Source organism: Herpailurus yagouaroundi, unplaced genomic scaffold (assembly GCF_014898765.1).
Source record: "Herpailurus yagouaroundi ecotype Mexico unplaced genomic scaffold, PumYag 100, whole genome shotgun sequence".
Lineage (NCBI taxonomy): Eukaryota > Metazoa > Chordata > Mammalia > Carnivora > Felidae > Herpailurus > Herpailurus yagouaroundi.
Genome location: NW_024412391.1, coordinates 71,285,369 through 71,357,457, shown reverse-complemented (window position 1 = coordinate 71,357,457; position 72,089 = coordinate 71,285,369). Strand labels below are relative to the sequence as shown.

The 72,089-nt window shown below is 37.3% G+C and overlaps 1 long non-coding RNA gene across 1 annotated transcript; it reads left to right on the top strand.

The window, feature by feature from the left end:
• Positions 1–14,153: 14,153 nt before the first annotated feature.
• LOC121028114 (uncharacterized) lies at positions 14,154–38,755 on the top strand. The gene is made up of 3 exons (XR_005789078.1): positions 14,154–14,306; positions 38,348–38,352; positions 38,737–38,755. It is a non-coding gene; the product is annotated as an uncharacterized LOC121028114 (long non-coding RNA).
• The last annotated feature ends 33,334 nt before the right edge of the window (positions 38,756–72,089 follow it).

Below are 72,089 nucleotides of genomic sequence, written 5' to 3'. Positions count from 1 at the left end.
ATGTGAGGGCACGTTTACCCCTTGCTGCTTTCAGCATTTTCTCTTTATCCTTGTATTTTGCCAGTTTCACTATGATATGTCGTGCAGAAGACCGATTCAAGTTACGTCTGAAGGGAGTTCTCTGTGCCTCTTGGATTTCAAAGCCTTTTTCCTTACCCAGTTCAGGGAAGTTCTCAGCTATTATTTCTTCAAGTACCCCTTCAGCACCTTTCCCTCTCTCTTCCTCCTCTGGGATACCAATTATGCATATATTATTTCTTTTTAGTGTATCACTTATTTCTCTAATTTTCCCCTCATACTCCTGGATTTTTTTATCTCTCTTTTTCTCAGCTTCCTCTTTTTCCATAATTTCATCTTCTAGTTCACCTATTCTCTCCTCTGCCTCTTCAATCCAAGCCGTGGACGTTTCCATTTTATTTTGCATGTCGTTTAAAGCGGTTTTCAGCTCCTCCTGGCTGTTCCTTAGTCCCTTGATCTCTGTAGCAAGAGATTCTTTGCTGTCCTCTATACTGTTTTCAAGCCCAGCGCTTAATTTTATGACTATTATTCTAAATTCACTTTCTGTTATATCATTTAAATCCTTTTTGATCAGTTCATTAGCTGTTGTTATTTCCTAGAGATTCTTTTGCGGGTAATTCTTCCATTTGGTCATTTTAGATAGTCCCTGGAGTGGTGCGGAATTGCGGGGCACTTCCCCTGTGCTGTCTTGAATAACTTGCGTTGGTGGGCGGGGCCGCAGTCAGACCTGATGTCTGTCCCCAGCCCACCACTGGGGCCACAGTCAGACTGGTGTGTACCTTCTCTTCCCCTCTCCTAGGGGCGGGATTCACTGTGGGGTGGCGTGGCCCATCTGGGCTACTTGCACACTGCCAGGCTTGTGGAGCTGGGGATCTTGCGTATTAGCTGGTGTGGGTAGGCAAGGTGCACGGGGGCAGGAGGGGCAGGCTTAGCTCGCTTCTCCTTAGGTGATCCACTTCAGGAGGGGCCCTGTGGCAGCAGGAGGGAGTCAGTCCCGCTGCCGGAGGGGTGGCTCCGCAGAAGCACAGCGTTGGGTGTTTGCAGGGAGCAAGCAAGTACCCTGGCAGGAACTGGTTCCCTTTGGGATTTTGGCTGGGGGATGGGCGGGGGAGATGGCGCTGGCGAGCGCCTTTGTTCCCCAACAAACTGAGCTCTGTCACCCTGGGGCTCAGCGACTCTCCCTCCCTTTGTCCTCCAGCCTTCCCGCTTTCTGAGCAGAGCTGTTAACTTATGACCTCTCAGATGCTAAGTCCCGCTTGCTGTGGGAACACACTCCCTCCCGCCCCTCCGCTTCTGCCAGCCAGACTCGGGGCTCTGCTTGGCCAGTGGGCTGCCCCTCCACCCCGGCTCCCTCCCGCCAGTCCGTGGAGCGTGCACCGCCTTGCCGCCCTTCCTACCCTCTTCTGTGGGCCTCTCGTCTGCGCTTGGCTCCAGACACTCCGTTCTGCTAGTCTTCTGGTGGTTTTCTGGGTTAGTTAGGCAGGTGTAGGTGGAATCTAAGTGATCAGCAGGACGCGCGGTGAGCCCAGCGTCCTCCTATGCCGCCATCTTCCTAGTAACTCCACCTGTTGATTTTTTATTTAATATTTATCAGAACTGTATAGTTGTAGTCTTCCATAAAATTTTAGAGTTTCTTTATAAAATAATTTATTGTAGTAAGAAACTTTATTATTAGTGGAACACATACCAATGGGCACTTGGACGTACTTTAGTAATCTACTATGACACTGAGGAATTTAATAAGAAATAGGCTTTGCTACAATCTTCAAGCATATTGTTGCTTGTTTGTTTCAAATTTTTCTTCAAATTCTGGTTAGTTCACATATAACATAATATTGGTTTCAGGAGTCGAAATTATTGATTCATAACTTACATATAACAGCAAATGCTTAAACAACAAGTGTCCTCCTTAATACCCATCACCCACTAGGCCATCCCTTGCCTACCTCCCTTCTATCAACCTTCAGTTTGTTCTCTGTCACTATGAGTCTCTTATGGTTTGCTTCCCTCTCCTTTTTTCCCTTCCCCTATGTTCATCTGTTTTGTTTCTTAAATTCCACATATGAGTGAGATCATATGATATTTGTCTTTCTCTGACTGACTTATTTTGCTTAACATAAAACACTCTAGCTCTATCCATGTCATTGCAAATGGCAAGGTTTCATTCTTTTTAATGGCTGAGTAATATGCCAAAAGGAATACGCCTTTGTACATATACATTGTATACATACACACACACACAAATCACTTCTTTATCCATTCATCAGTTGATGGTTTGGGGATCTTTTCATCATTTAGCTATTGTAGATAATGCTGCTATAAATAATGGGATGCATGTACCCTTTCAAGTTAGTATTTTTGTATCCTTTGGGCAAGTATCTACCAGTGCTTGGCTGGATTTTCAGGTAGCTCTATTTTTAATTTTTTGAGGCACCTCCATAATGTTTTCCAAAGTGGCTACACCAGTTTGCATTCCTACCAATAGTGCAAGAGGGTTCCCCTTTCTCTGCATCCTTGCCAACATGTGTTGTTTCCTGTGCTGTTAATTTTAGCCATTCTGACAGATGTGAGGTGGTATCTCATTGTGGTTTTGATTTGTATTTCCTTGAGGATGAGTGATGTTGAGCATCTTTTCATGTGTCTGCCGGCCATCTGGATATCTTCTTTGGAAAAATGTCTATTCATGTCTTCTATTTCTTAGCTGGACTATTTGTTTTGTTGGGTGTTGAGTTTGATAAGTCCTTTATGGAATTTGGATATTAACCCTTTATCAGATATGTCATTTGCAAATATCTTCTCCCATTCTGTAGGCTGCCTTTTAGCTTTGTTGATTGTTTCCATTGCTGTGCAGAAGCTTTTTATCTTGATCAGGTCCCAATAGTTTATTTTTGCTTTTGTTTCCCTTGCCTCTGGAGGCGTGTCTAATAAGAAATTGAGGTTGCTGCCTGTGTTCTCCTGTAGGATTCTGATAGTTTCCTGTCAGTTATATTGTTTAGCAAATTTATCCATCATAGAAAAGTCATACATTTCATGTTCCATAAATAAAAGTTACAGTATATCAGAGATATTTTATGGAGAAAACTTTAGAAAATAGACTGATAATTTTCTTAATCTCTAAGAGATTTTCACACTGACATTTTAGATGGCTCCCATATCCATTGTTTCTGGCTGTTTCTATTGTCAGCAGAAAGTGCAATCCTAGATTCATGTATCATTTTTTTCTTGGATTCGTCCCTACGAAATTTGAGCAAAATCCCAACCAGTATGATTGACAAAGGAGACACCGTTAAACTGAGGGTAGGAAAAAAACAAGCTGGGGGCTCAGTCGGTTAAGCGTCCAACTTCAGCTCAGGTCATGGTCTCGCGGTTTGTGAGTTCAAGCCCTGTGTCGGGCTCTGTGTTGACAGCTCAGAGCCTGGAGCCTGCCTCAGATTCTGTCTCCCTCTCCCTCTGCCCCTCCCCTGCTCACACTCTGACTCTCTCTGACTTTCAGTAATAAACATTAAAAAAAATTTAAAGAAAAAAAAAACGAGCTGAAAGTAGTAATATTTTAACATTTTTATATTGCTTATATATTTCATGGTGTTTAGTTGTCTTAATTTGCTTGTTTTATCTTCATCTAATCTGTGAAGTAATTCAGGAGAATAACACTGAATTAAGTATGTAATAGGAAAACTGAACATAGATGTAATAATTCCTTAGCTTTGCCATCCCGGGATCTCCTGATAAAGATGGTACTAAAATCTGGTTCTTTTGGGTCACGTTCCAGTTCTCATTCCTCAGGCCATTTGGAGAAATCTTTTAGCTAAAATAAATTCCCTGGGATAGTATAATTTCCCAGTACTTGAACACACACAGAGGTCTCACCAAAAGCCTTTTTCTCCTCCATAAACAAAACTGATTCTCAGAAACAACAAGGTACAGAAATCAGTGAATGCGAGGCCCTTCCAAACCACAAATACCAATAGAATGGGAAAATCAGTATATCTTGCCTAAGAATCTTGTGCAAAAAGATAAAATATGGAGTGTTAATTGTGGAGGTTTTTCAATCGCACAAATATAGGCTTCCTCCTGTAATCAATTAAACAATCAGTCAGTGTTTCTTAAAGCAACAACTAATGAACACCCTGAAGACTCCTAAATGCCATAGGGTATACAAAAGAAGCATAACCATTATCTCCCCTACGAAGGCACAGTAATCTACCTGGAGATGGGACACTAACATACGTGCAATCTTGTTGCTGAACATAAAAAAACCTAACATAGTATAAATGTGGCCATTACAATGTCCGCAGAAAATGACCTAAGAGATAAGAGGGAAGAAAAATCATTGAGAACACGAGCAATCGGGAAAGGCTTGTTGGAAATTTGAAGTCGTTTGCATCTTGAAAAAGTGTCACAATTTGAAAAGGCAAGGAGAGAAAACAGGGTGTTCAAAGCCAAAGAAAACATGAAGTGTAATAATATGAGTGAAGGTTGGGGAATACCAATGTTTGGAGATAAGTTAAAGGATCTTAGAATTTTTGAGCTTGAAGAGACTTCAAACATCATACAACTTCATCCCTGTTTCTTCAGTGGGGTACCCTAAGAGTAAGAAAACAGAGGTGACGTGCCAAAGACACACAGCTTGTTGATGATTCAATTGGTTCCTGAATCTGGGTCTCTTGATTTTCACAGTCCAGTGCTCTTTTAAATAAATAGTAAGTTAAATTGTACTAGTTCGCATTTAATTCAATGTGAATGGAGCAATGAAAATTATAGACGGGAAACAGGAGAGCACCAAAGAGAGGGCTTGAAAAATACATGGCTGTAATTATTGTTAACCTGTGAGAGCTGCATCATGTTCACTTATCTTCCTGGCACGAGGTAGTACCTCTGAAATCTAACGTGGCCTCTTGCAGTTATTTGGCATGGAATGACCTGAATAGTGCCAGAAATATCATGAGTGAGACTGCACAGCAAAGTTTCTGCCCCATTTTCGGTGTTAAGATTCAAACACAGTTTGGGTAAAGCTTCTGATGAGAGTTCCAGACTTGGGAGACATAACACACGTGTGTTAGATGGGGATAGTGTTGGAAGGGAAGCTACAGCTTATAATTTGATGTTGCAAATCTGATTCCTCTTTTTATTTTGATGACTGAAACGTGTATTGAGGTGTAAACTCAACATCAGAAAATATTTTATACACTAATACAATTCATAATAGCTAATAAAAAGGCAAATAATAATTTTTGTGCTTAGACACTTCAGGATCCAATTCAAATCAAATAAATAGCTCAAAGAAATGAATTAAACACACCAATACAAATTCAAAGGAATTTTATTAGCTCAATGAATATGTCTTAATTGAGTATTTTCTCTGTGCCAGGTACTTTCTGGGTGATCATATCCACGAAAACTACAAAAAGCAACCTAAGTCCCGTTCTCGTTAAATTTATTGGTTAGTGGAAATTTACATTCTATTTCATCTTCTGTGTGCCAGCCAAAGTGTTGAGCAGAGCGTATGAAAAACAATGAAACAAAAGTGATCCTCCATTTGTGAGTTCATTATCTTAAAAAAGAATGCAGACATAAAAAATAATTATGGAACAATAGGGCATGGCCTATAATTGGAACGTGTACTCTGTCAGATACAGCCCCGAGGAGAAAGTAAGTAACTCCACAGGCAGCAGACAAAAATGGTTTTGCTAATGGGCTTGCTTTTAGAAAGTAGAGGTGAAGCTCGCTGAAATGAAATCAAATACTTTGGCTCTGTCTAAAATCTGACAATTTTGAAGTTGAGATGAAGGGTCATTTGAATAACAAGCAAAAATGTTTATAAAATTATACATACTTCTTGCTTCTTATAAAACGAAATGTGGATATTTCTTTCCCCTCCTGTGTAATCCTAACAGTCACTCGAATGGGATCTTTTATAAGTATTGAATAATCAGGTGTAATGAGTGTAGATTAAGAATGTTTTTGCATTTGCATAGTAAAATATGCTTCATTAAATACTATGTTAATGAGATACAACTATTACATATTAAAATTGTGAGTCTTTGTTATTGGTTACTGCTCATGTGTTCTACCTTATATTTAAGGCATTGCATGAAGGCATTGATATTAAGGCATCCCATAGTGTAGTGGCACAAAGTTCAGATGAAATCAGTTCTCGCATTAGTTTATTAATATTTTGCTAATCACATAATGTGCTAATTGTAATTTTTACCTACTCAGATAAAAAATAGCCAACGAAACACAGTATTAAAAATTTGCTAGGGGTGCCTGGATGGCTCAGTCAGTTAAGTGTCCGACTTTGACTCAGGTCATGATCTCACCTTTCATGGGTTTGAGCCCCGTGTCAGGCTCTCTGCTGACAGCTCAGAGCCTGGAGCCTGCTTTGGATTCTGTGTCTCTATCTCTCTCTTATTCTCTGTCTTTCTCTCTTTCTCTCAAAAATAAATAAACATTAAAAAAATTTGCTAAATGTAGGCAGGAATCATATCCTTGTTTACTCTAAAAAGTTGACTCAAATAATTGGAAGTTTCCTTGCACTAAAAATGCAAGCTGATAAATTATATCAATTTTGGCAGCTAAAAAGGACTTAAAAGTAATTTTGGAACTTTATAAGCCCACCCAGTATTTTGATTTATTTTCAGTGGAAAGCTTTCCTTTTTCCTACTGAAAGATCCAAGATACCTAAATAAAAATAAAGGTATCCAGTGACTTTAGAAACCCACTGCAAGGATGGGGGAAAATACCCAATGAAAGCGAAAAGAAAGAGAATGGACTTCTAATATTCACTCTTTGTGAAGTTCATTTACAATTGTGCTGATCTATAAGAGTTATTTCCACAGTTCTAGAGGAAAGACAGTGGAGTTCAAAGAGTAAGTGTCACTGTGTAATAAAATGCTTGAAAGGCAAAGCTCATCATATTCAGAACAGAAATTCTGAAGTGACTTTGAGATGATTTATCAGACCCGTGCATGCTTGAAAGTTAAGAGTTGCGGCAAGCGTACAAACCTGTAACACTATTGTGTACACATGGACACAGAGGAGTCCCTGGACGAGTATCTAAGCAAGTTGTCTCTGTGGATTTCTAGTGCCACCATATTTACTCAGAGTGATGAACTAGACTGAGGGGAACAGGCTGAAGAGGAACTGAGACCATCATATTTGGGAGCATGTTTTTCAGGTATTGTTTGTCTTCCAAAGCATTGTGGGTTTGCTTTCACCATGAAGAAACTGGGGGAGGGTGAAAGGGAGATTTCTGCGGAGAATAATCTTGTCTTGTTTTCCTCTTCAGTTAAATTATACAGTATATCTTAGCTTACAATTTCCTTTCATACAATAATTAGAATAGTCACGTGTATTTTTTTTTTTTTTTAGAAAAAATTTTTTGATGCTTACTTATTTTGAGAGAAAGAGTGCGCACTAGCCGGGCAGAGGCAGAGAGAGAGGGACAAAATTCCAAGCAGGCTCCATGCTGTCAGTGCAGAGCCGGATGCAGGGCTTGATCTCATGAATGGTGAGATCGCGACCTGAGCTGAAACCTAGGGTCTGACTTTTAAGTGACTGAGCCACCCAGACAGCCCAGAATCATTACATGTATTTTTACTTGAAAAGATTTTTCCAAGAATTATTAGCTTTCCTTGAAAAATCGGTGAATGATTGTGCAATTCCTTTCGGCTTTCTGTCATTGCTCACCGAGGGTTTTAACAGACATACTTGAGTTTGAAGCTCAGTGCTATGTCAACAGTTGTGTCCCTCGGGGCGGATTATCATCCTTCACCATCAGCCTCCTCCCTTGAAAACTAGATTTTTGTGAGGCTAAATGAGAATCTTCTTGAAGCACTGTTAAATTTTACTAAAATAAATAGCACACTTTAGATGCCCATCTGATATCCTGGTTTGTTGTCTTTTGTTTTTCTTTTCAAGACAGATGCCACCAAAAGTCTTAAAAACAACATAAAAATCAATAAAGTTTGAGCCCCTACTGTATGCGATCCTAGGTTCTGTATGCATTTCGGCAATGAAGCATGTAAACTCTGCCCTAAAAAGTAATATAATCTATTAAGATATAATATAACTTTACAGATGAAAAACTAAGTTACAGTTTCTGCTATATGATGGGGATTTTTAGTTAGTAGCATACATTTTTATACATCAGAAACTAATCCTGGTGATATTATCTGATTTCTCTATGGGATATGGTTAGATAAATATGTATGCCCATGAATCTCTTTATCAATAAATAAAACTTCTTGGATGGAATCCTACAGAAGCCAAACTGGTACTCGATATACCCCACAGCAATGTAGCTACAATGGTACCCTATACCCAGCACCTCAGCACATATAGGAAACAGTCTTTGGGGAGAGAATTTCTTAGGAAGTTAAACCAGCTCTTTTGGGTATCATTTTGAACTTTCAAAGGAGACTTTGCTAAACAGCACCCTAGTGATTGCTAAAATTCCTTTCAGTTCTAAAAATCCCATGATTCTATGATTTTGTAATTTAGCTTATAAAAATACTCTCCAAAAAAAAAAAAAAAAAAAAAAAAGGAAAGAAATCACATGAGCCATTCAGGAAATAATACCACAAGAACTGTCGTGTTTGTGCTTCTGCCTTTTGGATGCCCCGCTACTTGTTTTTATAGTTTTCCTCTTTATGGAACAAAATAGGAGGGGTGGATATCAAAATATTGTCCTTATTATTATCAGTTCTCATTTTTTGCAAACTTGGAATTCATCTGGTGGAAAATCATTAGATTTATCCCAACTCTAGCTAGTTTGTGTTGGACCAAGGTTGATAAGTAAAATAAAATACTGGAAACAAAGCTTCTAAAAGTTTTCCAAACATTATAAACTTTTATTTTTTCTTTTCTTTTTTAAAGCATTTTTACAAACTCTGACTTGGAATATTTTTGTTTAACTGTAGACTTGAAAATGCATTAAAGAGAAATTCATTTAAGGGTGTCTAATATGTATGTATGTATGTATGTATGTATGTATTTATATTGTTTCAAGTTTTTTTATTTAAATTCCAGTTAGTTAACATACAGTGTAATATTAGTTTCAGGAGTAGAAATTAATGATTCATCACTTACATATAACACCCAGTGCTCATCATTACCCTCCTTAATATGATTTCACGTTTTTTAAAGCAATGAAACTCTGGAAGGTCAAACATATTGAAGGATGTGACATCATCTCCAATCCATAATTTATTACACCTGCAAGACCTAAAAAGTGTAGTTGATTATCAAACATCTTTGAATTTTTGGATCACTGTTAAAAATTGTTAAAAAATTCTACTTTACCTGAGCCTTTGACATATTCCTGATAATTCATAACTATTCATGGAAGAAAAAGTCATTCAAAGAAATGAAAACATTACATATATATATGTATATATATTTATATATACATATATATATATACCATATGTGAGTAGTGTATATATAGAGAGATGCATATAATGTGTATACAATAAACTGTATAAAATATGGATATATTATATAATATGATATAACACACATGCACATATATGTGTGTGATATATTTCTATAGAAATACTAAATAAAGCTACAGGGATACTGTAGCAAAAACTAATATTCCTTAACGTGTTCTGATGATAATTTTGTTCATGTAAACATTTTACTTTAAAAAACGTAAAGGAATGGAATAGCTGTCAAAAGTCATGAGCCTTCTTAACCCTGACAAGGATTCATTATTTAATTTGTTTAAAGACTCTTTTTATCTTCAAATGTTATTTCTTTTAAGAGAGGAGGGGGAAGGGCAGGAAGAGGGAGAATCCCGAGGAAGCTCAACGCTATCAGAGCAGAGCCCAACCTGGGGTTCGATCCCACACTGTGAGATCATGACCTGAGCCTAAATCAGCCTTAACCGAGTGAGCCCCCTATGCACCCTGATCCATTATTTTCGAATTGATAAGTTTCTCAAGCAAATTGAGGTGTGATCCGCATGAATCACTCTTAGATTTCATCTTTGGACACAAAATTGTGAAAATATTATCAATCATCCACAGAAATGCCACAAAGATGTTCATATATTCCGAGTAGTCAAGGTTTGAATTTATTATTAATACATATATAAATTAGAGAACACATTACTGTAAAATGATAAAAGACAGGACACCTGGTGGCTCAGTCGTTAAAGGTCTGACTCTCGGTTTCTGCTCACACCATGATCTCACAGTTTCATGAGTTCGAGCCTCACACTGGGTTCCGTGCTGAAAGTGTAGAGCCTGCTTGAGATTCTCTCTCTCTCCCTTGCTCTCTGCCCCTCCCCCACTTGTGCTGTCCCTCTCTCTCAAAATAAATAAATCAACTTTAAAAAAATGATAAAAGACAATATGACATATTGCTGTGGTAGGGCATTTTGAGACTTTATGAATTCCACTCTGAAATTTTCACAAGCGTTGCCTTGGAAATAAGTCATTTTGTACATTTTACTAAACATGGGGTGTTTATCTGAATTCTTTTGTGAAGGAAAGGTGCGGTAATTTTAAGAGAAATTCTTAACTGTCAGGAAAAGTAGTTGAAAAGCATTAATATTGATCAGACTTATTGATTGATTATTTCTCTGTCTTATGTCCATTTAAACATCAGTTTAAACCACATTAGATTAAGACTCCAAAACTTATTTATTTATTTATTATTTGTCTGTCTTATGTCCAGTTAAACATCAGTTTAAACCACATTAGATTAAGACTCCAAAACTGTTGTAAGGAACATTATTTTATTGCCTTTCACAGCACAGGAGGGCCTAATCTGAGCATCCGGAAGGAATATTTTTTCCTTTGGAGGGAGTAGGAATGCAAAGAAAAGCCCATAGTGATTACACCCATCCGTCCCTTTGTTATGCACAAACTTGTATCATTTTTAGTGTGTTTCTCCCCAGTGATGTGGTTACTCATGCAGACTATGCCCTTTGGACAAAGAAGCTTCATTCACTGTGCTAGACATTCCAGGAAGAAAGATAGAATGTCATTCTTGATCTTCTCAGTTGTCAGTAGTAAATTGGAAAACTTATACTGGACCTTCTATTGAATTGTGTATCAAAGAGGCTTTCCTATCCAGTCCAGCAGGAATCTGCTGAGGAGAGGCCACAACAGAATCCTGGAAATCAATACAGAGCGTTTTGTGTCAGAATGAGTTTCGATCATCTACAGACACATTTTGGAAAAGACTGGTCAAGGCCCAGCATAGATAAGGAGGCAATGGAGACCTCCTCAGAAGCCTGTTTGCAAACACGTTTTGCCTTTAGCCCTGATGTTAATCGTCTACACCTCTCCTTATTAATGTTCCCTTTGTGCCTCGCTGGCTAAATTGAAAATATCTGGAATTTAATAAGTAACTTTCCCCTCCCCATTAGGGATGACCAGGGTCATTGTTAGAATTTTAACACATATGTTTCTAATTTATTTACAGTTAATTCAGGAAAAATGTTGCTGTCTCCAAGCAGTTTGGTGTCCAAGAATGCTATTAAAAAAAAAAAAATCAAAGGTCATCGATATCCTCTCCTTTTTGTTTAGAATTCCTTTATTGTCTCCACCCTCTTTCATTTCCCCTGATGTAGTTTTAGTAGTGGCAAGATTTCTTTACCTCCCCAGGGAAGGAATTCTATAATCTAATCACTTTTGTGGTTTCCCTGAAATTTAACTTTAACTTCTCTGTGGTTTCTTCTATATTCAACCAAATATACACATTTTTATTATTATTTTCTTTATACCACTGTAAGTCACTCTTCCTCTGCGCCAGGATATCTAATATTATACTCTTAGGATGAAGATTAGTAGCAGTTTTTGACATTTTCCCTGTTACATTTCAAATAATTCTTTCAATCATTCATGGGTGCCGTTAGGCTAACAGGGATATTAGGTCTTCAAGAAGCGGGAATGGTTTGAACCTGAAGCCATATGAAAGGCTGGGATGGGGGGCAGGGTAACGAAGCCCAGTGGAAAGGCTGCAGCTGTGGATGTGGCCTACCTAACACGGGCATTTCCACGCACCCTTTCTTTTGCTCATCCTTTAGCAAACCTTTCCTTGTATCCCCTCCGATCCTCTGCAGCCGGTCTCCTGAGTCAGTCGACGTTAACATTATATTCGAATTCTTCGTTGATGTGTTAATGAAAACAAAACTGCCCTGTACTTTTCTGACAGCATTTGCTGTATTCTGTCCTAACATCAGCAGCATTTCGTGTGCGTTCTTAGAGCCCTTGTGCATCTGTGATATCGCCGTTTTCCACCTAAGACCTCTGTGACAGCAAGCTTCACCCAGCCTTATGGATTTTTATTATTTTTTAGAGTTTATTGAGAAGCATCCCTTTTCACTAGGGATGTAATAGATATTCATCTTTACCACTTAATACATGTGGGAACCGACATGAATCATGTAAGACTTGTAGCATACTAAGTAGCAGGACTAAAATGAGCACCTAAGCCTTCTGATTCCTTATCCAGCAATCACCATCATCACCACCACCACCATTTATTAAAGTCCATTATATGGCAGGTACTAGGCTATGTGAAGCTTGGAATTCACAAAACAATTTTACTACTCTCCTCGCTCTGGTATTGGGTATCATGTCATTGCCAAGACAGAACTCCAGTAAATATTTTGACGTTTGAATTTCTCCTATTAGATTTCCACCGTTTCTTGGGTACCTCTGTAGCTTTCCTAAGAAGAAGGTAAGTTAGGTATAAGCTTCCCGGACAGAGTGAATGCACAATCGTTGTAATTATAGTCATCTAGCTGGATAAATGGTATGTTGAAGTGTAAAATACAGGTGGGTAACATATCAAGTATCAGCTGTGTATTCTCATGCGAGGTTCTAGCCACAGAGGACAATTTGACTATCTCCCAAGTTCCTTTCCAGGCTTTTTTGACTTGAGTTTCAGCTCTGTTGAAATGTCATTGTGTGTTGTGGCTTTGGGGAGAAACAGTCTTTCCATATATCCCCACATGATTTCGGGACTAAACCACACTCTAATTATCTACTTGCATTTTTTTTGCAAACTCATCTTGGCACAAGATCCCAAACACAGAACATCTTTTTGAGTATAACTGCCCCCACCTCCTTCCCCTGTAGCTTCCCAATCCATGGACGGCAAAGCCGCTTTCCGTGAGAGTCCTATTTCTTTAGCCTTTGTCTAGAATGCTCCTGCTCCTTTAAGTACTGAGCAGTTTTCATTTTCTGGTTGTTAGTTGAATCTCCTGGACACCACCGGTTTATTTTTAAAGAATCTTAGGTTTGATAGATAGGAAAAACATTATATATGTCACAAATAAGGAAAATAAGGACCAAAGAGATTACAGAAGTGTCCAGGTTTATATATCTTGGAATGTCTTTTCCTTACTGGTTTTATATTTCTGCCTTATTCCCATCTGGTGTTCCTTGAATTTTAATTTTTTTTTTTCTAGCCACAGATATCTTCAGCATTTCAACAGCTTCTGGACCACTATAAAATCAATACCCACAAAGTTATGTTTGGATCACATGTATATGATTATACATAGTATGAAGGGAAGGGGGTGCATATATTTAGAGAATAATTTTAACCAATGGTTTTTTAAAAGATTGACAATATTTGATATCAAAAAGTACTTTTCTGCTTTATCTATTACTTGTTTATGCCTTTAAATAATTGGGATTAAAGTTTTTATTTTGGTTTTAGAATATGAGACATAATATAAAATCATAGCTCCTAGCTTAATATGATCTAAAATGTTGTAAATATGCAATTCCTATATTTTTCCATATCATTTATACATTTTTGTATTAAGACCATTGCTTTCACCAGACCATTAGTCATATTTTAATGATGTTTTTAATTTTTTAAAAAAGAGCTTTTTGTGTTTCTGCTTATATTTCAATTAATTTTCATTTTTATGACAATGAATGCAATACATAATAAGGTCAAATGAGAATTATTTCTATATGATAACTCTCACAGGGTATTTACTTTACTATGACCAAAATGTTTTTAAGGCTATATCCTTCATCATTTGTAAATTATAAGAAACAATAAAGTTCCCTACTCATAAGTGCACAGTTGTTATCAGTGTCAGATACGCACATTTTTTATTTTTATTTTTTTAATATTTATTCATTTTTGAGAGACAGAGAGAACGTGAGCAGGTGAGGTACAGAGAGAGAGGGAGACAGAGTCCGAGGCAGGCTCCAGGCCCTGAGCTGTCAGCACAGAGCCGTGTGTGAGGCTAGAACCCATAAACTGCAAAACCATGTCCTGAGCTGAAGTCAGGCACTTAAGCCACCCAGGTGCCCGAGGTCCGCACATTTTTTAAAGTAATGAAATATTAATTGTCTTGGCTTTTTGTTTGTGCGTGTGTGTGTGTGTGTGTGTGTGTGTGAGGTGCTGTGTTATCACAAGTCACTGATACCCATGTTTCTCAGAATTTCTTCATGGATACCCTTCCTTTCAGTAGATCATACACTACCTGCTGGTAATGACATGATGGACTGTTTAGTGAGACTCTATAATTTTGAAGATGAGGAATTTGAGATCTGGGAATCCAAGTTCATTGACTTGGTTAAGGTCATGCAATTTTCAAGCAGAAGTGGAACTATCCTTCCATGCTGCTTCTGAAATTTCAAAGCAGTTTTAGAGGGATTTTTGTGTTTGTCCTCCTGTTCGTGCAAATCATTCTTTGATTTGCAGTACTTAGAATTTGTAGATAAGTAATTTGAGGTTTTGTCCATACTCTTCCTTTTGTACCTGCAACAAATTTGATTTTCCACTGTTATTTTTAAGGTGGTGGTGTGGGAGGCAGAATAATGGTCCATAAATGGTCTACATCCTTATTCCTGGGACTTATGACTATATTGTATTATACAGCAAAGGGAAATTAAGGTTTCAGGTGGAAGTAACATCGCAAATCATTTGACCTTCAACTAGTAGAGTATGCCGGGTGATCCAGGTGAGCCAAATATTCCGAGTTATCCAGGTGACCCCAATGTAATCACAGAGTACTTAAATGTGGAAAAGGGACGCAGGGAAATCAGTGTCAAAGTGATGGAGCGTGAGAGCAGACTGACCAGGGCTTACTGTGGACAATGGAAGAAGGAAGCCATCTCCAAAAAAATAGTGGCAGCCTCCAGAATGAAACTTCGCTCTGGTACCACTTTGCTTTTAGCCCCGTGAGACCTGTTGCGGCCTTCTCACCTCCAAAACGGTAAGATAAAACTTTTGTTTTGAAGCACTTGGTTGGTTGTGGTTGGTTACAGCGACTATAGGAATCCGATACCGGTGGAAATTCTTCTTAGCTGTTAGAATCTGGTTGAGGGAAAATGGCCTACGAATGAAGCCTTGCCGAGGTCTCTTTTCCACTTGGGCTTTTAGTCGTTTTTTTACAACCCACACTTCAGTTGGTGGATGCAGAGTGAGGAGGTTTCAGTTGTATTTTCATTGTAGAGGAAAGAGGGGTCCAGGAAGTACTGGCACCGTTTTCTGCCTGAACAGGGTTAATTTCAGACAGCTGGGATTGTAGTTTTCTTAGTCTTCAGATATTTGGAGTATGAAGACTGCAGGGTCATGGAGTTCTCAAGTAACAACCAACTAGGCTTAGATAAGTTCTCCATGATGTGCCATCGGATCATCCCTGTAACTTTCATTCTTTGGTTTATGCAGTGAAGATAATAACATGTCCGTTGTTTTGCAACTAAACTGCACACTCCATGTGCAATGCCTTGTACAAAAAGGTAGTAAACATTTTAAAACCACAAATATTGTTATACAAATTGTTCTCAGAGAAGCCAGTGTATTCTAGATGCATATGCTCTCTAAAAAAGAAAACAAAAAGTCATTTGTATTGCAGTCAATTTTTCTCTCTTGAGTTCCTGATTACTAAAATGATGGGGAAAACTATGCTTTAACCTTTTTTTTTTTAACCATCCTTATAGTTATTTTTTTTTTCCCTTCACGTATTCACAATAACAATATAGATTGTAGCATCTTTATTTGTACTCTATAAAGTACTATCTCTAGGCACGCCTGGGTGGAACGGTCGGTTAAGCATCTGACTTCGGCTGAGGGCATGATCTGTTGGTGTGTGAGTTCGAGCCCCATGTCAGGCTCTGTGCTGACAGATAAGAGCCTGGAGTGTGCTCCCTCTCTGTTCCTCGCCTGCTTGCACTCTGTCTCTCTCTTTCTCAAAAATAAAATGAAAAGAAAATTAAAAAAACTCTCGATATATTAGTCTTTTTACTCTTAGTACAGACAAATCAAATCAATCCTGATTGAAAGAATTATTAAGGGGTACAATTAAATACTCCAATATGGCTTTGCTTTAAGTTCTCATTTTTGGAAACCAGTCTTCAGATGTCAATAGTGACGATGATAAAATCGGTTTTCTTATTGATGTTTACTTGAATAAAGTTCTTGCTGGAGTGATTCCCAGCCGGTGTCAATACATTATCCAACCTTCACAATAAGCAGTGTGTAATAAATAACTTAAATTTGGCTCACCAGAGCGCATATATTTCCTAGCATAATTTCCATTAAGGAAAAAACAAAAGAGTTGGTTTTGGCAGATTTCTGATGACTCCGTAGGTTTGTCTCTTCTATTCCTGAGATTGGTTTTTTGTTTTTTTGTTTTTTTGTTGTTTTTTTTTTTTTTTTTTTGTATCCAGGAGGTTGAAGAGATTGCTTTTCTCATCTAGTGCTACGTTCAATGTGGCATCTCTAAAACTATAATTACTAGTAGGAGCATTGTTGTATCTTGGACATGTTTGATTAAGTGTAGAGATTGTATAAATGAAGCAGCCTCGCAAAAGGATGGAAAATGAAAGTCATGGTCATGGGCAAGAAATCCTACTACTTCTAATCATAGTGATTACATTGTCTTAATTAAACATACTATTTTCTTCATATTTGTTGTAATTTTTACTAGGATTCTGATAAAACCACAAACATTTGCTAAGCAGCTGTGTTTTTCTTTCTTTCTTTTTTTTTTCCAACTATTCTAAATACATGCCTGGGTGTATGAAAGAATACAAATCTGAAGGTGGGGCATAATGTGTAAGGAGATGAGCCAGTTCCTGGCCCTTGGTGCTTGCTGTTCCTGTCACATGTGCCCATGTTTGGGGCTGGTGGTGGGGTGGGAGGGAGGCACAATGTATTTGTAAGTGTTGGAAATAGGTGTTCTGAGGTACTTAGGTAGATCTTAATCTAGATCAAGCCTAGTCATGCTTTCTAAGTTCTAAAGTCTTACTCAGTTGGATAAACATGTGTTAACCTGGCAGAGGACAGAGGGATGGGCAAAGGTGAATTGCTGATAGTTCAGGACATTTCCATCCAGGGAAGGGAAATTTGGTTTCGGCACAATTAGGTTATAACAAGTCAGGTGGCATGTCTAATTCCAGGCAGGAATAAGGGTAGTTCAAACTGAGTCTACCTCGACGAGACAGTCAAAGGCTTTTTTGGAAACATTGGCTAGATTTCCAGTTGGGCTTCTGTGATGTGGTATTTATCATATGCTCACCTGGAATAGCAAATAAGAATGATGATGTTCAGTTGAGCTCACTAATGTCCAGGACAAAAATCCGTAGCTAGTTAATAAGGAAGAATGAAGGAATGAATACCATTAGGACAAATAGTTTCTGCCATATGTCCCAAGAAATGACTGGGTTACTGCTGATACACCGTAATGAATTTAAATGAGTTTTTTCATAAAGACTCAGAAAAATAGGTAAAATTCATGTATGGTTCATGGTTTTTTTTTATCTCTACTGGAAACAGTTGGAAAGACTTAAAATATTGCAACAAAAGAAGAATTCCCTGATAGGAATATCAGTAACTTTGAAAGGCCACTTTTTATCATAAATACTAAAAAACAACTTTACAGGAAATGTGGTACAGTGCAAAGAGGGTAAGATGATGTGTAATACTGAAACGCTACCTATGTCAAGCCACCAATACTAGCCCGTCTTACAGTTTGGAAAATTCAGACCATTACTACAAAGTCAATAGTAACTGGTTCAGCTGAGGCCAAAGTGGATTAAAAAATACTAGAAGGTATCTTGTGAGGGAGACGATTGAGGAATACTAAATCTACCAGAATCCCCAAATAAAGTTAACATATCAAAGTCGAGTGCTGAGAACATAAATCAATCTAGTGCTCTTGGTCTCACACATGACTAAGGAAAGTAATATTGTCCAAAAATCTGTGGAATGCTGAAGGCATGTACTCCATAGATGATTGGAGGCTGGTAGAAAGTTGATGATATTAGTAGAGCAACTACCTCTCCGGCCGCTAATGAAGAGTAGAGATCATGGGAGTACACGAATGTCTGCCTTTGAGGAATCTGGAAGCTCCGGTTCAGAACCCCTACCATCTCTTCCATTATTACTGAGGTAACTGCCTCTTGTTACTGAAAATGTTGCGATGTGAATAGTGAAATGATGTAAAACCCAATTCTGTTTGACACTTTCATGGTATTGCTTACCAGGGCAGGAAGATGACTCTTGTTCTCATTTTTCCTTAAAAACAACAACAAAAACAACAGTGGTAACAAAACACACAGTCGTATATTTGTGCCTAGTGGCACAGAAGTCTTGGGGAGATTGGGTATTAGATTTCTAATGAGAGTGAAAAGAGAAAAACATTCTGGAATATCCACAAGCGGTAACTATTTAAGATGCAGAGTGATGTTTCATGATCATGGTTACTTAAAATAATAAAAAAGGTGTATATGTCCTGTTGTATTCATTGTTACTGTAATTGGTATCCACCAATATTACTCAAACATAGGGAAGAGTAAGAACAACTTGAAAAGAATTTGGCTTTCTTGGCCAAACCTTACAAAACTAAACAGTCAGATCCAGTAAAGGTAACATTAACCATGAAAGTACATAGGAAATTAAAGAAAAAAAGCAAATACTGGCATTTCACAAAGTGAAATCAATTACATATGGATATATAATTCCATTACTAAATTTTTTACTGCAGGTTTTACTGTGAAATTGAACTAGAGTAAGAATACTTGGGAAGAAAGACTAAAGACTTTTAAGAAGTCCAGTAGTTGGGATATTTTTAAAGTTAAAAAAATAAAATTACAGAGAAAGAGGAGAAGAATAAAATATTCAAACCCATGGTTTAAAGATGTTGACCATGTCCTTTCAAGGATTGATCTTCTAAACATGTATTCAATGAGGCCAGTTCCCACAAACCAATATGACGCAAGTCAAACTCCAGGTTTTCCTAATAACAGCGAGGCAGGAAAGCGGTAACCATTTGAGCAAATTGTGTTTGCAAGCAAGGGCTCTAGTGTGATGAAAAAGCTCTCTATGTTAACTACATTATACAGTGTAATGATACGATGTAACCTCATTAATCATCTAAGGGAGAAAGATACACAAGTATGAAGTCAAAATCCTATCAATTATATGAAACCTATTTTTTTTTTTACATGACTTGCTGCGTGTAACCATCCAAATGAATGAAGTTTCAAAGGGAACTGTGCTAAGTTAGAAAACTTAATTAGTGGCTTCCTTGTGCATATAGTGTCTGTCTTAAACTCAGATTTAATTTTGAAATTCTGGGGTTGAATTAGAAAACTTGAATCCTAGTTCTCTTGAAATCTTACTGAGTTAATGGTAAAAACTGGAATAAATCCTTAGGGCATGTGAAAGACACCTAAGCCCCAGAGAAAAAATACTTCCAAGGAACTCTGAAAGCAAATGAAGTAGATTATGTGGATATAATTAAAATTTCACAAGAGCAATGATTCATTGCTAGGGTCAGTCTGATTACACTGAACAGTTATTTACGTTCTGGAGTTGCTACTAAAATCAAGTTTTCTATAAATAATACACTTTGATTTGAGAGGTTATATCCTCAAATCTGGAAAACAATATAAAATGGCACAGCTAGCCATAGAAGAGGCCCCTTTGACATTGGGGGTGGGGAGGAAAGTCGAGATTATTCCTTGGGAAATGTTTGCGTTTACAGCAACTGTAAAATTTGATAATACAATAACTCCCTTTTCCATTTATTTCACATACAAGTGTGGGTCTGTGTCACTTGATACATTGGCCTTAGATGAGAAGAGGGACACACAGGCTGATCAGACTCCTCAAGAAGATACTGGGGTTGCAAAAGGAATTGAAAGCGATTTCCAGAAAATACTTGGTCAGAAGTTGAGGTAAAGGGGTTGAAAAATTGGGATGACAGAAAGAATCAAAGGCAGGACTACCACTCATAGAGGATTTTTTTCTTTTCCCATTAAGTTTCCTTGAAGTGAGAAGGAGGATACAGAGGCTTAGTTTTTCTGTTTATCAGTGTTACTTTAAATCACTAACAACTTGAGTTTAGCACAAAATACATTAGTGAAACTGTTAACTTCACCACTTTATCTATTATTAATAGTTGATATTTTGAAGATAGTCATTCCGTGCCCGAACTCTGGGAAATAGGTATTTATGTTTCCGTATTACTTTGACCAAAACTTGAGAAGGTTCTAAAGTAGTCATGAAGGAATACAAAAGAATACTGGAGAAAGCCATTCTAGAAAGGAGCATGACAATTTAATAGTTTCTAACTTTTTTCCCTCCAGGGATCTATCCATATTTCTCATTTGGTAGGAACACAATGGCTTTGGAGTCACAATATAACTAACTAGTTCTTTGCACTAATTAACTCTATAATCTTGAGCCAATTTTTTTTGGGGGGGTCGCTGTCTGGAATGTATGTATCTAAAAAAATGGGAAAAGAAAATTCCAGACACGCCCTGGAGAACTTAGTCTTTGTTATATCATGACAGCGTTAAGATGGTGAAAACAAAATGTGGAGGGAGGGCCACGTGAATGGGTACACGGAAAGGAGAGTTTGAGAGGGTAGACACAGGACCTGAAACTGAGGATGGAATCAGAGTAAAGGAGGACTGAAGGAAAGTGTAATGGCCAAGAGTTTGGGATGATAGGCAACAAAGACTTACTCAAAAGTGAAAATGACAACTCAGAACAAAGTGGAACAGAAGTCTGAAAGCAGATACGTGAAATGCATATCCCAAGGCAAAGCTATTTTCAGTGACCCAGATGCACACTGCTGATCCAACACATTAAGGTCTGTTTCTGGAACTTTCTAAACGAAGATGATTACATTAGATTTTTCCATGGTAAACGAGATTGGAGTTAGTGTTGGGTTGCTTGATAATCTAGCAAGCCCAAGAAACCTTTTGATTCTCTAAACCTGATTAAACAGAGCATAGAAACATCTGTATATCCACAGAGATTTATCTTAGTTTAAATTAGGATAACCTACATTTATCAAAGAGTTTTGTTTATTGCAAGAAATGAAATTAAGTTATATGAGCTTTTATTACTGTGTAGACAAAATATTAGTGCACATAAAGCTCATAATAAAAAAATAGATTTTTAAAAGCATGTTAAAAACAGTTTTATTACGGAGGGATAACAGGTCACCATTTTCATGATTTGGGTCAGGCTTGAACAGTTCATAGCTTTTCTTTTACTACCTACCACTTAGGGACTTGGGGTTGACCTTTTCCCATGTGCTGTAATAATGAAAAGTATCTTAAGTTTCCTTTCCCAAGGTGGATTGTGTTCTTGCTTTGATGACAAAATTCCAGTGGGCTTCTGTTGTACCTGTGATCTCTTAAATGTATGTATCTTTACCTTTTATGTATTTAACTTGTCAAGGGTTTTTGTTCTGAAGGAGCTTTGGCCAAGAAGGCCCAGTCTTGCCTTATTTTTAATGTCCAAGCTTCTCCCATCCAAGCTCCCTCAGAGAGAGGGCCCCGCTATATGCTTTGCTCAAGAAAACACAAATAGATCCACTTTAGTAGATTGCTTCAACACTTGCATTGCATTTATTTACATATATTGTAATATATATAAACAGGCAAAAGAAAATACAATTTTAATTGAGGGCTAATAAAATTTTAATAAACTTTACTAAAACTTGGAGAAAAACGGGAAAAAATGATTTTAAGCAAACGATCCTCTTTTTCTTTGGTATTCCATACAAAGGAAAAAACTCCAGTCAAGACTATTTCTTGATTATCACTTTGCAATTATTAAAGTTAACTGAAATGCACCTTGTACAAGACAGAAAATTGATGTTCTGGAGAGAATGAGAATTTCATGCATTTTCTAAAACTTGGGGTCATTTTCTTATTTCCAAACATGAAAATACCGTTTCATAGAATTTGCCTTCACAAAAGAAAGGTGAAGATTACCTTGCCACTCTGTTTTGCTGGGTCTTATTATTGCTAATGAGTATGGATGACTTTATTTACATCTAATACTTATTTGAATTATTCAATCAAAGCTTTCCTTCAGATGCACGAAACTTTGTTGAAAATGAATCAGAGGACGGTCTGGTTTCTGTAAAAACAAAAAAGATAACGGGGACAGAGATTTTTCAGATGCCAGAGTGAAGGAAACAAAATGTTACAAAAGCACTTTAGAGAAGTGAAGAAGTTAATATTTTGTTTAGGAAACCTCAAGAAAGGGGAGTTAACACGTCCACATCGAACCTGCAATCCTCATAATTTCAGAAGAGAAAATACTATTGTCTCTCCTCTAATTCTATAATCCTGGTATTCCTATTGTTTGAGAAAGTAAATCGTCCCAAGACATGAACAGGATCCATTATTTTACCATTTACACTTCCTTTTCCATATCTTGTCTTCACTCAGAACATGGATTGTGTTGTTTTATTGCAATTTTAAGAGAAACTCAAGGGCTGGGGACTGTGGACTCTCTCTAACCAAATGAGGATTTTACTAACAACAATGAATATCAATACCAATAAAATGTCCTTAGGTTTACCCTTCTTACTAGATTCTGTAACATTTCTCACCAAGGGTAATTAATCCTCATTGAGATTTTGTTTTGAATCATAGACTGTTTTCGAAAAATAAGTTTACTGGGGCCCCTGGGTGGCTCAGTCAATTAAACATCGAACTCTTGATTTTGGCTAAGGTCATGATCTCCTGGTTGATGAGTTAAGCTCGTGTCTCCCTCTCTTCTCCTCCCCTGTTCATCATGTTCTTTATCTCTCAAAAAATAAACATTTAAAAAATAATTTTACCACAATTAAGTCATGATTTTCTTTTGGAACTTAATTTAAATGCTTTTAGCTCTTTATTTCTGTATACCTTGTTTTTTTGTTCCAACGTTCTATTTTTGAGATGGTTTCATGATGTTGAAGCTGTTGTGTGTCCTTAGGCAGAATCTTTGTGCCACTGCTACTAAGCAACCAGCTTTCTTGAAGTGACCCCCTTGCTCTACAAACAGAGGGCTTGGTAATAAAGGTAGCCTTTGATTTCTCAGCCTGCCTCTCCTAAATGTGAACTGGTGCTAGAGTGATGGGGGTGGAGTGTTCCCTACCTGCCATAGCTGAGGTAGGGCTTCCACTGTAAAAGTTAGGAGCCAGGTAAAGGAAGGGAGCTTCAGGCATCCACCTGTACTTGCGTGGAGGAGAGTATCCTCAACATGGAACTGGACAAGGTGGGAGGGGAATGACCAATGCAGTGGCAAGGTAGAAATAGTAGCTCCTAATTGGGAGTTGGGAGAGGGAGTCCTGTCTTCTTGTTTGTATCTGCGTAGAATTGAACTTGCTGAGCGGGGTTAGGAGAGAAAGGAGGTTTTGACTCAAAGGTCAGAGACTCACTGTTCACACCAAGATTGAGTAGATTGTCTTGAATGTCTGTCTATCCATTTGCTGATTCCCTTTCAAACTCCTTGTAGAGATTTTGAGTGGTTGTTTTCACCTGTAACGGTTATTAAACTAAGAAGAGGTCCCTGTATTACTATATTTTATGTGATTTGTGATAGACAAAAGAGGTGTATCTTTTTACAATTCTGGCCATCACTACGAATTTATCAGAGTGTTTAGACATTTAAATCCGATACAAATATTGGTATCTTGAAATGTAGGTATAGCATTTCTTGTATGTTGGTTTTCTCTCCTTACCCTTACTGTTTCTTCAGTCTACTGAGTTCATTGAACATTTATTTTTTAATTCTCCTTTGTGTTCCTGTTATAGTGTCCCTTTGCATAGTTCTTACAGCGATTGTCCAAAGGGATTATAATTATACACTTAGCCTTTCACATTCTGCTTAGAAACAATACTGGATTACTTCCAGTGGAAGTGGAAAGCTTAACACAATATATACTCCTTAGCTCTTTCCTTATACTGTACTTGTCATAGATTATCCCTACTTAACGTTGACATTTTCTCAGATAATGCTCAAGTTTGTCATTCAACCATCAAATAATATCTTAATGAACTCCAATACACATGAACTGTATCATATTTACCCAGTACTTAACATTTCTGTTGATACTTTTCCTTGATTCCTAATGATCCAAATTTATGTCTGTCCTTCGGGATGAAAACCTTCTAGTAGTGATTTTTTTTGGGGGGGGGGGCGGGAGGTCTTGTGGCAACAACTTCTCTTGGTTTCATTTCCTCTAAAAGTACCTGGTTTATCCTTTCCTCCTGAAGGCCATTTTCATTAGATCTAGAATTCTAGGCTAAAGGTTTTATCCACTCAGCACTTGAGAATTTGTCCTTGTTATTTCTGAAAGTAAAATTTTTCAACCTTCAAATTCTTACTCTCCAGCAATGATGGCAATTGTTTTTTCTGACTGCCTTGAAAGTGTTTTTTTTTTTTTTTTCCTTCTCTAATTTCTGGCACTTTTATTACACCTGATACACATTTCAAAGGGCTTATACTGTTTGGGGTTCATAAATTTCTGGACTGGGTAAGTTTGTGCTTTTTATAAAAATGGCGAAGTAGTCAGTATTTATTGAAAAAAATGTTTCCTGCCCTACATAGACTTTGCCCCCATTCCTTGTAGCGCCATTTGGTATTGTCTGATATGTTCCTTAAGCTCTGTGCATTTTGTTTCTAATGCGTTTCTAATGCGTCTGCTGTTTATATTTCTACTACTCTGTTTTCAGTTTTACTTAGTTATTTGTTCTATCCACTCTATTAAGCACATCCATTGGGGTTTTATTTGGAAAGTTGTTACTTTGCAGTTATAAAATTTTCTTTTGACCCTTATCTATATGTTCTATCTATTTTCCGAGCTTTGGCCCTTCATTCATTGCAAGAGTGATGGCGCTGACTTCCTGGAATGTTTTTTAACAAGTGCTTGAAAGTCTTAGTCAAATAATTCCAACATCTGTGTCATGTCCTTGGCATACACTGATTATTGTATCACATGCCTGCTGATACTTTGTTTGTCTTTGGTGTATGGAAAACTTTTTAAATGCATCTTGGACATCTTAAATGTTGTGTTACAAGACTGTAACAGCTTCTAAAACCTGCAAGTAATGTTTCTATTGTTTAGCAGCCTTGGCTTTAAGCCACACGCCTACCTAGCCATCTCTGGATTATGTTTTCAATATTGTTTTTGTTCCCAAAGTGTGCTACACACCAGAATGGTCTAGGAAGTGGGCAGTTGTCTGTCTCTTAGTTGGGTTCACAAGATCATTTGTCTACTTTTTAGGACCGATCCATGCATTCATGCATACCTTGATGTGCACAGGAGGGTGGATGATCCCAGGAGCTGATAACAACCATAAAGATTTTTTGTTAAGTTCTTTTTATTTGATCTCCATGATACTTTGCAATTCCCTACATGTGTCCCTTCTGCTCCTCCAGCTAGAATGCTGGTGCTTTATTTACCTTGTACTGCTGCACAGTCCCTATCCCTGTGCTAGCATCCAGTGCCAATGATCAGATGAACAGAAAGAGAAAAGATCAACAGAATTTTGCTACATGCATTGGGACTATAGTCAGAGAGGAAGGTTCACTTTGCTCGGAGTTGTAAATGACCATGGGTTCCCGTTGCCTTGATGTTGCTGCCAGGAAACCTCTTTTTCTATCTGAAGGCCTGAACTAGAAGGTGATCCTACAGTGCTCTGTGCATGTGCCAATGCCACCTTCCACTTGGCCAAGGGATCATGGAGGGAAAAACATACGGGTGACTTCTTCACTGATTCAGCGTAACCTCTATTTTTGCTCTTTTCTCCACAACTTCCTGTGACTATTGACTTTTTGGAGTTCACTGACGATTTGATACATTCTGTATGGGATTTTTAGCTTCATTGAATGGACTGACAGAGTGAAGTATGTTCACTCCATCTTGCCCAGAACCAGAATATTACTGATAATGGTTGGGGCATAAAAACAAATCATAATTTCTTTACAATTGAATAACCTAATATGATTTAGACATAAAGTTTTAGGTTATCAGATGGGATAGACTAAAATGCAGTCTTGAAAATCCTGGTGAATAGGTCATTCTCAAGGCTAGAGTAGATAATGGAACCCTAGTAACTTATATCCTTATCCTACGGTAAAGGAATAGTGACTTGGCTTTGATATTTTTTATGCCGATCTAAAGGGCAACTATCATACATTGTACACGTATCATACATCATACATTCATACATCATTGACCTCTGAAAACAATAAGTGTCTTCAGATGTGATTTATACGTATGAACAATATCAAGGAGAGTAAAGTTGGAGAAATACTCCCTTAGAATAGATCTTGCAAATGCTCATTTTTCTATATTTTTATAAAGTTCGCTAGCAAACACCTCTTGATACAGTTTCTAGATATCTTCCTGGAATATTTAAATGAAAATAGGTTTTTTTGTTTAGATACCAGTTGACAAGTATGGGAGTTAATTACAAACAATAGACTGTAATCTTTGCCCTTGATTTAATAATGTATTTTAAGACATGTTGTGACCTGTGATTGGGATGCCGTATGGAAGTATTGGTAGCTGGGTCAATCTCTCTTTCAAAACAGTGCTGTAAAAATGGTTTTGCACCGCATGCAGACTTACTAGAAGGCCGTTGTGTCATAACACAGAACATCGTAGCGTATGACTTCGTTTTAGAAAAGTGTTATCCTTTAATACATAAATAACACATTAAAAAGAAGTCCTATAATTATCTAACATAGAGCAGTAGTGGGTGATTTTAGAAACACACCATTAGATAAAAAACAATACACACCACCATATTCTTACACCATATTACCTAATGAAATGCAAGTCAAGATTTCAATGGATGTAAGTTCAAAATTGGGCACGATAAATTAGACTACATTTACAAAGTCCCAAAGTCCTTACTCTGGCTATATTTTAAAATTATTTTGTGCTGTGTCACCTGTTTCAACGACCATAAGTTATCCAGGAATCGCAAGATGCAAAAGGATCAAGCACAAACATTCACACTACTTACAATGCCAAAATACAACGCAGGAATGTTCTCCAAGCTCAAGAAAGCAAAATCCACTTTGATATTGAATATACAATCGCTTTGCTAGACCTTGTAAAAAGGAACAGTTTGTACATCAAATAATAAAAGTGGCTTGTTTTAATTAGGGGCATTATTTTAAAGTGTCTTGGCAAGCTGCTGGCAGTGTGTGTGTGCATGCACTAAAGAGATTACCAAAAGAAAGAAGTATTTTCATGATACAAATCCAATGCTCCCCCCTATAAGATCACTTCTTGTGGGATCTAGGCTCCATCCCAAGCCAAGGGTCAACTACCTAATGTGGAAACTGGCTTCTATCATCACTGCAACTCAGTCCATCGAGTGTACAGTAATAACCTAGAACAGACTTTTGGTGACCAAAGCAAAGAGAAAAGCCAAGTCTGAATTGTGATAGTTCTGCAAACGAGACATCTCACATTACCACAGACCTTTTATAGATGACTGCTGGAGTGTTTTTAATTATGACTCACATCAGTTCATCTTCCTGTGTTATCTTTGCTGAACATCAAATACATATTCATGGTATGTATATTTATGATTGCTTTGACCATCCGGTTATTCATTGGTAGGATAATCTAAGGTTTGGGTTTTACTGAGGGGTTTTTAGCATGGTTTCTGAATTTTAAGCAATTGAAACAGCATTCTGGATTTTGGTTTCTCATGAAAAAGCAAGTCCATTCCTTTGAATATGTTAGACTGTGTGTACTTGACACAGAAAAATCTCATTCAGAATCGAATTAAAAATATATTTTAGAGTCTGATGTGGTCACATTCAAATTAAATCTGATATCTAAAGGAAAAACTATGGAGAGTATTTGGTCAATGACTTGATATATTGTAAAGTAGGAGTGTGTGCGCGTGAGTGTGTATGCGTGTGTATGTGAGTGAGCATAATAAATTAGGTACCCAGACAAAAGTGTGATACTTAGGGTTGGTTGAGATGACTCCATGCGCATGAGTTATCCTCACATTCCCCCAATGAGCTCTGAGGTTTTACTAAAAATACCATATGTTTTATTAATGGAATATCTGCTTGAAGGTCCAAATTTAAATTTATATAGCATATATTACATTATACACACACACACATAATGCTTTCATGTTAAGATAAGCATTAAGTTGTGGTGGCAATCAAGTAAATACGCCTAGTAAAGAACAAAGTAATTGTTCATACTTCAAGACTGAGCCTTCCATCTGTTTCTAAATAGCCTCTGTTTCATTGTTAGCGAACACTTCATGTTCTATATCCAGTCTGTGTTTCCCCCCGCCCCCCACCACAGTCTTGCATCTGTTCAGTGCACTTGATCCGTTTATCTTTTGCCTAAAGCTTTACAATTACTTACACTTTACTCCATCTTTCCGCTGGCTTGCTTTCATACACTGTTGAACTGATTGGACAGCTAAGCAACTGTAAAAATGCCTCTTCCACCCCTATTTGAAACCTCAGTGTACCAAGCTAAGGACTGACACAATTTTAGTAAAATGGCTGTCCAAACATCAAAATTACAGGTCGTCAGAAATAAGTTGTGCAGGATTCTATCCAGATGGGTCTTTGTCAAAATACTGGAGATGGAATGTGGTGATAACATGACTCACATTTTCCTCAAGTTGGAATTTCTTTTCAAAATGAGTGACTGGTGAAACTCTCGATCCTATCAGACTTAAATACATGATATACCCACATGTATATCAACACTTACTACTTACATTCATATTATGATAGTCTAATCACACACATAGAAGGCAGTGCTATTCTAAAATTGCAGCTACGAAATAAAGCTGTGTGGTGTATCCTGAGGTTGCAGATAGAAGTACAAAGTACTGCCGTTGATGGTTAGCAGTGTTAAAAACAAAACAGAGGTGGTAACTTAAATTATAACTTCGATTGAATATTTCTGAAAATAAGAGTGTAATATTGGGTATCATCGTGGACACGTGGTTACAGCGAATCCTGCTTTCTTTAGGTATTCCTTTGATGTTGCCTCAAACGCACAGTAAACCTGGAGGAATTTTTCCTAAAGCTCAAGATGTCACTGTAACAGAAAAAAAAAAATGAAAGTCATGAGGTTGTTACTGCAAAATACTGAGGCATTCTTTACAAACAAAGACAAATGGCTAGCACACATCAAGTGCCCCTTCCTCCTTTACCTATCGCCTTCAGGTGTAGCTGACAGTGTGAGAAGGCTTAGTATTGCTTCAGAGTTTCTGATGGTATTGGTGAGACTGGCTGACGAAGTATAGGTCTTTTTCCACCAACTGAATTCGACAATCATGTGAAGCTATTGTCAGCATCTTCAAGCATAGCTTCATAACAACAAGGAATCCCGTGGAGAGAAATACTGAACACACCAACCCTCACAAATACTGTTCCTGATCATTGTCTCTACTGATAAAAACTGAACTACCTGATAATCAGAAGCACATGGTTAAACTTGACAATCTAATAAACATTTTTATTTAACTACTCTAGGTGCATTTAATCAATCTGATTTTAGAATTGAGAAGAGCTCAGTTTTGCCAAAGATACTTTCCTTGGCGTTGTGTGCAAGTCAAAGATTATTTTCACTTGGACTAAATGACCATATATTACATTTTATGTTCCTCAAAGTACCAAACAAAACTTAAAAATATATAAAAAAAAAAAAAAAAGGAAAAGTAGAGTAATATGTTCTTAGGCCAACTGCCCATTCCTCTTCACTATTAAGTATGACAAATTTTTCCTCCATGCCAGATGTCCTGGAAATTAGGAATCCGTGTCCTTGTTAGGTTTTCCTGATTTCCTCAAGCCCTGATAAAGAAACTGAAAAGAGTGTCTGTGCATACATAAACTTAAACAGAAATATTTAAATGTTGCTTAGGCTTTAATTGGTTTGGGTAGGACTTCTCAAATCCTGGATGCCTGTTTGACTTGGTAATCAGAGAAGTATGTGCTAATTCAGCACATCTCTCATGTGAATGTTTTGCAGTTAATCTTAATTCTTAAACATACTGCAGCTCCAGAGAGCAGAAACTTCTGTCCTCTTGAATGACGATAGCTATGTATGGATGTAGTCAGACTGAATTTCTAGTTCTATTCCGTAACCATAAACAGGTATCCTCATTAAACCATAGTTACCCCAAATTTGGTATTTTCCGACCTGTAATGAATAAACTATACATAGAATAGTTGGAGCTTGTGTCGAAATGTCCACAAAATCTCATAGGTGCATTTCATAGGCGTGTTTGTGTTGGTGAACTATAAAAGCCTAGACGCTGCACCATGTGACCCCATAGCATAAGGGGTTCAAAAATGAAGTTACCATCCTAATTCATGACATTGACTATAAATCCTTAGTTTTTTCCTGGAGAGGAGGTTGAGGGAAATAAAGGTTTAAGTAGAGGCAATGAAACATGTTCCCCATCACTAACATCATTGATAGGGCTGTAGATTGAAGGCTACAAAACTATGGAGTCGGGGGGCTCTGGGATTGCTGATAAGAAGGAAATGCAAAAGGGCTCCTGCTGTTACTTGAGTCTCCTACGTGAAGTTGGAATCCTGTTCTTTGCACTGTGTTACCTTTGATTGTTAAGGCAGCATAGCCGTGTTGGTTAATTTGCAAACACTCGGGCCAATGTACTTAGTAACTTCATGACTGTGGGTCTAGCCTACAACTTGTCTGTGTTGCTTATCTTTAAAAATGGGGTGAAAACAATAGTACCTAATCATAAGGTTATTTTGGACATCAGTTAAAATGTATAAAACATTTAGTGCCAGGAAGCTAGGAATTAGTACGTAACTGGTTCTTAATGTTCACATCTTTGGGAACTTGTCTCCTCTGTTTTCTAACAGACATGTTGCATTTGCTGATGACCTACTGAGAAAGGGAGAGAACAAGGGAAGGAGGGGGAGAGGGGGAAAGAGGCAAGGAGGAAGAGAGAGAGGAGAGGGAGAGAAAGAATGAACACAAAGTCTTTGTGAAAACAATTGATGAACTTGTTGGAATCTATAGTATGATCCTGATCCTTATCAAAGGGTCAGGATATAACACGTTGGCCTTCTTTATAATACGAAATCATGAACTGGAAGATGCCTATAGTTATTTCTTAATTTGTTTTACAAATTTTAGCCTGGATCCATCACCAAAATGTTACTTCAATAGTATGACTGATAATGACAAAATCATTACGAATCAGTGTGTTTTTTTAAATCCATTTTATGACAAAATTCACTTTGGAGTAAAAGACATGGTTTCTCTAGGAAAAAAAAAAAACCTGGATGTATACCATAAGTCTAAGGTGTGTGTGTGTGCGTGCGCATTTGATTATTTAGAAGTTTTGTGAACTTACTGTATTGTATCTTTGTACCTCAAGCTAAGAACCTCTGCATAGAGATCACCTCATGACAATTCCATTACAAAAAATATCCAAACTACATAAAATACGTTACTTTTAAGATGTTAAATTTTAAGGGGCACCTGGGTGGCTCAGTCATTTAGCATCCAACTCTTGATTTGGGCTCAGGGAATGATCCCCGGGTCACGGGATCCAGCCCCACGTCAGGTTCTGCCTCAGCCCAGAGCCTCTTTGGGATTTTCTTTCCTCTTCCCTCTCGTCCTCCCCAGGGCTAGGGGTATATATCAGCTGTTTGAAGGTTACACGTATCTATCTGAAAAGAAAAAGAAACTACTTAGAATTGACTCTTACTCTCTAACGCCACATGCAAAAAATAGTCCTGACACATTGATGCATCAGGCAGAGGAGCCAGGGCACATGTATCCCTAGATGGAACTATTGATGACCTCCCCTCATATACTCCTGGTTCTAGAGTGCTTCCTTGGAGACCACCGTGTTTCTCCAGTGACTCAGCATATCTGCATCAGCATGAAAGAATGGACTAGAAAGCTGGGACAAGAAGGTGTTATTATCTTCTGTTTGCAGAGTGTAGCCAATAAGTTCAGATTGCTTTCACAGAATTGAGGACTAATTGGATCCACAAGGAGGGAAGAAAAAAAAAAAGACTACTGGGCTCCTTCTTAGGAAAAATAGAAAATCAGCAGTAACTGAGTAAATTAAGAATAAACTGCCAACTTTCCTGCTAAAATGGTCAATGCTAGTGCTTTCTAATCTCCAGTTACTGCTCCAAAATCTCTTTTCCTCAAATTAGAGAAAAGCACTGTGGGTCTGTGCCAATCATTCTGTTTTTCATCCAGTAGTGACCCCTCTTACCCTAACGCAAACTGATTTAGGCCAGGTACAAAAGCACACATACACAACACTGCACACCAGTCCCTGAAGACTTAACAGAAATACTGAAATGTTGTGTCCTATTTGCAGTGAACCAGAAGAGTTCTCTCATGGGTGATGTCTTCAAACAGACACCAGAGCACTTGCCACATGACTTTTCCAATGGGAGTCGTCTGAATCCTGAGCTAAAATAAAAATAAGCCCGAAATTTGGTGCCCACTAAGGGATAACAGCAGAGTGAGGTTACCAGATAGCCTCTTCCTCGATGGAGTTCTATTTGCCAAAAAAATAATATTCAATTTGCCACTTTCCCCTATGGTGTGGTAATCTCATTAGGAGACACGAAAAGAACCATTTTATGAGGAAGTTGAAGAAAATAATTGATCAAATGCATAGCCATATTATTATACAAACTGCAAGTTAAATTATTTTTGTCCTCAACCGTGAGGTAGACTGGCATAGAATTGAACTTATTTTTTTCATTTCACATGAATTCAAATGAATCACCCTGGTATCCGTGATGAAGCATGTTTCAGTATGTAAAGGGGAGAGGAACACGTCTATTTGAGCGATTAGAGTCAAGGGGCTGAAACTGCTAACAAAGAAAATTACCTCCTTGCCTTATTGTAACCGCAACTGGCAGAAGCAGAGGGATTTTTTTCCCCTTTCACTTGTTTAAAAATTAGAGCCTGTTCTCTTCTGACAGAATAGCTAATAGGCTGCCATTGGGTTTATCACACATACATGCTGTCCCCTGGTGTTGTACCTACGATACATTCCTGAAGTCTCAGCAGCATGATTGGGAACAGCACACTGGAACTCACATTGAGACAGTTTATACATCAAGCAAACAGATCCTATGCATCACACATAAAAACCCCCGACTGTGTGTAGGCAGGAAGGAAAGCAAACAAATTCTGTTTTCACTCATTTGCACATTACATTACCATAAGTTTTACCCTTTCCAAATAATCTGCAGATGGAAAATTAGGCAATGTGCTGCTGTAAATCACTGTTAGTGCTGGGGTGATGGCAGGAGAAAACAGTTAAGGGATTCATTTTTCTTCCAAGAAAATCATACTTTTCAAATCCATCAGAATCCCAGCCAAAGGATTACTTCTTATCTGGCTGTAACAAAGGCTCTCTGCACCAGTCTTGAATGTAAAAAGAAACCACCTCATTGCACTAAATAGTACCCTGCACTCCAAGGTCAGCTCTGTCGCCTGGCTTTGCAAGAGGCAGTGTGCTTGTGTTTGCACAAGGGCGAAATCAACCTCACACCCGGATGTACTTAGGGCTTTTACGCTTCCTGCCTGAACAGTTTCTAAGAGAGTCTGAGAGCTCTAAAGTTTAGGTCTTTATTGGCCCTTCTGGTGGTGCCCATTTTCTGGATTGGTGGATTGGATGTGACAGAGGCAAACTTAGAATTTATGACCCTCTATCTCCCCAGAGGAGGTCCTTCTAGGAGCCTAGGGAGTCATGCATGTTACAAAGAAGGGTGAGGACCGGAGAAACAGGGCAAGCTCGGACTCCCTGAGCCTAGAGTTCACATTGCTGCCGCACAGGTCCACGTGATAGGACTATTTCGGATGGGCTCAGAGTCCTGAAACTCTCCAGTGCAACTTCCCACCAGCCTGCCACCCCTACGGTGCCATAAGGATCCTGCTGACTTACTGACAATAGCGAAAGTATGGAAAGAGGCCAAATGTCCATCAAATGATGAATAGATAAAGATGATGTGGTGTATATATATACAGTGGAATATTACTCGGCAATCAAAAAGAATGAAGTCCTGTCATTTGCAACAAGATGGCTGGACCTATGGTGTATTATGCTAAGCAAAATTAGAGAAAGGCAAACATATGACTTGACTCATATAATCTAAAAAGAGGGAGGGGCACAAAACATAAGAGACTCTTAAATACAGAGAGTTTGTTCTCTGTATTTAAGTGGGGGATGGGGGTATTGGTGGGGTATTGGGATGGGGGATGGGCTAAATGGGCAAAGGGCATTAAGGAGGACACTTGTTGGGATGAACATTTGGGTGTTACATGTAAGTGATGAATCACTAAATTCTATTCCGGGAATCATTATTACACTATATGTGAACTACCTTGGATTTAAATTAAAAAAAAAAAATTTTTTAAAGAGTAATCCTGCTGAAACTCTATATGTGTATGTGCACAGACCAGAATTCATTTTTCTTTGAATCCGTTCCATTCATTAAATGTATACATTTTCCAGTATTAGGAAGACAGAAAACGTCAGAATTTCCAAGGAGTGTCTTCTAAGGCATGAATCAGGGAAAATACTGAGTGGAAAAAGAAAAAAAAAAAAAAAAGACAAACGAGACTTCATGTTCCTAGTTGGGGAATTCAGAACAGGTATAAAAATGGTACCAGTATTCCAAGGTAACAGCTTATAAAGAGATAGCTTAGTTGCCGAGTGCATTGCAAAATGAAATGAGCTATGGCACTATCAACTGATGATTTCTTCTAGGAGGACACAGCTATTTGGTCTGACTTACGCTGAAGTTGTAAGGAGGTTGGAAACTTCAGTGCTTTTTTTCACCCTCTCACAGTCTAAAAATGGTTGGGGTCACACATTTGATTTGGCAGATAAGATTAATGATGTTGATTTTAGGTTTACTTTTTGGGAAACTAAGAATCCCGGCAGCCAGCAGCCACCAATTCTTCCAGAATATGTAAAGCCAAGAGAAGAATTTTCAGGTGGGAAAATACTGAAGTTTTAGAAACTCCTATTCAGCATAGATGCGGCAATAACTCCTTGTTATTAACTACTTTTTGAAGCAAGCTGAAATTCACTTTCATGTATTTTCAAGCTTCACTAAAAGATACCCTGGGGTTTGGCCAAGGATACATACAGGAGGTGCCAATCAGATATTCTTTTTAATGGAGATTCTTAGGCTTGCTTGCTGGTAACTTATCTGTAACATATGCACATAAATGTTCAATCCAAGCAACAGACTATCACCAAGACCCAGAATTATTTTTTGTGCCTCCTTCCAACCCATAATACCATCCCTTCCCTCAATGCTATCTAGATTTGCAGCACAAGAAATCAGTTTGCCCTGTTTTGACTTTTATGTAAATAGAATTATTACTAGTAACTTTTGTATTTGATTCCTGTTATGCCACATTTTGTGGGTAAGGTTTATCCATGATGTTGTATTTAACAGTAGTTTTATTGGATATGGTTCTCTTCTGTGACTATTCCACAGTTCTTTTATCCAATTCTACTGTTGATAAATAGTGGGTTAATTTCAGTCAAATTTGACAAATGATGCCACTATGGATTTTCCTGTGATGAAATGTATTTCTCTTGAGCCTATATTATACGTGGAAATTTAGGTCATGGTGATTATGTCTATTCAACCTTAGTAGATATTACCATAATAGTCTTTAAACATGGAAGTAAAATTTACACTCCTTCCACCAGCGTGGGAAAGTTCCAATTTCTCTGTATCGTTGCTAACACTTGGTATCTTTTTTGTTTTAGCCATTCTGGAACGGTGCAGTGATAATGGTGCTTCTCTACTTTAGTTACTAAGTTTTTAATTGTATTTTCTGGGAAGGAGACCAGTTTTGGAGTTGGTCTGCCAGATGTACAGAGTGGCCAGGGCAGGAGGGATGGGGAACAGTCCCCGATGAGAAATCACCCTCACCAGGCAGTAGCCATGTTGCCAAGGAAAGAATGTATGACACGGGTACAGAGCTGGGCACTTGTGAGGCACGAGTGCACAGCACAGGAAGGAGGTGAGATCTCTGCAGTCAAGTAGGTAGCTGGGGGAGGCATGGGGAGGTCAGAGGAAGTGCAGCAGGCACAATAAGAAGCAGGTGGGGTTATGGAAGTTGCAGAAGAACTCCCACCTGAAGGTTAAACAAAACCTTAGTGCCTCACCACCCCTCCTACTGCTCAGTTAGCCAGCCATCGTGCACCTGCCAGGACCGTGACCTTCAAGGTAAGACTGTATTTGAGCAGCCCAGTGAGCACTGCTGCTGAGCTGGGGAGTACCGCCTCTGCTGTGCATTGATGATGCCACTCTCCCACTCCAGGCCAGAGATGGTGCCCTGACACCAGACTTCAGGATCAAATCTGCCAGGCCAACGTACAGGTAATCTCTGAAGGAGAGCATGCAGGAGCTTACTGTAAGTCAGATTCAGGGAGTCCAACACGTTTCCCTACCGATAGTTCTTGCCCTTTTTTCACTGGAGGGTAGACTTTCTCATTGAGGTTTCTGAAAGTCTTGTGCCCATCTGTGAAAAAGCTGAGCTTGTCCTCTTGGGCAATGACCTCCTTGAATAGTTGATGATGACAGTTGAGACCTACCACATGTAGCATCCCCTTGTCCATGCAGTTGGAAGGACTGTTACTGGGGAGAACCACCTGTCTCCCATGGGCCACAAGTCTGCTCAGGATGGCAAAGATTTCTTCCTTTCTCAAGATGAATTTCTCCATGTTGCACTGGACCCACTGGTATAGGAGACCCTTTTTGGAACATGTCAACCAACCTCGATCACTTCCTTATAGAGACCCACTTGGACACACTCCATGTCCTGGGCCAGGAAATGGTCCATCATGCAGGAGACCAGTGCCATCTTTGGCGGCAGGAAGATGTCCGTGAACTGCCGGATAGAGGGACTTTGGCTATAGTGCAGTGGGGTATGCTGGGTACCCCCATATCACTTTTTGGTCCCGCACAGTTGGAGGCCCTGGAGGTTGTCCTTATTTGCACATAATGGAAGGCCTCTGTCTTCATCAGGAGGCTCTCAGGAATGTTTTAGGGTACGTGGATAGCAGAGTTTGGGTTGTAGTCAAGCATCTGAATCCCTGCTGGGTACTTGTAGTACTCAGTCAGGATGTCCTTTCTTGCACTGAATGTCCCCCAGTGTTGTTGCTCGGTGTACTGTGCCAGCGTGTAGTTGTGGTGGAAACTGTAGACTTCTGCATCACTCAGGCTGAGCTTGGTGTTGCTGTAGATGGCTGCGGGCTACAGAAGACTGACGACCTGGGAGAGGCAGTGGGAGGCACTGCAGGAGAAGTCTCGCGTGTCCTCGTGAAGAGCTTACAAATGTGTGTCAGGCTTGGTGCTTCTTGCAGGCGCAGAGCATGCACTGCCCAGGCAGAGGGTTCTAGACTGAGGAGGCTGCAGCCATGACTGGAGGCAAAGAGAAGGCAGCTGCCAAAACCCCACATGTGGCATTCCCACCGAGAGCCACCAGGGTGGCTGGGTGGTGAAGCCCGTCCACCCCTCTAACTTCCGGCATCTCTGTGGTTTGCACTTACATTTACATAACCAGTGAGAATGAACATCTTCTTTATATTTATTACCCGTTTGGATATGTTTTTGTTGAAGTGATTTTTTTCAAGGTAAATTTTCTTTTGGCCTTTTGGTTTTTAAGATTTGTGGAAGTTTACATGTGTGTGTGTGTGTGTGTGTGTGTGTGTGTATACATAGATGTACATCTATATATGTATATATATATTTACATACACATATTCTTTGAGACTTCTTTTTAGTAATATGCCCTATGAACATTTTTGTTTACCGGATGTCTTGCTTTTTCATTTTCTTACTGATGATTTTTGATGAATTGATGAATTGAAATACTTAATTTTTATAAAAAATTTTAGGTATTTGATTTTGAGAGAGACAGAGCATGAGTGGGGACAGGCAGAGAGAGCGAAGGAGACACAAAATCTAAAGCAGGCTCCAGGCTCTGAGCCGTCAGCCCAAGAGCCTAACATGGGGGTCGAACGCACAAACTAGGAGATTATGGCCTGAGCTGAAGTCAGATGCTTAACCGACCGAGCCACCCATGTGCCCCTGAAATACTTAATTTTTAATACAAGTCTTATTTATTTTGCTTTTTGGGTAAACTTGATATCCTATTTAAGAAATCATTACGTATTCCTGAAGTTATAAAATTATTCTTCTATGTTCTCATCAATTGCACTTTTTTAGATTTACGTATTTTGACACCTAAGAGAGAGAAAGGAGACAGAGTGAGACCATGTGTGAGAGCGTGCAAGCAGAGGAGGAACAGGGAGAGAGAGATAGAATCCCAAGCAGGTTCTGGGCTATCAATACGGACCCCACCCTGAGGCTCCATCCCATGAACCGTGAGATCATGATCGGAGCCAAAACGAAGAGTTGGACACTAAACCACTTGAGCCACCCAGGCGCCTCCAGCTGTATGTTTTGAAATAAATTCTTCATCAAGAGAAGAGACAACATGATAATAATAAAAGCATTACTAGTAAGATCACATACAATTAAGAAGCAGTTAACCTCCTTCATAGATTTAAAACTTGAATGTAGCAATGTAGAAATGAGGAAATGTTGACAGAAAATTACACGATTAAAAAAATATACGGTGATTTTATGTATAAAAAGGCATTTTTTAAATCAGTGGGGATACAAAAATCCTTTAACGAAGTATGTTTCCACATTGAGAGTGCACTAGGAGAAAATAAGGTGTATACCCTCCCTTATTTTTTTGCTCAAAAGTAATATTCCATGGGCTCCTGGGAGCTCAGTTGAGTGACTGCCTGTTGGTTTCAGCTCAGGTCACAGTCTCACAGTTCTGAAACTGAGTTCCTTGTTGGGCTCCTTGTCGGGCCATGGAACCTGCTTATGATTCTCTACCTCTCTGTTTCTCCCCTCCACTTCTCCCTCCCTCCCTCTCTCTCTCTTTCAAAAAAAAAAAAAGATTCCAGATTAATCAAAAATTTAAAGATAAATCATAAAGTACTGGAAAGATTTTTTTTTTCTTACGGTGACACTTGAGGGAGTAAACATGTCTCTAGACTTAACTACTGAACAGATATTTTTTAGTGTAGACTTGACAATTTTTAAGTATGTGAATATATCTTCAAAAAGTATAATATTTTTCATTTTCGTAATGTTCGAAAAATCAGCGTGTGTATTTGCAATCAATGAGGAACATAAAGGATTCCTCCATTATAAAAACTCCCTAATCACCAGGAAAAACAAAGATACCCATTTCAAGTAAATAGAATGTGGCATGTGTGTTCAAGGGCTACAGGTCTGTACTTCACAGAAGGAAAAATGCCACCAGCCAAAACCATATAGACATATGGACAACCTGACATACAGTGAAAAACATTTATATTGAATCAATGAAATATGCGTGTGTTTGTGTGTGTGGATGCCATGGTTTCAGGAAGAAATCATTTCCTATGAACAGAAATTTAAACAGAGTACGTTTTGTCAATAACTATTGAAATTGAAAACTCACATACATGTTAACCCACCAAGTCCAACCTAAGTCATTTTTTTCTATTATACTTCCATGGAAAGTTAATAAAAAAAAACAATTTCATTTACTTCATTTAGAATTTGGAAGCCAGCATTTTTTCCAGTAGAAAAATAGGTACATAAAGGCATAATAAGACACCCACATACTTATTTTCATACTGGAAACTGTATCTAAGACAGCTTAAGTCAGCACATGGAAGAAAAAAGGAAACCGTATGTTTATTTGATTGATGTTTTGGCAAAAATACAATTATGGGGGCGCCTGGGTGGCTCAGTCGGTTGAGCGTCCGACTTCGGCTCGGGTCATGATCTCGCGGTCTGTGAGTTCGAGCCCCGCGTCGGGCTCTGGGCTGACAGCTCAGAGCCTGGAGCCTGCTTCTGATTCTCTGCTCCCCCTCTCTCTCCACCCCACCCCTGCTGTACTCTGTCTCTCTCTGTCTTTCAAAAATGAATAAACATTAAAAAAAATACAATTATGCATGAAGCATTTTTGGAGAAATTCACAAGAAACCAGAAACAAGTATACTTTGAGAGGTTGGTGGTATTTGGAATCTTTTGCTGTTCATTTTATAATCTTGTATACATTTTGAAATTTTTATATAAGCATATATTTTTATAATGAAAAAGAAAAAGTTTCATTTCTCTGAATTTCAGAAACTGAATCCTTCGCTAGACGTACTTCGTTACTATGCTGTTTTCATAACCGAGTTGGAAAAGATTACATCATTTTGTTAAAAAAAGGTGAAATTGGTGAAGCTACGCTTACAATTTCTGATTGCGTAGAGCTGGCAAAAATGAAAAAAAAATACTGAATTGAAAATTCGTAAACAGTACTGTTTCTGGATCTATTTGGTTTCAAATCCATTTACCATTTATAAGTGCCATGTCAATTAGGTCAATTATGCTCTCTGGTCATTTTCTCTTCTTTTTTTTTTAAATTTTATTGAGATAATTTTCCTGTATATTGTATTTACCTACAGGATTAAATGGAAGCATGAAGAAGCACTTTATTTTTATAGATACTTATCCTCAAGTATCTCTAGACAATTGTGCCAAGAAACAAAAAGAGGGTTAAATTTATGTCATGAACTGTATTGTATATTCATGACTTTTCTAGTTCTCTTCTCTATCTGCTAGAGTAAGACCTGGAATGGTCTTCAAAAATATTCTCACTTAGACATGTTGACTGGACAAGTTTTCTCAATTCTCTGACCTTAGAGGCGTCTGCTGGTCAGCAAGGTCTCCCCTGATCCCAAAGGCAGGAAAAGTACCTCTCTGTCAAGATACCCCCAGGTTGCTGTCACGCTCTCGCGGGATTACCGACTACTTCTCCGTAAATCCTGGGTCCTTCCAGACCCTCCCAATCACATTCCTGTCACAGATTCTGCTGCCACCAGGTCCACTGCTCTTGCTGCCTAACTACTTGGTAGTTGGTGTTTCTGGAAAGAGAATCGTTTCCTCACAAATTCTTAAAAGCCTTTTTGGGGACACACACAGTTATTTTATTAGCAATTTGTTGCTTCGACTATTTTTTTAACATACACCTACCATGTACATGCGAAACTAATACAATGTTGTAACTTATTTCATATATGTGTATATGGCACAATGATCAACACTGTAAGTCTAGTCAATATCCATCACCAGTTACAAATTTTTGTTTCCTTGTGATGAGACATTTTATGATCTCTCATAAGCAATTTTCAAATACACAAATTATAGTATTACTAACTATAGTCACCATGCTGTACATTAAATTCCCAAGACTTAATTATTTCCTAGCCGGAAGTTTGTGGTTTTTCTGTTGACTTTTTGTTTTTTCGATTTGACATACAAGTGCGATCATAAGGTTATTTGTTTGACTTGTTTCACTTAGCATAATGCCCTCAAGTTATATCCCTATTGTTGGAAGTGGTAGGATTTTCTACATTTTTATGGCTAAATAATACTCTGTGTGTTTATAAACATTTTCTTTCAACATTCATCCACTGATGGACACTTAGGTTGTTTCTCTGTGGCAACTTATTTATTGTAAGTAACACTGCATGAAGCTGCACAGAACAGGGAGATAAAGAAATCATTTCAATTCAAATCATTTCCTTTGAATAAATATGCAGAAGTACGATTGCTGGATCGTAGAGTACTTCATTTTTGAAATTTTTGATGAACCTCTTTTCTGTTTTCCCTAGCGGGCCTCACCAATTTACATTGCCACCAACAGTGCATGAGGATTCCTTTTTCCCCCACGTTCTTGCCAACAATTGCCATTTCTTGTCTTTTTTATAATAGCCATGCCAACAGGTGAGAAGTGATACCTTGTTGTAATTTTGATTTTTATCCCTGATGATTAGTGATGTTGAGCATCTTCTCATGTACCCTTTGACCATTTGTATGTCTTCTTTAGGAAAATATCTATTCAAATGCTCTCTTTTTTTTTATTGAATTGTTTTTTCTCTGAGTTCTTTATATACTTTGGATATTAATTCTTTATCAGGTATATAATCTGCAAACATTTACTTCGATTTGGTAAGTTGACTTTTTATTTTGTTGGTGGTTTTATCTGCTGTGCAGAAGCTTTTTAGTTTGATGCCTACTTTTAAAATTTTTGATGTCTTTGCTTTCTGCTGTGAAATCCAAGAAATTGTCAAGATTTTCAAGATTGCTTTGGTTACGTGGGCAGTGGGGGGAGTCTTCTCTGGCTCCATAGAAATTTTAGTATTCTTTATTTTTATGAAAAATGCCATTTGATTTATGATATGGATTGCATTGAATCTATAGTTTTGAGTGGTATGGTCATTTTAACAATAGTAATTCTTCTAATCTGTGATCTCAGAATATCTTTGTGTCATCATCAATTTTTTTTAATCAACGTCTCAGAGTTTTCACTGAATGAGCCTTGTACCTCCTTAACTAAATTTAATCATCTGTATTTTATCTTTTTGTTGAAATTGTCAATGAGCTTTTTCTTTTCAGTTTTTCTCTCTTATAGTTCATTACTACTCTGTAGAAATGCACCTGATCTTTATGTATTGATTTTTGCATCCTGTAATTTACCATGTTCACTTACTCTGACAGTTTGTCAGTGGAATCTGTAAGGTTTTCTCAATATGAGAGGATATCATCTGCAAGTAGAGAAAGTTTCACTCCTTCTTTTCTGAGTGGGATGCCTTTGATTTATTTTTCTTGCCTAATAGCTCTGGTGGAGATTTGCACTTGTATGTTAAATGTGAGTGGTGAGAGTGGACGTATTTGTCTTCGCTGTAATTTGAGAAGAAAACCTTTCAGTTATTCACCATAGAGGATGAAATTAGCCGTAGCTTAACATATATGATCTTTATTACGTTAAAGTAGTTCGATCTATACCTGCTTTGTTGAGAGTTCTTACCATAAAGGGATGTTGAATTTTTAAAATGTTTTTACTGCATCTACTGAGACCATCATAGGATTTTTTAATTTTGTTGTTTTTGTTCACTTTGTTTTATTGTGTTGGTTTTGATCCTTTGTTTTGTTAGTGTGGTGTATCACACTGATTGGTTTACAAAAGTTGAACCATTCTTGTATCTCTGGAATAACTCTCACTTTTGATCAGTGTGATCTTTTTTAAAGTGTTGCCGAAATAGGTTCACTCATACTTTGTTCAACATTTTGCACCTATTGTCTCTGGGAATATTGGCCTGTAATTTTCTCATGGCATCCTAGTCTGGTTTTGATATCAGGGTAATGCCGACCTTGTAAAATAAGTGTAAAAGTTGTTCCTTTTCTGTTTTTAAAAAAAGTTTGAGAAGGAGTGGTATTAATTCTTCTTGAAATGCCTGGTGAAACTACTAGTGACGCCATCTGGTCGTGGACTTTTGTTTTTGGGGAGAAAAACGGACTACTTAAAAGAGGTTTTTTTAGTTAATTTTCTCCAAAGCAAAGAGACACAAGACATTGCCGATCACCTGGACAAATGTGTTTTGTCCTCATGCTTCTAGCAAAGTGAGTCTTTAGAAATAAAAACTTTGATTACAATTTTTCTTTTTGCGGGAATTATGATCTATCCTGGCAGGCTTTGTAGACTGTCCATAAAAAAAAACTCCTGGAAGAGGCCTATATACACATCTAGACCTAGGGAATCTCAGTAGGAAATAGATCACAAAAGAGAGAGTCCCGTGTCCTCCCTATCCTCAACTTGCATACATACATACATACAAGTGTAATATACTTAAATTCGTACATAAAGTATTGTTCTGGCTTTCCAAAGATTAAGAGAGAAAAATAAATAATTTGGGGCTTTATGAAAACGCATCCCCCAAATTCCTAACAGGTTTTGTAACACCAAAATTTGTCATGTTTCTCAGAATAACTGCCCTATCTCTCACAAGGTTCTTTCAAAGTTTAAATGAAGTAGCAAATGTAAATGTTCCTGCTTACCATAGGGGTTAACATAAAATAGGGAAAAGTCCTAGCACTGAAATTATGCCTCCACAATTCATACTGACAGCACAAACCAAGATATGCAAATCATTTTTCACTCCCATTGGCTTTAGACCTTGATTTAAAGCCTACGACACCGTGGCAAAAGGCTGGAACCCGAGTATTAAGTTTTCAATCAAGAGCAAAATGTGTGCTATGTCAGGTTTTCCATTGAATGGGTGCTGTTGATCCAATCATGTATTTGGTGAGATACCTTTTGAGCATAGGTTAAGACATTATTTTACACACTTGGTAATTAACCTCTTTCAACCACTGATTGTTTTCCGGTAAGACAAAAGGAGTTGGTCTGGTCCCAAAGTGTGCTTTCTACTAGGTTCTAAACTGTTTGTTCAGAAATACACAATTGGAAGAACGTACATTTGAATAGAGCTAAGTCTATAGGGAACACTTAAATTTAGAAGGCATTGAAAAAATAAAGATATATTTTTGACATTGCAAAGATTGTTTGTTTGTTTTTACTGAGAACTATATTTTAGAAGTTTCCATGGCTTCTTAAGAAATACAGAAATTCATGCATCCCATGTCTCCAATTCCTGAATTTTTAAATAATGTAATAGGAGATAAAATAGAACATCTGACAGTCTAAATTTCCTTGGAGAGTATAAAAAGAATCTTTGTTTTTCATAGATAGTCTGTAAACCACTTATCATAACACTAGGATGAAGCACACAGACTATTCCATTTGGCAAGTATTTTATTGTATCTTCTTTGATTTTTTTTAAAGCAATTTGCAGAGATTGGGTGTAAATTATGATGAGCTCTGTATGGATCTATTCTTGCAGGGTTGTGACATCATTTTGGAGAAATTCCATTAGCTATACCTTCCCCTTGGTGTAGTGGTTATCTCGGAAGACTTAAAATTGTGCTTTGGATTCACAAGATACATGTCTTTGGAAACTATCATGTAAATGACTAAAGAAATCCTATTGTGAGATACAGCAGGGGTATTATGCACAACGTGGACTATTTCAAGGGATGGCTGATAACATTCTTGAGACAGATTGTGCACAGAGGAAATAGGCAGGTTTTATATTAGTGCTTTCTGTTACTGTTTCACCCTGGCCCTTAACCAGATGCATGTGTGTAGTGGGATCTATAAGACGAAAGAGGCCTCCACTATTTCATGACTGTAGGGAGTGGAACCTTGTCTAACATTAATTTATTAAGACGGGAGCACCCACTGGCCACAAGTTTAAAAGAATCGGGGTGAAAAGAATGACTGAACGAGATATTCAGAGTATTTGCCAAAGCTTAAACAGCATTGATCTGTGATTAAGAATACCTTGAGGGGCGCCTGGGTGGCGCAGTCGGTTGAGCGTCCGACTTCAGCCAGGTCACGATCTCGCGGTCCGTGGGTTCGCGCCCCGCGTCGGGCTCTGGGCTGATGGCTAGCAGCCTGGGGCCTGTTTCCGATTCTGTGTCTCCCTCTCTCTCTGCCCCTCCCCCGTTCATGCTCTGTCTCTCTCTGTCCCAAAAATAAATAAACGTTGAAAAAAAAAAAAAAAAGAATACCTTGAATTTGGGAATCTATTATTTTCGAAATAGTTGGTAAATGCCAGCTCCTCTAATTCCCCCCTACAAGTTTGTAGGTAATTAGAGCACGTCCAACAATAACAATGATAAACACAAGAACAACTAATGTACTTTGTATGGGCCAGTTTCTGTTCTATGTGCTTTACAAATTATTTATTCCTTGCTGCTGTTCTTTGAGTTTGGTACTATTTATATCCCTGTTTCACCACTCAAGAAAATGAAGCAGAGAAAGATTAAATAACTTGCCCAAGGAAACAAAGTTAAGAAATGGTGAAGCCAGGCACTCTGCTGATGTCACATCAATAACAATGCAAGGCTAGAGTCATTTCGCTCTTTTGACAAATCTGTTTCTTTGAATAAGTCTTAGGATTAAAAAAAAAGAGAGGCACTTAAGAGACATTGAGCTGTTGACTAGAATGGGAATAAACAAGAGTATTTTGGCTAAATGGTGGGTTTTTGTTTTATCCCTAGTGATGATCACTTTAATCACCTTTCTTTAAATGTCCATGAGTGAGTGTTTTGATAGTCAGCCAAAACACCTGACACAGACTAAAGACTGTTCTATAGTGTAGAATATTGGAAGTAGCTGAGGACATGGGGACCACGTTTTCCCTTATATCCATTTTTTGGCATATTGCCGGTTCTCACACACAAAATGTGACGTGAGGTGAATCAGAAGAAGTTGGGCTTTCCCCACCATTTCTGGCCTCCTCCGCCTACTTGAAAGTGATTACCAGGACTGTCTTGCAAACCTTTTGGGATTGGACAGGGAGGTGTCAGACAACCTGGAGTATCCATTTTAGATTTTGATGTGCAGCTCATCATGTTTTAGAATTCTTAATTTGAGTATTGCGTAGTTAACCTTTTCTTTCACCCAAGTTATGCAAGGCCTATTCATTGAGTTATATTTCAATGGTCAAAAAATAAACTCACAAACCTCAATTGCAAAAATTATATATAATTGCAATTCTATATTACTACAAAAATAGTATGTATTTTGTATGTGTAGCAGTGTGGGGAGTGGATTTGTAGTTTCTTACCTTTCTGGGATTTGGGGGTGTTTCCTCATTTTTCCACCATCTCAACCATGCAATTAAACCTTAGAAAACCTCATAGGAAAAGAAAACCGTAGATCTTTAAAATGACTTAAAAAAAGAAAATGAGAATTGTAATTTCAAATCAGTGCATAAAAATGAAAAAAAAAAAAAACCTCAGATAACAAAACAAGTATAACACAGAGAAAAAGCCAAAGAATTAGATAATAGACAAAATATTTAAAAATAATTTAAAAAATATTTAGGTAATGTCAAAAAACTTAAGTCTCTAGAAAGGAGTTTGTATTTAGCGGTATAGCCTACTGAATATCCCGAGAAACATTCCCGGTGAAGCATATATTAAAGTGTTTGAGAAAAGGTTAACTATGGAGGATTCTTGATAAGTGGTGACAGTGACAACGATTCAGTCTTTTGGGGGAAAAATACAAAAAAAAAAAAACGGAAAATTATCTAGCAAAAACAAAACCGCATGGAAAATATTTATAATACAACTAGGTGGCAAGTTATCCCCATGAATCCCTAAATATGAGTGGGTTGAATAAAAAAAAAAACAAAAACAGGGGCGCCTGGGTCGCTCAGTCAATTGAATGTCCAGCTTCGGTTCAGGTGGTGATCTCACAGTTAGTGAGTTCGAGCTCCGCGCCAGGCTCTGTGCTGACAGCTCAGAGCCTGGAGCCTGCTTCGGATTGTGTGTCTGCCCCTCACCTGCTTGCTCGCTTGCTCTTTGTGTCTGTCTCTGTCTCTCTCTCTCTCTCTCAAAAATAAAATATTTTAACAATTTTTAAAAAACAAAAACAAAACAAAAAATAAACGAGCCAAAACATCAACACACCCAAACTGCATGGCATCCACACGTGACGCCAAAAGCAAAGGGATGCTTTAAGGCACCTGATACGCGTAAGAGCAGTGAAAGTTGTTGGGAGCCAACTTGAAAATAGTAGCTGTACAGGGTGAAGGTTTCCCGACCAAGTTCTGGATGAGTTCACGGGCTCCACCCTAAGCACTAAAGTCTTTGAGAATTCTGCAAGCTGGGGTACCTAGGTGGCTCAGTGGATTAAGCATCTGACTTTGGCGTAGGTCATGGTCTCTAGGTTGGTGAGTTGGTGCCTCACGTAGGGCTCCGTGCTGACAGCTCAAAGTCAGGAGGCTGCCGCAGGTTCGGTGTCTCCCTCTCTCTTTGCCCCTCCGCCACTAGTGGTCTGTCTCGCTGTCTTTCTTTAAAAAATAAACATTACAAAAACAATTTGAAAAAAAGGAATTCTGCAAGCTGACTACCTTGAGGAAAAACTTAGGAGTAAAAATTAATAAATGAACAGAGAGGAAAGAAGAAAATGTCCAGGTGAAAGTAGAGTACAGGTTAAGAGACCCAGAAAATCTCAGAAAGCAGGCTGGTATTTGTTTCACACTCAAAAAAAAAAAAAAAAAAAAAAAAAAAAAAAGTGGAGCACTGTAGCAGAAAAGTCTCTGAACCATGTCTACTTTTAAAAATTCAGAAAAACTATTTTGCATAAGAATAAACAGATAATTATCAACGTCAAATTCCATACATACTTACTATGAAAATAAAGAGATCACATGGTAGAGAATAACATCCCCACAGAAAATAGAAATTTTAAGATGAGTTATAAGCCAATTGAAAATGATATCAGATACAAATACACAACCTAAATGAGAATTAAAATAATCGTAAGTGATATAACTCAAGAAAGAGTTAAAAGAAAAAAAATCAATTAAAACAATTAGAAAAATAAAGTAAAAAATGTTTTTTTTTAATTTAGAAGATTAAAATGACTATTTTAAAAAGCCAAAAGATAATGATTCAATGAAAAATGGTTATGAAGACAAGCAAAGAAGGTAAAAAATATACATAAGACATGCTGGGGAATAAACCCAAAGCATGGAGAAATAACAAATACCAAAAAAAAAAAAAAAAAAATTGTAACTCAATAAAATTTCCCTGACTATAAAATATTGGAAATTAATACTGAAAAAGCACATTGAATATCCAAGAATTCTGATCCAGAATGACAAATACCAAGACCCATTTTATTAGAATTATTGCACTTAAGATTTTTAAAAGCAAAACCTTAACTGAGCATCAAGACAAACATGTATAGGACATAGGACATTATCATTAGGCTTTCAATGATAATGTTTTTTGTAAAAAAAAAAAAATTATTGAATACGTTCAAAAAAATAAACTTGAGTCAACATAAAATGCACCAACAGTTACGTTACAGTATAAAGGCATAAACAAATTTTTATCAACATGGAACAACTCAAGGAATTTTTTTTCTGGAATCATCCAGAGAAATCTAGAAAACAATTGTCAGACACTAAATGGCTCTAAAGGCATTGACAGGAGGATGGTGGTGAAAATTAAACATGCGGTTACTTACAAAATTAAAATATAACAAGGTTTAAACATGAAGGAGAACAGTGTATGATGATGACATGCCCAGGCAGTGTAGATATAACGCAACTACTAAAACTGTGGGAAATTGGGAAAGCATATGCAAAAAGTTAGTGTTCCCAGTAACTATATACGTAATGGAAGAATAATGTCATTTTTCTGAGAACGTAGTGGGTGTAATGTGGGATAAATTTAAAATAATGCTTATGGAATATACAAAGTCTATTATCTCATGCATCCTAGAGAACTTGGATTCTGGTTATAAAAGCGGATATGGATGTAATGTAGAAGAGCTATAAAAAGTCTGGTGGTCCTAAATTTGAATGAAACTGGTATCCGTAAGACTTCATCATCAACTTCTCTTTGCTTAGTTCACTATAAAGGCCTAAAAGATTGGCCAACTGAGGATTAATAAGTGAGTATTAAGAGTTTTTATGTCGCAAGTAGGGGGTCTTAATTACTTTTCTCACCAAGTAAAATGAGTGTCTCTTGTAGAAATGGCTGATTCCAACTCTGGAGGAGAAAATGTCTAAGGAAATCATGGAACATGGTATCCACAGGATAGTAACAAAGATATAAAGGACTTCTAGGGTCACATCAAAAAGAACAGGAACTAACTTGAAACGAGTGTTCTTGTTAAAGGAGGAAAAATTGAGTTTTGAAAGTGATTATAACCGATAGGTATCGATTATTGGTATACTTTTTTTTTCTTGTCCAGTTACTTAACATACGGTGTTGTCTTGGCTTTAGGAGTAGAATCCAGTGATTCATTACTTACTTTTAATACCCAGTACTCATCCCAAGTGCCCTCCTTAATGTACATCACCCATTTAGCCCATCCCCCTGACGACCCCCCCCAGCAACAGTTAGTTTGTTCTCTGTATATAAGAGCTTCTCATGGTTTGCCTCCCTCTCTGTTTTTATATTATTTTTCCTACCTTTCCCCTATGATCACCTGTTAAGTTTCTCAGATTCCACATATGAGGGAAATCATGTGATATCAGTCATTCTCTGACTTATTTTGCTTAGCATAATACCCTCCAGTTCCATCTACGTTGTTCCAAATGGCAAGATTTAATTCTGTTTCATAGCCAAGTGGTATTCCATTGTACATATATACCACATCTTAATCCATTCACTAGTTGAGGAACATAAAGTCTCTTTCCATAATTTGGCTAATGTTGATAGTTCTGCTATAAATATGGGGGTGCATGTGCCCATTCAAATTAGCACTCCTGTATACTTTGGGTAAACTCCTACTAGCGCAATTGCTGGGCTGTTTCCCAGAGCAACTGCACCAGTTTGCATTCCCACCAAAAGTGCAAGAGGGTTCCCCATTCTCTGCATCTTTGCCAACATCTTTTGTTTCCTGAGTTGTTAATGTTAGCCGTTCTGACAGGAGTAAGGTGGTATCTCCTCATGATTTTGATTTGTATTTCCCTGATAATGAGTGATGTTGAGCATCTTTTCATGTGTCTGTTAGTCATCTGAATATCTTCTTTAGAAATGTGTTTATTCATGTCTTGTGCCCATTTTTTCACTGAATTCTTTGTTTTTTGGGTGTTGAGTTTCGTAAGTTCTTCATAGATATTGTATACTAACCCTTTATCTGATATGTCATTTGCAAATACCTTCTCCCATTTTGTCCGTTGCCTATTAGTTGCGTTGATTGTTTTCTTCGCGGTGCATAAGCTTTTTATCTTGACGTCCCAATAGTTCATGTGCACTTTTGTTTCCCTTTCCTCTGGAGACGTGTCTAGTAAGAAGTTGATGTGGCTAAGGTCAAAGAGGTTGCTGCCTATTTTCTGCTGTAGGATTGATGGTTTCCTGCCTCACATTTAGGTCTTTGATGCATTTTGTATTTATTTTTGTGTATGGTGTAAAAAGGTGATCAAATTTCAGTCTTTTGCATATCGCCGTCCAGTTCTTCCAGCACCATTTGCTAAAGAGACGGTCTCTTTTCCATTGGATACTTTTTGCTACTTTGTTGAAGGTTAGCTGGTCATATATTTGTGGGTTCATTTCTGGGTTCTCTTTTCTATTCCATCTATGCATCTGTTTTTGTGCCAATACCATGCTGTCTTGATGATTACAGCTTTTTAATACAGGTTAAAGACTGGGATTGTGATTTATTCTTAGGTAAATGACACTCAAATTTTCAAAATTCTTGAAATTTTGTTCATTATTCTAGAGTAATGTTATGGAGGTTGAATCTTTTTGGTAAATTTTATACTAAAAGAAAAGTGTGTGTGTTTGTGTGTGTGTGTAAGCTTGGAAATACAATTGAGAAATAATGTGAGAAGAGATACTAGAATAACTTCAGGTTTGCTATAAGACTCTCCCAAATGACTACATTTTGGTGGGTGGATAGCTTTTGATCAATTAAATGCCATCTTTTTATAGGTTTTCCTGATACTCTGCAAGAAGAGTTGATCTTTTCTAATATCTTAGAATACTATGTTTCTCATATGATTTCATATCATAGTCATTTATGTACATAATTTACATGTAGTCCTAGGAAATAAGTTGAGAAATTTCTTAGCTCCATATCCTTGGTTCAGAATCCTGCATATTATAAAAAAAATTAAAAATAAATTTAAAAAGACAATCAAGACATAAATTGTATCAATAATTTGAATCCTTTGAAATGTGATCAGCTTAATTACATACGTTTGTAAGGAATACATGTGGAAAGCAAGAGATGAATAGTAGTGCTATGCCCATTGTTTTAAACTAAGAACTAGAAATGATTTATATAATGGTGTAAATTAAGTAAAAGATTATCACAAGAACAAAGTGATAGAAACAAACATACATCAGAAAATTAACCCTGAATAACTAAACATAAAAGGGTAGTATTGGTCAGTTTTAGAATGAAATATGGAAGGTTAAACACAAAAGAAAGGGGCACAAAAAGTGCATGTTGTGACTAAGCCAGGGGTTTTAAAAATGTTAAAAGACATCTTGTTAAGTGATAAAGGGGACAAGCTAAAGAGATACTTGTGGCACGAGGAAGAGGCTTGGAATGTGTTCCCTTCTGCCCTGTGCCCTATGGGAAGAAACACTTGCCTGTTCTCCTGGGATCATAAATAGTGTGGGGACGTAGAAAACAACAAGGTTGGAAGGCTCACTCTAGGTAACGCCAATATTCAGAAGTTAGGGAGCAGAAGAGGAATTATCCAGAGACTGGGTGGGAGTGACAGATGAATTGGGAGGAGTCCAGGAGATGGTCAAGCTACTGGAAGCAGAAAGGTACTTCCAGGGGTGCCTGGGTGGCTCAGTCAGTTGAGCATCCAACTTCCGCTCAGTTCAGGATCTTGCAGTTCATGGGTTCAAGTCCTGGCCTGTGCTGACAGCTCGGAGCCCAGAGCCTGCTTCAGATTCTGTGTCTCCCTGTCTCTCTGCCCCTCCCCTGCTCATTCTCTCTCTCTCTCTCTCTCTCTCTCTCTCTCTCTCTCTCTCTCTCTCTCAAAAATGGATAAAAGAGGAAGTCAAGAACTGAGAACTGACCATTGGATTTAGTAAGAGTTGGTTGATAATTTTGGAGAAGGTGAAATTTGGGGAAATGGTAAGATAGAGGACAAATTAAAGATACTTTATGAAAAAATTGAGAAAAAAATTGGAAGACCTATACCTACAGCGCTTGCTGGAAAAGAATGTGAGGTCAAAGGAGATATTTGTATGTGTGTTGTTAAGAGAGGATGAGGGAAAGAGAAAATTTCAGTAAGAAAGAAAATTTTTATTTTTTAAACTGTGATTTTGTATATGTCTTAAAATGGGAATAGTCAAATACTCTGAAGACAATATGAGGAAATCTTAATGAGATTATGAAGGCTTTTACTCAGAGTATGTAATTATAGGTCAATTAATATATGAATTAATTGTCTTAGTAACTGACAAGCCGTGCCTCTTTTTTTTAAATAAAAACTTCATATAAAAACTTTAACATTTCAGAAGATGAGTGGTTATTAATGGAAAAGACATTTGCATAATATTTGATGTTTTTGTATCCTAAAGTGCTTACTTTCTCTGGCTTATTTTGCATAAAAAATGAGAACTGCAATGCTTTCATTTTTCAACACAAAACAAAAACAAGATAAAAAGGGGCTTGTGAAATTGCTTAAGGCTTTTTTTTCCCCTCTAAGTCACTGACCTGTACCTCTTACTCCCTCAAGTTTGACTGGATAAAACTACATAATACAGTGTATTGGTTGACATATTAGTTAATCCAAAGATAGGTATGTACTATTTCCTGTTCCTTATGAATATCATATGCTAAATAACTATTCTACTCACCCTAGATATGTACATATCTGTTCCACTGAGAAGCTAAGTTCTGTTCCACTGAGCAGGTCTGCTCCACTGACAACCTAAGAAAAGTAATAATCAATTTTAACTTTATTCTTACTGTGCCAGATTTCTATTACTATCACCTCTGATTATAAATGAACTGTTTATAGGGACGCCTGGGTGGCTCAGCCAATTGAGGGACCGACTTTGGCTCAGGTCATGATCTCACGGTTTGTGAGTTCAAGCCCGGCGTCGGGCCCTGTGCTGACAGCTCAGAGCCTGGAGCCTGCTTGGGATTCTGTGTCTCCCTCTCTCTCTACCCCTCCCCCACTCATGCTCTGTCTCTCTCTGTCTCAGAAATAAACATTTTTTTTAAATAAATGATACACACACACACACACACACATATATTCCCCAATTTCAGTCCTCATTATTTAAGTATACTATGATATTCAAGTACTGATATTTTCTGAATTATCTGCATTTCATTAAAACATTTAACTCTTGCCAAAGCCTTCAACTCTTAGGAATTCCCATGGGGGATTAAAAAATAGGATGAAACCAATAAACTTCCACTGCTTTTATAAACTTAAAACTGTATTTTCTGCCGGGTTCTGGACTACTTAATCACCATGCCTGAAAGGTTAGGGATCTACCCAAAATTTCTTTACCTGTAACTTAAATGTAGGGCTGAATTAACCTGCTGCTCCTCTCCTCCTCCTCCCCCTCCTCTCCCTCCTCCTCCCCTCTCTGTCAAAATAAACAAACTTCAAAAAAGTTACAAAAAATATTGTATCAAATATTTCAAAGTTGCTAAAAGAGTCAGTCTTACAGGTCCTCATTGCAAGAAAAAAAATTATAACTATGTATGGAATGTGTGTCAACTAGACATCGTATTGATCATTTTGGCATATATATAAATATCCAATAAGCATGTTATATACCTGAAACTAATATTATGTCTTATGTCAATTATACCTCAGTTACAAAATTACTCTCATCAATGATATAAATTGCTATTGTGTACTTACTGATGTAATGCAATGAGAAGGGCGCAGAATCGCTATTATTATATTACTGGAGATACACAACATGAATCTAGTCATGAAGACCTACAAACCCAAACTGAGGGACATTTTACAAATGTAATGCCTTGTGCTCTTTCAGAATTATGAAAGATACAAAAAAGCAAAAACAGAAACAAAAACAAAAACTAAGGAACTATTCTAGATTAAAGGAGAATAGAGATGCTTCTACGAAATGCAATGCATGAGGATTCAATCCATTATCCAGAACGATCCAAACCATACTGAGGGGGAAAAAACGTCAGGTGGACATTTAGAGAATACTTGAAATTTGAATCTGCACCGTTATCCAGAATGATCCAAACCATACTGGGGGGAAAAAAAAAAACGTCAGGTGGACATTTAGAAAATACTTGGAATTGGAATCTGCACTATAAATTATGCCAGAGTATGTATCAATTTATATGATTTTGGTATTTTTAGTCTGTTCATAAAAGAATATCCTGGTTCCCCAGAAATAGGTACTAAACTGTCACAGGGTAAGAAATAAATTGCTAGGGGCACTTGGGTGGCTCAGTCAATTGAGTGTCCAACTTTTGCCTGCAGCTGAAGTCATGATCCCAGGATCATGGGATGGAACTCCACCTTGATCAGGGTGGAGCCTGCTTGAGATATTCTCTGTCTCTGTCTTTGTCTTTCTCTGTCTCTCCCCCGCCCCATCCCTCTCTCAGTCATGCTATCATGTGCTCTAAAATTATATATATATATATATATATATATATATATATATAAAATTAAAAAGAAAATATTTACATTGCTCTCAAATGAAAAGAATTATACTTACAGATGAGGCAAACATTGTAAAATGTCAGTATCAGAGAATATAGTAAAGAGTATACTGGAGTTCTTTGTCCTAAGTTGAAACCTTCCCTACAAATTTAAAATTATATAAAAAAAAAACCCAAAACACAATATTCTTCATTGACCATCTGAGTCTATGGGAGAGAGTCTCCCTTTGGACTATATTTTTTTAGCGTGTTGCATCAGCTCTATCATTCTAACCCAGTCACTAAATTATTTTTAAATGTTGGTTACTTCTAACATTCCCTGTATCACCCTGCAAGTGCATATAGCCTGGAAAAAGAAACTCTATGGTTCCTAAAACCTCAATTCAAAATAAAAAATCCATGTAACTCACTTTTCCCGATCTGAATGTACCTCTAAGCAGGACACAGGCCAGGCAAAGCATCTCTGGTTAGGGTTGTCTTGATATTTGTCTTCTTACATCTGTGTCTCTACCTTATTAATGGAGGATTGACAGAAGACAGTGTGAACTCAACAAGGTTATTCTGTGTTATACTGTATATTCTTGGCTCCTTTGTCCTAAATTAATTGATTGTATACTTGTGGATCTATTTCTAGGCTCTCTATTCTCTTCCATTGACTTACGTGGCTGCTTTTATGTCAATACTATACTGTTTTAATTGCTATAGCTTTGGAACAGTTTGAATTCAGGGGGCATGATACCTCTGACTTTGTCCTTCTTAAGATTGTTTTTGGTGGTGATACTTTTAACTACGTAGTTAAAATAGAATCTACTGTGTTATTAGACAGTGAAGTTATTATTTTTCCCGTTGCAATTAGTATGTTTGTGGAGTAGGTATTTAGATGCTATGTAATACACTTTTTTTCATCAAACATGACCACAGCTGATTTATCATCTTCTGATTACTCTGGTCAGAATCCGTTCTTATTAGCATGTTTGTGAAATAGTGGTTTTTCTAACTCCATCACTGCTTGTCCATTTTGGTTAGCATTCCTTTGAAAAGAACAACTTTCTCTTCTCCAACATGAACTCAAACATATTTTTATGTTCTTTAAAATAAAAGATGAATTGCTAGACATTTCACTAAATCTGCCTTTACTTATTATGGTTCTGAGAGATATTTATCAGCATACTAATACATGATGCAGACATAAATGACCTAACAGAAAAATAAAATATCATTCCTGTTTGTAGTCCATTGTGTGTTGCTTAAAAAACAGAGTATAAACAACTTGAAAATTCTTACTAATATAATGGTACAAAAAAGTAGCTAGCTGTAATTGAAATGTACATAAATCAATGGCTGATTTAAACCCTCAATAATAAGTTGTCTTTAATAAAAATAAAACAGTATATACCACAATAAGTCATTTTTCATGGGTAAGAAAATATAAATATTTAATAGTTTAACCAAATAAGTATTACTTTAAAATAAAATTACTAAATTATACTACTAAATGTGGAACTATTTATAAAATGGAGAAATGTATGCTCCTGAATACAAAGATTACATATTATTAACACGGTGAATCTTCCCACATTAGTTTTTGAGTGATAATTAGAATCCAAATCCTAAAATGTATTTTTCTTCAGAGAGAGTTATAGAGGATACATTAGTATTTCTTTTGGAAATTTTATTTGGATGAGTAGCTAATATAATTTCTTTGAATGAACAGTTAATATAGCTCTATGTACTAAACATTACAACATAGTTAAAATAGTGTGGCACTTGATCTTAAATGCATGTCTACCGGTGAGAGTAATATCCACATATTCCTGGAAGAAACAATGCTCACAATGAAATGAGATAAAATACCACTGTTTGTTACAAGTTACCTTTGGACTTTTAGTTGGGTCACTTCTCCACAGTGTTGGCTCTCTTACACATAGTAAATTCGTACATTACATTTCCCAGACCCTTTGGCACTAAACAAACACATACAAAATCCTCTCAGTAACCACACAAATACCCCCTAAACTGACAGTCGAAGGCAAACATTTTTTTCAGAATATACAATCAGACGATTTCTTGGATAAAGAGCAATAGATGTAGTTTTGAGGGGACTACTCATAATTTTAATGATTTTTGTATAGATCTTATCCAACTGTAAAGACTTGTAACAATCTCAGTGAAAGAAAGTAGAGTTTTTTACTTTCCTTTCCCTTGTATTGATCGATTTCCTTCAATCTGATTATCCACAGGTTTAGCATTGAGATTAAATGATTGAATGCAGTTGAAAAAGAGTTTTGAGGGCCATAAATAGCCCTCCAAAGGGAAGATTTTTGTATTACTGATGACTTCAGGTGTGTGGTTCCAATATATTTTTTGTGGGGAGCATAGCAACCAGTGAAATAAAAACGGAACAATCTTGTTAGTGCCTCGGAGTTTATATAATTATTTTAATATCTTAGTAAGATAGCTTTCTAATGAAATGGGACAAATGCCAATCAGATTTTAAATAATCTATAGACATAAAATCACTCTTCCCACACATGTACAGGCATGCCATTTTATTAAGCTACTCATAAAAAATAAAAATCTTCGAAATTAAAAAAAAATCACTAGAAGTGATATGAAGCAGTCTCCATATGTCATCTGATCGATGCAAAATTGCTGAAAACAAAAAGTCCAAGAGCTTTGGCAAAGAAGGAATCCACGTCATGCATCTATCAACTTCTTCCTTGGGGAGTTTTAGTAAAACCAGACTCAGACATCAATGTTGTATCTAAATGAAATATTAGAAAAAAATCCAAAGAAGAAAATTATTAAGAAGGATATTATTTTATTTAAACGATTATAAGTATAACTCTTGCAAGTTATAGAAATTTGTGTATCGGTCATACCATGGTACCTATTTTTTTAAGCAATGAAAATATTTGAATGCTTTCTCCTGCAGGAGTTACTATTGAGAATGGAAAATAATTTAACTGAACTCGTCATTTTTTTAATGACATAATTTTCCCCCATGATTTTAAATCTCCAAGAATCCAATTCTTTCTTAGCCCTACAGTGGACATTAACAGAGCTCAGATTTTCACCTTTCATGTCATTCAGAGTATACTATGCGCAGTGAACTCTATTTCGTTCTCATGAGCACTGCAGCCATTTAACAATGATTCTTGCTGTTACTGTGAAACTGCTTTTCATAGGGCTCATTGAATGAGCATTTTAGTTTATTCAGTTTTGACTCCTATGCTTGTCTTCTTTAGTATGTTATCCTTTGAGGGTGGCAATAAAGTAAATATAGTCTCTATTTTATAAACGAGAAATGGGGCACTTAGCTTACGAGAACTATGGTTCATGGGGCTGGTTTCTGCAGAGATAAGCTCAATATCAAATCCTAGGACTCTTACCTTTTACCAGTTAAATATTCTTAAATTTGTGCCCTAAGGGTATATAGCTCAAGGAAAACTCTCCATTCCCTGTAATTTTATGAAGGAAGCTAGTTCTAGACCATGGGAATGTTCTGAAATAGAACAGATAGGATTATTTCACAGAGAAGCAACATCTATTAAATATAATAGTTACTTGGGGGTGCCTGGGTGCTCAGTCGGTTAAATGTCTGACTCCTGATTATGGCTCAGTTGATGATCTCAGAGTTTTGTGAGTTCGAGCCCTGCATCAAGCTCTGTGCTGACGGCCTGAAGTCGGCTTGAATTTCTCACTCTCTCTCTGCCCCTACCATGCTCTTCTTCTCTCTCAAAATAAATAAATAAAATAATACTTACTTGATATATCTATTTCAAATCCACCTATTTATAATTTTTAAAAGAGAAACTATTAAAATAAGAATCAAGGTAAAAAGCATTAATAGGCATGAATGAATCCTAATTTATGATCTAAGTCAATGTGAAATATTTATGTATATTAATACCAGGTAAGGCATTTAAAATAAAGCTTTGAAAGCAATCTACATTTTCTAAATCCTAGAGTAGAATGGGTTGTGAAATTGTTAATTACAAAAAAAAATGTTAGTACTTACGGTAGAAACTACAGTAAAGTAAATAATAAAACATTATTTTTTAAAATTTATGTTTTTTGAGTGATAGCTAGTGGGGGAAAGGCAGGGAAAGAGGGAGACAGAATCCCAACCAGGCCCCTGGCTGCTGGAGCAAGGCTGGATGCAGGGCTCCAACTCACATAGTGAGATCATAACTTGAGCCAAAATCAAGAATTGGATGCATAACTGACTGAGCCACCCAGGTGCCCCTAAAACATTACTTGTTAAACAACTGAACTAAAAAAAAAAAAAAAAAAAAACAAAAAAAAAACAAACAAACAAACAAAAAAAAACTTATAAAGCAAATAATACAGAAAGACAAAACATTAAAATTGAAGACTGGCTGAATTTTTGAGAAAAAAAAACTATTTTCTCAAATTTGTATCAATAATATGTATTCATTATATTACATCTAGTACCATACTGCCTAAGGCGAATCCACTTTAGTTGATAGATCATTTATTAAGATATTTTGATCTTGTTGTTAATCCTACAATCAATGTGTCAAAAATCCAACTTGGGGCATTCAGGCAAATCCTGTTTGTAGTTAATAATGTGGTGTATTTGAGAAGTATTGTTTTAGCCATTATACTTCAATAAGTGGAGTTTAATTATTAGGGTTTCTATGGCAGTAAAAGACCTAATTATCTCAAGGGAGAATAAAAATAGGATGCATTATGTAAACTGCCTTGCAAGAGGCCAGGTCAATTACCTCTTAGCAATGGAGTCAGACCTAGGTTAGTGGTTTGTTACAAAAACTTGTCTGTGTTGGGCATGTTTATTTCATTTCTCCTTGTATTTCTAATTCTCCAGTGATCTTACTCTCTCCTAGACCTCAGCCACCACTGCCAAGTTCAAAACTTAGACTTTGGCATTCCAATAAATAGTAAGTTCTCTAAAAGAAAAATATCACTCTCCCCATTTCCTGAATTTCGATAGCAATCCCAATTCACTATAGAATTTATTGATCTAACTAAATTTTATTATTCCTCACTTTTCTTATATTTTCACCTTACTCTTGCACCTAATTCAGGTTTCATTGACCCCTATTTATAATCTCAAGTCTCTGAACCAGTCTAGCCTATGGCACTTCCTTGGGATAACTTCAATCTTGGTTGAATGAATTTCTCCATTTAATTTATGGTTTCTCTGTATAGTTAAATGTGTTTAGAATCAAATCTCCATTCTTAATTATTTTAAATACAGATTAGTATTTTTGCTAACACATTTTTAGGCCAACACTGATATCAAATTAGTTTATTTATTTATTTATTTTTAATTTTTTTTTAACGTTTATTTATTTTTGAGACAGAGAGAGACAGAGCATGAACGGGGGAGGGTTAGAGAGAGAGGGAGACACAGAATCTGAAGCAGGCTCCAGGCTCTGAGCCATCAGCCCAGAGCCGGACGCGGGGCTCGAACTCACGGATCGTGAGATCGTGACCTGAGCCAAAGTCGGACGCTTAACCGACTGAGCCACCCAGGCGCCCCTCAAATTAGTTTAAAATGTGGGTTAAACATAAGCAAAACAAAACATTTTCTTAAAAGTATGAATATCTATCTTAAACACTAAAAACTAATCTGAATAAGTTGCTTTTGCTCTGAATATATTTGCCAATCATGAAATAAAGCTAAGGAAATAAACTGTAGTGGTGAAGGCTCAAAAGGCCAAGGGGACCTAAATCCATTCTAATAAACTCTGACCCCCCAAACTTGGGAGGGATGGAAAGCTACCCATACATAATCTAGGCACAGGACATTTGGACTGTACCCTTTAGGATAATATTATAGGTGTCCTTTCAGGAAAACTTAGAGTTCTGATTAGAGCATGGTGAGGGTTGGGGGAAGCTGAATCTTTGCCCCAAGAGATTTTCAACCCCTGGCCAGATAGTACATGAATTTACTTGATTGAGTAGTCAGACAGTTGTGAAGCGTGGATTTATTTAAACTTTTTCTGTTTAAATTGTGAAGCATGGATTTATTTAAACTTTTTCTGTCGGTACCTCAGGTACTTGGTTAAAGCAAATGAAAATGCAAATACTCTCTGGAAAAGAGGCCTTATTTTAAACCTTAGGGTATGTCTAGAAGTCATTGTTAAGGTCATCACAGAGCACCAGGCATAGAAAACCAAGCACAAGACAAAAAGTTATCATGACTGAATTCAAGCAGTCATGATAAAGATAAAGAGTTAATGCAAAACAAAGTGAGAGTCAGACATTGAAATTATTACACCAGATAGTAAAATATATACATGCATGTAATATTTTTAAATACATTAAAGGAAAACAAAACTTCTCCAGAGAATTGGAACCTATAGAATCACAACGCAGATCTAAAACAATGACTAGGGGCACCTGGGTGGCTCCATTGGTTAAGCTTCTGACTTCTTTAATTGCTGCTCTCAGGTCATGATATGGTTGGTAAGATGGCGCCTCATGTCCCGCTTCAGGCTTGTGCACAGAACTTGCTTGGGATTCTCTTTCCCTATCTCGGGCCCTCCCCCACTCACTCATATTCATTCATATGCATATTCTCTCTCTCTCTCTCTCTCTCTCTCAAAAATAAACTTAAAATACAAAAGCAACCTAAATTCTAAGTGTATGTAATTATTCATAGATAGGACATGGTGAAATGCCATTAACCAAAATAATTAGAAAATCTTATATGGAAGTTACGGAGATAAGTACCTTACAGAAAGTAGAGTAAAGCTTACAACTTCTTATAAGGAAAGACAGGATCAGAGAATAGTAATTCGCTATCTTTAATGTACTGAAAGAAAATTACTTTTACAAATGAAAATGAATTAGAGAAAGTTGAGAGCATATAAATGAGAGAGTCTGGGATCAGCAGACATTTACTACAAAGTGATGATGTACATAAATGTATAAATATCAAGTACATATAACAATAACAACTAGTGGAGGTTTTAGAAAGGCAACTGAATTGAAAATATAAAACAATAATGACAAGTTATTTGAAAGGGTTTAAATGAAGCTGATGTGTTCTAAGGTCTTTGGTTTGAGAAACAGAAGTATTAATTTTACATTGGTGATGATGGATGTTGTATTTTCTATTGAGTGAATTAAAAGGCTGGAATAGGAGTAAGACTTCAAATAGTTGAAGAAAAAAATGAAAAAGGCTCAGGATGAAAGAGAAAAAAGCAAAAATAGAATGAGCAAGAACAACAATAAGCATAAAATAAAATAAAAGATTTAAACCTTGGTGTATCAAAAACTATACTACATGAAGGTGGATTAAATGCTTCAGTTAAAACAAAAGAGAAAATACACAGTTGATATTAAAAACTACAAATATGCAACTTTCAAAAAAAGACATATGTTCCACATTAGGAAATAGAAAGGTTGATAGTAAAACGTGGAGGGATATACCAGGCAAACAGCAATGACAAGAAATATAGTGTAGTTGTATTAATTTAAAATAGACTCTAAGGCAAAAAGCATTTTTTATTAGATAAATGATCACATCACTGAAAATTAAAATTTAGTCCACCAGTAAGGCATAACAATTTTGCATTAGTCTAAATTCCAATGGATTTATGTCATGAGGAGCAAGTTCTTCAATAACAGTACAAATAAGCCTGAAAGTAATAATAACAAAAATTTAGTAAAAGCTTTCTATTGTAAATTAAGGAATATGTAAATTATCATTGGTTGTAAGAAAATCATAATAATTTTTTTAAAAAATTGAATAAACAAGAATGAAACTATATTCTGACACTTGTGCGATTTAGTTATAACAGTACTTACAGGGAAACATGCCTTCAGTCCTACATGGACAATTGATATATGACAAAGATGTTGTGGTAGATCAGCCAGAAAAGAAGGGCCTCTTGAAAAAATGTGCTGAAAAAATTGGATATACTTATGGAAAAACATGATATAGAACGATTTCCAAACAACATATAAAAAATTGGTTACAGATGGATTCCAGAACAAACTATGGAAATAAAACTATAAAGTTTTAACAAAATATTATATGAGACTATCTTCACAATTTTAATATAGAGAAAAATTTCTTAGGCAAAAAAATAAGAGATAATCTTCATTATACTAAGTTAAAAACTTGTGTTCATCCGGAGAAGACCACATTAGCATAAGAGTCGTGGAATGAATGGTGTTTGTAATATGCGTCACTCATAAAAGAGGAGATTTTAGAATTCCAACAAATCTCTCAACATACACAGAAAATCAAATAGGAAAATGGAAAAAAATAGAACAAGGAATTGAACAAGGAAAACATGCACTAAGTTGATGATAGATATAAGTGAGATATAAGGTGTGTATAGCTGTGGCTATATATCATGAGTTGTAAGAAAATACGGAATTTCAGAAGGAGTAAATCTGTAGAGATAAAAAGCAGAAGTAAGGCTGGAAGTGGCAATGGAGAGGGACTGCAATGGCCCTGAGGGATATTCTTCAAGTGAAAGGAATGTTTTAAAACTGTATAATGATGGGGCCTGGCGGTGGCTCTCACGATTAAGCATCTGACTCTTGATTTCAGCTCAGGTCATGATCTCACAGTGGGTGGGTTTGAGCCCCACATTGGACTTTGCGCTGACAGTACAGAGCCTGCTTGGGATTCTCTGTCTTCCTCTCCCTCTCCCTCTGCCCCTCCCCCCTCTCAAAATAAATAGTAAACATTAAAAAAAAATTTAATAAGAAATTGTACAATGATGGGGCACCTGGGTAGCTCAGTCTGTTGAGCATCCAACTTCAGCTCAGGTCATGATCTCATGGGTTCATGAGTTTGAGTTTGAGCATTGGGCTCTGTGCAGTCAGTGCAGTCTGCTTCGAGTCCTCTGTCCCCCTCTCTCTCTGCCCCTCCCCTGCTCGCACTCTCTCTGTCTAAAAAATAAACATTAAAAAGTAATAATAATAATAAAATTGTGTAATGGTGATAAAACATATCACCATATTGATATGTGCTGCAAAACTCAATAAATTTACTAAAAATCTTTAATTAGTTCACACTTGAAACAAGTGAATTTTATGCCATGCAAATTAAACCTCAGTAACCTGCTAAAATTTTTTTTTTTAATATTGTGGACCAACAAACTTATCATGCTGATAAGAATGTAAATGAGAATAACTGCGAAAAATAGACGTACTCTACTAACCATGGTAATACACCTATGACCCAGCACTGCCAGTGATAGGATATATACTGGAAATTATTTTGCCCATCTGCAAGAGTTTATCTGAATAAAAAGTGTCACAGGACTAAGGTTTGTAACTACTTTACTACAAAAAGTTACTTAACAAACATCAACATAAATAATAAACCAGTTCAATTCAAGAGCATGCTACTGACATAAAGCTTTGCTCCATGCTTATTTGGTTCAAAGACCTTCAAAATAAGATTGTATGTTTGGCAACACATAAATCTTGTCTGGGAGTACATAGGTGGTAAGACTACAAATCTACACAGTGATGTCAATCGTGATCATAGAAGGGAGAGAGAAGGAGGGTTAAAACCACTGTGAACAATGTGGATGATTCTGGTAGTAATGCGTTATTTATTGGGCTATACACACTTTTTGAGTTATATACATTTTACATTTTAATTACTTATTAAATTGTGCATACAACTTTATGCTTAGTAAGTGAGTTATGCATATATATGCATATATATATGGCTAATGCATTTTTCTATATTTGGTGTTTTTCACAATAAAGTAGGTTGACAAATACCTAGAAAATAGGGATGATATTAAGACATGGCAGAAACGAACTTGAAAAGCTTTTGATAATATTGAATGTATACTTAATACTATTATCATGTATACATATACATGATTGCTAACAATATTATTAGGTTCTAGACTACCAATACCATTGTTTTTAATTTATGTACTAGAAATGCTAGCTAATTCAATAAATTAAACAAACAAAAAAAAAGTCAAGATTGCGAAAGACCAAAAATGTTATTTTTCACAAGTAGGATTTTCTACATAGAAATTTTGGAGGGGCACCTGGGCGGCTCAGTCAGTGAGACATCTGACTCTTGATTTCAGCTCCGGTCCTGATCTCACAGTTTGTGAGGTCGAGCCCCAAGTGGAGCTGTGTGCTGACAATGTGGAGTCTGCTTGAGATTCTCTGTCTCCCTCTCTCTCTTCCCCTCGCCTGCTAATGCTCTCTCCCTCTCTTTCTCTTCTGTCTTTCTCAAAAATAAACAGTTGTTAAAGAATTTGCAGAACCGTCACCAAATTATTTTAATTAAAATTCAGTACTCTTGAGCCACTCAATTCATTTAAAAAAGATCATGTCTATAAACCACAAACCTAAAGAAAAGGTAATTTTATTTTATTTTTTCATTATTTTTATGAGAGGCTGTGAGTGGGGAAAGAGCAGAAAGAGGGGGAGAGAGACTCTCAAACAGGCTTCATGCTCAGTGCAAAGCCTGGAGCGGCACTCAGTCTCACGACTCTGAGATTATGACCCGAGCCAAAATCAAGAGTCTGATGCCTCACCCACAAGGCCACACAGGCACCCCAGGAAAATGTAATTTTAGAAAAAATAATTATGAATACAGATCTTGTAAGAAATAGAAGAAAATGTGCATACTTACTGTAGAGTACCACTATGCATCAATCATCAGGAGAAACGTTAGAAGGGTGAAGTAAAAGGAACATCACTATACCCATTCCCCGTGGAGTATTTTGTGTTACAAACAGAACTGGTTAGCAAATTAAAAATGTTCTGGTTGAGAAAGCAGAGCTTGCAGGAAGTAGAGCAGTCACAGCCTGTATCTGTTTCACTGGCAGAATTACAATAGCACCTCTTGCAACCTTCAGTGATGTCCAAGTTTGGAGGAGAAATTACATAGCCATCATAATGCCGGGAGCATTAGGCATTTATAGGAGCTGCCCTAACCCTAACCGGAAGGTGTCAGGAAGATCTCACTGATGCAGTGGCATTAAGACCTGGTTTGACCTGGGTAATAATTTAGTTTCATCCAAGAGAAACTGGAGTTGTGCGACACACAGCCACAGAAAATATGTCCATGTGAGAAAAAAATAGCATTCCTTTGGATCACTGGGGAACAAAAAATCAGAAGGGCTGAAGCCCAGAGTCGAGGGAGCGTGCAAGAGAAGTAGAAGAGACTTGTCATGGATGAGGTTGGATTAACAATTGAGAGCTAGACCCGCACCGTCGCAGGGATTTGGAAGTTGTTGAAGGAGGGACTGCATATGTTCACGGTGAGAGGAGGTGCAGAAATAGGGTTACATATCGGACTGACTTGAAAATTTCTGCTCTGCCTTGTATAGGAGCTGGGATTCTGGGGAAAGTTGACATGTACAGAGATTGCAAAGAAATAGAAATCAGGGCTTTGAGAAGAATCACAAAGGAGGAGTGGGACGAGTAAGGCATAGTGCTTACAAGCTGAGGGGGGTTATGACTTAGAAGGGGAAATGTCCAACAGCATCATGTACTCCAGACAAGTTACATAAGGTAAATAGATATGAGATTCTCATTTAGGCTCTTTAGGAGTAAAAACAAACTGAAATTAAGGATGACTCATGCACTCCAAGGTCTGTCTATTCAATCTTCTCTCACACCTGACATCTAAGCAAGAAAAGCCAAGGTCGTCATCGGCGTCTTACTGCTCTCCGTATTTCTACAACAAATTGATCCCAGGGACTCTTGATGTTTCTTCCAAACTGTGCTTGAAATATACTCATTTTTCTCTTTTCTCAACTTCTTCCTTTCTTTATAAATCGGTCTCTTGTGATCTCTCTCTAAAGTGTTACTTCTACCTGCTGGAGAGTAATGAAAAGTGTATAAAGTTCTGCTGTCATTTTACATCGAGTTGAAAAAGAACAGCCTTCTGTGGAGGCGGTTCTAGGAACATAGTCACAGATCTGACATTCAAAGACCAGACTAAACATATACTAAAAAAGGAGTGTAAAAATCTATAATTACCAAATTATTTTTAATACATTAATAACGCCAAGAAAAGGAAAAACGGCCTCTTTCAAGTTGTTCAAAGTGAAATACTTGTGTTCATTTTCTTTTGGTCTATCTTCAAACCACTCCTATTTAAAAACTTGAAGGTCTATGAAAAGAAAGCGAGGTTTTCTTAAGAAAATGGTGTCTTAATCCTACACACACTGCAAGTGGTTAAAACAGGGGTGGTATTACAGAGTGGTTACAGAGATCAGCATTCAGCTCTGCCATTACTGGATCTGTAACTTGGACCGTTAACCAGTTCTGGTTTCAGTTCTCTATGTAAACTGTGGTTGTAATTGTGTCTGCCATATGCAATTGCTTTGAAGCTTAAGCAAATGCCCAGCACATACTAATTGCTCCATAAATGTAAGTTATTTGTTACTGATCCGTATGTTTTATTTTTATTAGAATTAAATAATTTATGAATCAGTTTTTGTTTTTCCATTCTGCCTTGAACATCCATACATTTATATAAAACAAAAAGTCTTGTGGTGAATATGGTTAACAGTTTGTATCTCATATACAGATTAGTATTAAGAATCTCCAAGTTCTTCTAATCGTAGAAGGTGGCATTACCAGTGTTTTACGAAGAAAATTGCCTTTACTTTTATCCTCTAATTTATATTTCCTTCTTCTCTGATATAATTGTGTTTTTCTTTGTTGAGACCATGAAACTCAGTAGAGAGCTATTATATCCATATCTTTTCTTCCCATGTTGGCCTCCTTAATTCACTTATTAAGCCAAAAATTCATCTTGTGCTTTTTTGTAATAATTTTTAAAAAATATTTTTAATGTTTATTTGTTTTTGAGAGACAAGGAGACAGAGCACAAGTGGGGGAGAGCCAGAGAGAAAGGGAGATACAGAATTTGAAGCAGGTCAGGCTCTGAGCTGTCACCCCAGAGCCCAGTTCTGGGCTCAAACTCATGAACCATGAGATCATGACCCGACATGAAGTCAAATGTTCAACCAGCTGAGCCACCCAGGCTCCCTTCATCTTAAATTTTCTTAATTCCTTGTCCTATACACCACAATTTGTTAAATCATTGCTTAATTATTTTCTAAACTTCCTATACTAGTTTACATGTTCTTTTTCAGCCTTTATCAAATACATTTTTTAATGTTTATTTTGAGAGAGAAGAAGGAGAGGGAGGGAGGGAGGGGAGGGGCATAGAGAGAGGGGTGGGGGAAGAGAATCCTAAGCAGGCACCATTGCTGTCAGCACGGACCCCGATTTGGGGCTCAGTATCACAAACTGTGAGATGATGACATGAGCTGAAATCAAGACTCAGGCGCTTAGCTGACTGAGCCACCCAGCCTTTAATTAAATATTAAGCACATTCTGTAATTGACAATAGAGATACTTAATGTAAAACATGTGCATTTTTCCTTAAAGTCTCTCTAAGCTGTTATTATTTCTCCCATTCCTTAATTTTTACCCTCTGTTCCTTCCAAGCAGAAACACTTTAGTTTCCTTTTTGCCAAGGATCCATCTGATGCTTTCCACTCACTTCAACAGACTCCTTCACATCCTGTGATAGTTTTACGAACCTAATTTCCACACACTTTTATATAAAAGAAAATCTGGTGCTGAAGCATTTCTTCCATATTACCAACAGTGTTGAATTTGCTGTAGACCAATTTGTTGTGAGGCACGGTGCCACGTTTTGGTGTTGTGCAAATAAATACATCCTGGCACTGTCGATGAATCAGACAAAATGCACCATTTCCTTGGCCAATACAGTCAGCAAATTTCTGGTTCATTCATTTCTGGCATCAAAACCCCATGCAAACAGTGAGGGTGAGCATCCATAGAAACCAAATATTTGCAGAAAGGTGTTTAAAGGGAATTTAAAACTCAGAGTGCAGATTGAAATTGTGTTTTGTTGACAAAAAGTCCCAATTTTTTAAAAAGTACACATCAAGAGTGTGTGCCTGAGAAATGTAGCGAAGCAATATTTCATTTTATCTAAGGTGAAATTTTATTCTATGCGGAGATAGAGGGCATGCCACTATGCACTGAATCCCCCAGAATCACCATCCCAAACCAATAAATATTCATTCTGCTCTTTTTCTTTGAAGAGCAATAAACACTGTGTAGCTATACAGTGCTACAAACACATGAATTCCTTTCCACTTGGGGTTAGCTGCTGGGAATCCACTGTAGAGGAGAGGAAAGAATCTACTTGGCTTTACCCTTACCATTGTGGACGAGGAAAATAAAAGATTGCGAAAACTTGAAGATTTACTTAAAATATATATGTATTTTGCGATTCAGAACAACTCACAGATGTTTTATGTATAATTATACATACAACCCCCCCCTTTCTTATTATAGTGTGGAAAAAATCAGCGATGCCCAGTAATGAAAGTTTAAACGAAACAAACACCTCTCAAAACTTAAGTGATCTGGAATGGCTTCGTTTTCTTCTGCTCTGGGATTATAAGGACAAACCCCTAAAACTTTTTGCTTGCATCATATCACTTTCTAGAGTATTTTGTCTCACAAAAAGAGAGACGGGGATCTAGAGTTTTTTCTTATTCATACAAGTTGACATTCCTAAGTTTTAACCTTTATTAAATCTGTATTTTATTTTTTACACGCTGAAACTTATTAAACTCCTGACACTCTAATACCCAAGCCTGTGACAAGTGTCTTTGTCACCTTAGTCACGGCGACAGATAAAAGGGTCACATGTACCTGAGAGGCTCTGACCAGACCCAGACACTCAAGAGAATTCTTCCCATTTGCGGTCTAGGCACTTCTCACTCTTTTTTTTTTTTTTTTTCCTATTAGTTTTACTTTGATGGGGCAACAGAGAGATTGGCAGAATAGAGCTCAACAGTCCAGAGAGGTAATTTATTTTTATTGGGAGGGAGAAAACACAAGTATGTTACATGGCAACCAGAAACCTAAGGTAAAGTTGCACCTCTTGGCTCTACTAGACATTCATGTTCGAATGCACAGTCTCTGTACTCTATATTTTCCTCTGACACAGTAAGAGAACCACACTTCAGGGAATATTTCAAGGTATATTATTTCCAGAAATGTAATGGTAAAGGGAAGAACACTGTATTCCTTTGCCACCATATCATTTAATGGTATATTTCCTAGCTACTTCACCTAACTCCCTATGTAGGTCAAAGAGAGCGTGTCCTCTCTGTGGATATTTACTTTGGCATAATCTTGACTCTCTCATTTTCTCCACCCTCCCTAACCTTGCTGAGGTGGGAGGCCCCTTCATATATTCAGGGCACCAGACAAAATCAAGCTTGTATTAAAGTTACTCAAGGGGAAGACAACATTGCGGGTGTGGACAAGGAAACGGATCTCTCTCTGTACTATTGCTTTGCAGTTCTGGGCTCCTCTCCTCTCCCTTCTGTGGTTCCTTCACCAGAGGGACACTTTGACGGAGCTTTCGGTCTCTCCCTTTCTCTTGTTGTCCCCCTTAAACTTTCAGACACTTGACTTTTCAGTTAAAGAATTAAGAGATTGAGCATACAACTAAAGAGACTGCAAAAATTAATGTGTTATCATTATTACAGAATAACTATTTGATAAGTTTGTATAAATAAACCATCGATCAAAATATTTGGGTCAACTCTGTGCTGTGTCACTGTTTGAAAAGAACTTTTCTTCCCCCCTGACAGTGTTGTGTTGAATATCAACAGAGCAAAGTTTTAATACTTGGTGAAAAAACACTTCACATATCTTTTGTGGCAGTTTGATGTCCCACAAAGTTGTTTGTCTCTTGTTTATAAGCAGCACAAATTGTGTTAGAGCATCACAGGGCCTGCTCATTTCAGTGTTTTGTCTTGTAATCACCAGTGTAAAAGTTTGCACATAAACACCTGTTTATGTATTGTTTTTGAGTGCAATGGGCTAGCTCATCTGAAAAGAAGGGTTCCTGGCCCATCAGTATGCAGCCCAGCGGTTGAAAAATGCAGTGGTTACATTTTTGGCCTATTGTTTCTGATCCGGTCTAGATTTTCTGCAGTAGCCAAGAAAATATGGCATGTGTAATTCTGCCATATTTATTGTGGCCGATGGGCAAGAAAAGACAGGAGGTACTTAACGATGCTGAGAAATTAACTTACAGGTACAGGGCTTCCTTGCATATTATCTCATTTAATTCTCACATAAACCATGTGCCAAGATACATACAAGGTTGATATGAAAAACCTTATATTTGGAGACAAGAAGCAAATTCCCCCAAATCTCACAGCCACTCAGCAGGGGGCCTGGATCTGGATGTGGGCTGTTTGCTCAGTGCCTGCCATACCCCACTGACGAGTGGAGCATATGTTCAGCCACTCATCTTTTAAGAATGTTTCTGACTGTAATTCTTGGTTCCTGACATCATTTATGGAGTCCTGTTCTCGGAGACAGATGAGTTGGCCCAAATTTCATCTTTTCCCAAAACAGAAAATTGTGAAGAGCAGCACATTTATAGAACAGAGGAACGGTCCTGCTTTTATATTGTGTTTGAATCTCTTTGCTGAATTTAATAAGCCACTGGCTCATAAAAAAAAAAATACGGCTGTTACTTTCCATTTTTGTTAAGACACAAAATAAGAGGTGGGTTTACCTGTAGGAAGGAAGGAGATGGTTTAGCTCTCTGGCCTAACACTCCATCTCTTACCAGAATTGATGGAAA